Genomic DNA, 72089 nt, shown 5'->3' on the forward strand with positions numbered 1-72089 from the left:
GAATCTTTAGAAGTTAAACGATTATATACCAGTGGATTGTTGTATATGTATGGATTGTTGTATATAAGGCTTGTTGAATGCAATGTGTGAAAAAGGGCTTCAAATTATACAGTTTTAGGTGTACTGCTTCAATATACAGGTTGTCTAAAATAAATAAAAAAATATAGCGCTTTTTAAAAAAAAAATTAAATAACCACCCACTTTAGAGGGCGCTTTCCAAAATAAGCGCCCTCTAAACCCTTTAAATTTCCACTTTAGAGGGCGCTTTCCAGTAAAAGCGCCCTCTAAACCCTTAAAAGTTTCCACTTTAGAGGGCGCTTTCTTTAAAAAGCGCCCTCTAAAGTGGCCCTTAAAGGGCTTAAAGAGCCACTTTAGAGAGCGTTTTCACCAGGAAAAAAGCGCTGTCTTTACCTATGCCAGCGCCAGATTAGAGGGCGCTTTAAAGCGCTGTTATAGGCCAAAAAAAGCGCCATCTTTTCCCTTATTTGGCGTAGTGCTCGTGGGCAATGAAGGGGAACATACCCTTAGTCGAGCGCAATCCCTAGATATGTCCAATAAATTAAAGATTGGGTCCTTATAATAATAACAAAGAATTAAGGACAACCATCCTTGAAAAAGAATTAGTGATGCAGATAACATAATCATTATAGTATGACAAATTATGAATTAAAAGGATCATTCATATATCAAATATAATTTTGGGCCAAAGTCAAATACAATGCAAGTGAATCTAATCAAATAAATCAAGCCAACATGGTTACATAATTCAAGGGAAAGCAAAATAAACCTAGGAGATGGATAGAGTTCCCCTCTACAACCTCCTACTCAACATGGACTTTATCCCTCAAAATATTCAATTTAAGATATAGTAGTTGTACTTGATTCAAAGCAATATCAAATGAGTCTTTCGTGACATTAATGTAAATATGAATGAGTATAGTATACTTATTATTCCAAGAGTCCTTTTATTCATCCACCTTCTTTAACTGCTCCTCCAGCTTACCAATATCTTCCAATTATGATGCATTTTCCTCCATCGATAAGGTATATGTATCCTCTATTATTTTATTATAAGTTTTGAGTGACTCGTTGACCTCAGCCAAAGCAACCTTGGTGCTAGATAAAGATGTATGTTCCTCACTCAAGGTTATTTCATTCTCCATCACTAGCTTCTCCAGATATTTCACCATTGTATATAGGGAGGAAGGGAAATGTACTTCTGTACCTCTTCCTATGAAGCTTCCAAGAGTTTGTATGTATTCGTAAGTTCCTTCAGAATATTGTCCCTCTCTAGAAGGACAGAATTAAGTCACTTTTGCAAAACCTTCTTATCCTTCTTGAGGTTGTTTAGGGCCAAGATGTCTCCTTTGCCAGTTACATCGATGGACAACATATCCTCCCTTGATGCATATGGTAAGGCATCTCCCCAATCACACCCTGGTAGTTCGACTTAAAAAAAAGTGCACTCGTTCTCTAGGACGCTAGACTATACATCATTAGCTGATTTAGGGCTAGAAGTAAAAAGAAAAGGTTGCATGGTGTAAGTGTGTGGCACACTTTGAGTCACACTTATTATCAACTTCCCCAACTAGAGCATCCATGACTTAAGTCGCTTTGAAGTAGGCTCATTCGTAATATAAAGGGTCACGTTAGAAGTTAAAGGAAAATGGAGTATGAAAAACCGAATCAATGTTCGGAGTGTGAGGAGTCGTGCTATAAGTTGAAGGAAATTGATGCTAATGATGATGATGATGATGATGATGATGATGTAAATATAAAAGGTCCACCTGCCATGGTGATATGGTACCTGCCAATAATTCCAATGTTCAAGAGATTTTTTGCTTGTGTAAATGATATAAATAGTATTAGGTGGCATGAAAATGAAAGAGAATATGATGGAAAAAATTTCCATGTAGTTGATTCTTTGAAATGGAAGAAAATTGATTTGTTGTTCTTGAATTTTGACCATGAGCCAAGAAACCTTAGACTTGTACTTTCCACTTACTTAATGATTGCATTTGTTAATCTTAGTACTAACTATACTTCATTGTTTGTTCTTCTCATAATTTACAACCTATCTATGTGGTTATGCATGAAGCACAAATATATGATGTTGCCTATGATGATTTCGAGCCCAAGACAACCCTAAAATGACATAGATGTTTATCAAAGTCCATTAATTGAATATTTAATATTTTTGTGGAAGAATGCGTTGATATTGATGATGCATATTCAGATAAAAAATTTAAGATGTGTGACATGTTTTTTTGTTCAATCACCGACTTTCCAGTATTTGATCATTTGTTTAGGTACATCGTTTAAGGACATAAAAAGTGTCGTATATGTGAAGCCAATACATGCTACCACCAACTAAATAATGGAAAAAAATACTATTTACCTTGGGCGTAAATTATTTTTAAGACGCAAAGTGGAAGGATTTTAATGGGCAACATGAGTTTGATACATCATTGAATGGTATCAAAACGATGCAAGGATACTCACCAAATGTCAAGAATTTTGTAACAATGAAAGATCTCAAACTAATTATGTTAAAATATCATGATTGTCATGTCTTGATGCAACAACTTCTACTAGTGGCTATTTGTGACATCTTGACAAAAAATGTAATGGAAATTATAACTGGATTGTGCTTATTCTTCAATGTTCTATGTAAAATATTTATTGATCCATAAAATTTAGATGAGACTGCAATTACCTTATGTCAATTGGAGATGTATTTCCCTCCATTATTTTTTGACATTATGGTTCACTTAATTGTTCATCTAGTTAGGGAGATTAGATTTTGTGGTCAAATTTATTTAAAGTGAATCTATTGAAGAATAATCATCACCGTCTATGTTTTGAATTTAAGATATTTAAAAGGTATATGAAGAATCATCATTCTCTAGAAGCTTTGATCATTGAAAGGTACATCATAGAAGAAGCTATTGAATTTTGTTCAAACTATTTGTCAAAAGTGGATTCTATAAGAATTCCTAAGTCATGTCGTGATGGAAGATATGAAAGTAGTAGTACTCAAATGTTAAGTCAATGACTTGAGATGTAGTTCTTCAAGCACATTTGTATACTTTTAATAACATTGATGAAGTTCAACCTTACTTATCCACTCATAAAAGACTTATCAATGAAAAATTCTCCATAATGAACGAAAAATGGTTGTTAAAAGAGCATAAAATGAGTTTCATAGATTGGTTTAATGACACAGTTTCTAATTATTTACCTATCAATAGTCAAGGCATCAAGCAGGTGATATTCAAGTTTGCATACAAAACCAGTAAAATTATTTGAATAAAGTTTGTTATTTAACTTTTTTTTTTGCATGCATAAGTATATATGAATTTGTTTTTTTTTTCTCTTATTTAACATTCAATTTTGTATCCATTATTAATTATTCTCATGTTCATGCAGTGATCATTGACAATTAATAATCATTTGTCTTAGGGAGAATAACATAATTATATTATATTTGATAGACAGAGAGATTGATTCAAAGATAAAAGAAATAACTAGCGTATTAATTTATATTTTACGTGACAATGTAATATATATATATATATATATATATATATATATATATATATATATATATATATATATATATATATATATATATATATCTTAATGTTTAATTTATTTTTCAATATATAAAGCTATGGAGGGATACCATTATTTGCATGGCGTTAGAAATAAAAGTCTAAATTGATTATCCCTAAAATATGTGGCATTCATTTACATCTATAATAACTTGTATTTTTTGTGTGCATTATTATTTATTATATAAAATTTATTAGTAGACAAGATAAAAACCATCGGACATGAGTGTGGATATTATGTGATAAAACATATGTTGAACATTTTTTCTACTAGTATTGTTGATTCATGGAAATAGGTAGTATATTTATAATTAAATATTAATGATTTTTACTTAATGATAGTTTGTTATTATTTTATATATTTTTACATATAATTCAACTTATATGTATTTAACGATCAAACACCATTCCCAGAAGAAGACTTATATGACGCTTGTGTATGTTGGACAACTTGCTTTCTTGAGTTTTATGAGTCATTCTAATTTATGGTTTGTTGGACTTGAATAATTTAATATGTTTGAGTTTTGTTCCAAAATAATGAATATGCATAATTATGTACTCTATCTTGTGTACCCAATGTAAATATTTATAGTTTTAGTTTGTCGTAAAATCATTAAAATATATGATAAAATTATATGGTACGAAATGTGTTCCATTTAGGTTTTGTTTTAATAATATGCAGGTTATAAAGAAAATATGTAAAAATAAAAAATTTATATTTTAAATATGCAAGGATTTCTCATCAGTTGCATTTCAAAACTGGTATGAAAAGTTATCTCCTACCCTTATCCCCTCGGTTACCAACTTAGTCGATGTGAAAAGCATGTATTATCCCTTTGGTTAACATACTCTCCGATGTGGAAAGTATAGCATATCCACTCAGTTATACTTGATGATCGAGGTGAATTATATATCTCTTTGGTTCACTTACTGATCAAAGTGATAAGCTATTTTTCACATTGGTCGATCGCCAGATTTAAAATGTGAAGGACTTATCATAACACCCTATGTTACCTCTGAAGGTTAACCGATGTGAAAATCATATTCCAACCGATGTGAAAAGTGTTTTATATAGTAGTGTCCATAGAGTACACCCATTTGCATGGGTTTGACATCGGAAGGACAAGAGACAATATCCCATGTGAAACTCTCTTGAAGAGTCTGAAGCTTCTCATTTATTGTTTTTATCTAGTGCACATCTTTAACAGGCTATGCATATCAAGTAAGCATATATATGCTAGAGATTTAGACAGCTAGAGAAGTATGTGAGGAATCATGCTTGGCTAGTGAACATCTATATAGGGAGATGAGATATTGGATCAGAACATTGTGGTCCATTCGGTTCATTATCAGGTGGAGGATCAATGTTGGGAAGGGAAGTAAGAACCTGATGTATGTGTCATCTGAGATATACATTACTTGATTTAAAATGTTCATTAGACTGAGGCATAATAGAAAAATCTGGAAGAACAATAATATGATTAGGAGGACGACAATGAACATAAATTGATTATAAGAAAATGTCACATTTCTAGAAAGGCGAAATGATGGTTAGAGACATCATAACATATAAAATCCTTATGAGAGTTACTATATCCTATAAATGCATTTAGGCCCCTTTATCACCTTCCCTGAACCCAATCATGCACAATACAACCAACACTAGAAAAATTAGCATTACAATTATTATTCGTCAATTGACCGACGGATAATAAATTGGAAGCGAGTCCAGGTGATACAAGCACATTCTGAATGTCAGAGTTTATGTCACCAACATTGGTGATAGAAAGAGTATTATCGTCAGCAATTTGGATTTACTATATCATAATATGAATATAAATTGTCAGGTATGCTCTCAATGTGTATGCTCTATGTTGCATAATATGCTCATTATCACCAGTAGCCTGCTATGTCGCTGTTAGCTTATGTGCATACATCCTCTTTAGGAATATAAACCTAGCATGACGTCCTCTGGTGTCTTCTACCTCCTTAACATCATCCCCTAGATCATCTCTCAAATATGTCACCATCATCTCCACTACCTCATATTTGAAAATCCTGTCTTGGTCTAACAGTCTTCCCTTGATTAGAAGATGCAGCAGACATGAGACATTGTTTAGTGTGATGGAAATCTCACTGTGTGGAAGATGAAAAGATGAATCTCATAATGTCATATCTTAACGAATGCGGACAACATGCCATGGTTAATCGTAGAATACACGCTCTTTCATAAGTTTCACAAGATAAATAGCTACATCACATCGTGAAACCACAACTCCTGATATTGAGGCAACTTCACAATCTTCTGATCATGGTTGGTGCATTTTAAAGCATCACGGTCCCGCAGAAAAACAAATCATCTTTAGAAACTTTGAATATTATAACAAATATGTTTCAAAGAATTAATACAATTGAATTTTACCTCTCCGTCCCACGCATGTCTAGCAACACGGTTCGGATATAGAGGCAGCAGCGACAAGTCGATTAGGCCTCCTTCAAATTGGCCTCCTTCAACATCAACCTAGGGTGCCTTAACTTGGACCGGTGAGGCTTCTGGGGCATCAGAAGGTTACACCTTCCTCCTTTGAGAAGACGAAATCAGAGATGCATGAACCCCAGAAGCTGCTTCTGCATCAAACAAACTAGAACCGACCGTCGTTGCGAAAGTCGAGCTCTTTCCCTATGAATCGATGCATGCTACGACCTCTGTCGAGCCTTAATCTTTCTTGATTATTAACTGTAATCCCTATAATTAAACCACACAAGCATTACATTGTAGAAAAAAATTAATTCCAGATGAAACATAGAGAAAACCAGACAAACCAAATAAAAAATGCGCTCCGGATTTCTGAAAAATCTAATTTTGGATGAATATGAAATACATTTTCATATTAACCTGTAACTTAGTAAACACGAAAATGACAGAAATGCACGGAAATCAAATTATCTCAAAACTCATTGCTTATCTAAACTACCTATCAAACATATTTTTCAGTTAAATAACCTATCTAAACTATCTATTATACAACCTATCAAATACATTTCTCAATTTCTAATACTGTATAGAAAAATAAAAAATGTATAGAAAAATAAAAAACTTATCAAATGTGAGTTTGACTGTGAACTCTTTTATTGATTGGATGTTGAATGTAGAAACTTGAATGTGAGTCTAGAGTTTGAGAGGTTTTAAGAATTTTAGAGAGTAAAAGAGAAAGGAGAAGAGTCTGACGCATTTTTAATTAAAAGTGTGTATGGAAGTGTAGCTCCGTAAGGTATACGGAGATACATTTCTGTATTATTATTTAACATAAATTTAGGGACGATCTCAATAACAAATTTATTGTGTGTAAAAGGGAAGGGGTGCATCCAAAAATATATTTTCGTGTTTTATGAATAGTTTTGAATTTTTAGTATGATATGAGAGTAATCTTTAAAGTGGGGAGAGCAATTCCCAACAAAAATGAGTTGCATAAAATCCATAATGGTCCCACAATACAATCTAGACATAATCAAAACAAAAAAGAAGACTTGCCTCTTGCTTATGAATTCAAAATTTGCAAAACACAGATTTTGAAGATGATATTAGTTGAAAACCAAAATATTGTTAAGTGTTTTAAGAGTTTAAGCTTTTCAAAATCTACTTTTTATTTATTAAAAAATAAAAGTGTATAAATTTTATGAAATGAAAATAGAAAATATTTTCAAAAAAAATTAATTACTATGCATGTAAAAAAATTTAGTCGTCAATTTTTCTCCTAACATTCAATGTTTATGATTAACTGACTATATATTTTATACATTTCAATTAAATTCTTTAACAAATTACACAAACTCTTATATTTGCAAAAAAATAGGATATGCACGGACAGTGTAAACTAATTTTACACTATCAACCAATAATTATCATGTATCCCATCATATCATACTTTAATTTTTAAATTAATGATATGACATGTTAGATTGATGAATTTATATTAGACGACTTTAACAAATTACACAAACTCTTATATTTACAAAAAAAAAAATAGGATATGCACGGACAGTGTAAACTAATTTTACACTATCAACCAATAATTATTATGTATCCCATCATATCATACTTTAATTTTTAAATTAATGATATGACATGTTAGATTGATGAATTTATATTAGACGACCGTGTAAAATATATTATAATATAATGCATACCAATTAAACTCATATTTACATCCCCCATTGTATATCGTTAATTACTCTCTCCGATCATATTTATAAAAGAAAAAATCAGTTTTTAAAATTTATTGATTAAATAATGTACCTAGACAAAAAATTTAAATCAAATAAATTAATAATTATATTAATTGTTGAATGAAATCTAAAAAATAAATCTTTTCTTGTAAATATTTTTCTTATAAATATGACCACTCAAAGTACGTCACTTTCTTAAAAAAAAAATATTTCCATTTAATATTAATTGTATTTTTATCAAAATTATCTCTAAATAATTATTACGATATATGTAAAAAAATAAAAAATAACACTTAAAAATAATTATTACAGATATATAATAAAAAAAATTCAAAAAATAACACTTAAGAAGAAATATAGAATTAGATATCATTATATCATTATATTATATGAGTATTGTAGCTTTTGCATGGTTCGATTTAAGAGTAAAGTCAAAAGATTTGAACTAGTATTAAAACAGTTTGGTAAAACCGTATCAACTTTTGTTTGACTAGTCCTGAAGGTGGTTGACAATTTAGAAGGTAACGTGGAAAAAAAGTTGAGCAGTGCTATTGCTACGTGCGTCTTGATCATAGCAAGAGAGAAGTAAAGTGGGGCATGAGAAAATGAAAGGAGCATGACTCATCAAACACAAATAGATATTTATATCATCATGTCTTTATTTTGTCCTAACATCATTATGCAACTCTCTTATCCTATATCATTCATTATATGCAACTCTTTTATCCTGTCTGTCTCTTTTAAATGCTTTTTTGTTTTGTTTTTTGTATTGAATTGTGTACTAAATATCGTCTTTTGAGTACATTTTCTCACCAACGGATACAGAGAATAACATCTAGTTTTATTTGATATAGAAGCTTCAAATAGCTTATTTCCATTAAGAGGGGAATTTTTGGGAGAGCAAAGCTTCAAGTGATGAATGATCAGTCACAGGGGCACTACAAGTGAAGTTTTGGCATACAAGAGCTACAACCTTGCCAACTGCACAGTTATTCTTGGCCATTAGAGCAATATTGCTGTTATTTACTTCCCAAAATTCCATATCTTCTTTGCTGTTGGGATCTATATGAATAACCTGCAATCATCACCGGCGTAAATGCTATTGACGACAACCAGAAAGAAATATAGGGACATCAACTTTATAAAGAGTGATTTTGCTTACTGTTCTGTTGGGATCATATAATGTGTGAGCTGCGGCAAGCATGTTTTCAAATTCCTCGGAAGTCCTTTCGCCCACCACCACCACTTGCTTCCGGGAAGGCAAGCGCAGCATGTCTGTTGCACAACACATTAAAGGCACTGCCATGGCCATATCTTTCAATCTTTTCTCAAAAACTGCCTGCAATACCGTATAAAGGGAATCCAGTGAGTTGCAACTCAATCAGTGCAAAAACAAGAAACAATTTTTTAAGAGGAAAGAGAGGAAGGGTTTACATACCAATAGATGTTCTGCATTTCGCTTATAGTAATCTGCCTTACTTCCAGAAACCATGGAAGCCAACCTTATAAGATTTATTGCAGAGACAGAGTTCCCCGACGGTTCTGCCCCGTCATGGTCTTCCTTCACACGGAGAAGAACTGAAGAATCTTCTCCTGTATTATTGAAATATCCGCCTCCATCCCTATCTAGAAACAAAGAATCCTGCAAGTAACTCATCTCATTAGCAACTGTGAAGGACTGACAGGAAAAATAAATCAAATTTCCATTAAGTCCAGACATCGATCTCTACCTGGGTTTCCTGTAATTCAATGGCCCATAAGAGCCAGTTGATTCCACCCCCGAATTCGTAGAGATCCAGCAATCCAGAAATCAAAAAAGCATAATCATCCAAGAAACCAGGAGCTTTAGATGGAGTGTTTCTGAAACTGTGTTGTAGTCTGCGAGTCTCTGCAATATAAAGTTGATTCCTAATGAAGGATGCTGCTTTATCTGCTATTCTCAAGTACTCCTTTGGCTGGAATATGGACAACCAAAAGGAGGAGAAAAATAAATACATAATCAATGATTTAACGGAAAAGAGTTTAGTTAAGTGTTCCCCCAACAGCCTCACCCACAATTTTTTCTTACTTTCCAAAGCAAGAATTATGATTACCAGTAAAAAATTGTACGCTTATGGCGACATTAGTTAACAGACATCTTCCAGAAGCAACATAATAAGAGAACTGTCTCCCATCTTTTTAAATACCGATAGATATTAAGCTAAAATAAAATATCAAAGGTTCTCTAACTACACCACTACATTAATCGAGGAAGAAACTTACTTCAGTGCCAACAACAGGAAAGTTGAATTTGATCCCTTCAGCTTCACCCTTTAGAATCTTAGAAGCCCTAGCAAAAGATGAGATTGCCAGTCCATTCCAAGATACAATAACCTAGAAGCATAGGATATATTATCTCGAGAGTTGCGAGGATATATAAAAAGTTTAGGATTGGGTCCTCTGAAGTGAAAAGAGTAAAATGAGAAAATCAATGGTTGATATTTCAACATACCCTATCTATGCATGTAAAATAATATTAACCATTGATTTGTTCATCAACAATTATATTACTCACTTAACACTCTAAAGTTAGCTCCTCACATTAGAGGAGCCATATTAAAAAGTTCAAACCTAAATCATTATAAGTGAATCCTAAATAAATAGAATGCTCACGGGAAATACCTTATACCTTATCATCCAAATGTGGCTTTGGGCGCCTCAACCGTACTTCAAACAACTTACGCCTGCATTCTCCAAGAATTTCTTGATATGTCTCAACCGACAGACCATATTTTGATGCAATTTCTGAAGGATCCTTCCTCTCAATCAGGACATTCTTTCCCTTGAATTCATGGTGAGGATCACTCATTTCAGATAGGTCACAGTTACCCATCTGTTTTATGTAATAGTGCTCCTCAAAAAGAGCAGCATGCTCTCCAAGTAAGTCTTCAACCTAAACAGAACAAACCAAGAGCCATTTAAAAGTTTAGAACCAATTGATTACATCATCTTATGTGAAATTAAAAATAAGCAAACATTGGGTCCTCAATTAAGAAACAAGATCGACAACAAAGGGTGCTCTTGAAAAACAGTTATTATTTTCTGTGAGAAAACAACAAATTGATTTATATCCAATTGACTGCCACATCAGTGAACCATTGGACCATGCCAGCAACTTGAAGACCATGTCATAGTATTTTATGTCATCCCTGAGCACTGTAGGGTTTTGAACCCAATTGAAAGATATTTTTTTGTAATGAACCAATTGAATCAATTTCATTTTTCAGGGACCTATAATGCAATTTTCCATAAGAAATATATTAAGGAAAAGCCAATAAAATTTGAATGACAGACCTCTTCGCTGGTCCATATGTAAAAGGATCCTTCCTTTTTAAGTGTAGCCCCTTCAGTCTCTGCACTGTCAGCATCCTCTGCTGAAAATATTTGACCTTCTGGACCAATCATGTCTCTCCTCAAATAGTCCAGGATATCCCGTGATATAGATGAATAGAAGGTATCTTTTGTGATAGAAAAAGCATCTAAATAAACATTAGCAAGCTGCCCCTGATCATAAAGCATCTTCTCAAAATGTGGAACTGCAAAGATATGAGAGATCGACGATTTAATTGTCTTAACAGCATTTCAGAATAAAGAGCATTATAGTAAGTAATCTTAACAACATTTCAGAATAAAGAGCATTGTAGTAGTACAGTGCGTCCTAATTAACATGGCAAAATCAAGATGCTAAGGAATTTGCATATGTATAATATCTATTATTTATAGCTCATAGACATATCAGATACAACTGACGGTAGTCCAAGAAAAAATTACCATGCCAGCATTCATCCACGCTATATCTGTGAAACCCCCCTCCAACATGATCGTGGACGCCTCCTTTTGCCATGCATTGTAATGTAAAGAAAACCATTTTCTGACTTTCCTTAGATCTATCTAATTTTCCGGTATCCTCCAACTTTTTCGAGTTGTAAAACATCAAGTTGATCTCAACCGGTCTTGGAAATTTTGGGGCAGATCCAAAACCGCCGAATTCTGAATCATAGTTCTCAGAGAGCTTAAAGAAAATATGAAAGCCTTATGAGTTACAAACACTAGTATTTATCAGCCTTAAATTAAATAAATTTATATAAATGAGAAAACAAGATTGATGTGTCTATGACAATTCCCCACTTTCCCCTGTTCCTCATGTAAAGAAAAGAATAAACACAGACCAATTCACAGAAACCTTTTTTTCCTTATCCTTATATCCCCTTGTGTGTCTAAAACATGGAGGAATCTTGCTAACAAATTTGAAATTGATATAGAAAACAAAAGCAGATGCACAAAGCCTTACTTGCTCTGAGCATAGACGTAATGCCTCGTCAGAAACACCATCAGGCAATTTACCAGAATCTGAACTAGTAGACAATGCCTCCGAAAGCTGTTCAATTGCAAATGTTCCACTCTTAACTAGCATATCCCTCTTACTTTCCCAAGCCTCTTTTACCTTTCTAGAGAAAACAGGAACAATACAAATAGTATAAGAGCACCAAGAGTCAGAATAATGATTTAAAGCATTGCCCCTAAGTTTTATCTTAGAAAATTGTGACAAGCCATACACCAAAGTTATTGAGAACAAGAGTCTAAGTATGTTGACGATTTAAGCTAACATGTGCAATAACTCTAACCTGAGTATAGTCTTAAAACCAGGTCGACCATATTTATCATCAGGGGGGAAGTAAGTTCCACCCATTAAAGGTTTCAAGTCAGGTGAAAGAAACACAGTCAGGGGCCAACCTCCTCCACCATACAAAGCCTGCACATACGTCATGTATACCTGAAGAGAAAAAAAAAATCTTTAAGTGCATCTTGTTTTGTTACCAATGGAACCCCCAAATTTTCTACAAGCATCTCAATCATTTAAATTTCAGAGACTTTTACAAAAGTTGAGGAAAATTTATTTTCAAAATAATCTTTTTTGTCCCTTAAAATAGAACAATTAATATCCTTGTGAGTGTGTGAATGTGTATAGACAGCCAACAAATAGATAGACCATGCTCTCACCTGGTAAAAATCTTATATAAGTATAAATTAATTAAAGAGTATAGTTACCTTATCAACATCCGGCCGCTCCTCACGGTCCACCTATGGCATTGGTACAAAACAAAGTAGAGAAACTTGTGTAAGTAAAGGTGATTGTTAATGTAAGAACTCAAAGCAAGAGAAAACATAAAGTGACCAAATTACCTTAATGCTAACAAACCCATCATTCAACAATTTCGCAATCCTCTCATCCTCAAAAGACTCAACCTCCATAACATGACACCTTAACAAAAATTCCCAAATTGTAATTGTTAAAATAAACTCATCAAAATATTGACATCAAAAGTATGAGTTCTAATAAGCCACACATACCAATGACAAGTGCTGTACCCAACTTCAAATCAAATAGCCATTAAAACCACATCACCACATGTAAACCAGAGGTTAATTAATTAATCACACAATCAAATTTTTCTCAAAACAAATGGCTAAATCTATATTCAATCTCAATGAAATTCACTAATATTCAAGTAAAAAACTAAATCAGGAAACTTAAATTTTCAAAAAGAAAAGGTAGGGAATTACTTGATAAGAAGATAGGTGCATCTCGACGTCGTGCTTCAGCGAAAGCTTCATCTCCCCATGGATACCAATCAACCTGAAACGGAACGAATGAATCAGTGAGAACTAAGTGGAATTGAAAAATTGAAAAATTGAAATTAGGGAAACTTACAGGGTTATGAGCGTGCTGAAGAAGATAAGGGCTTTGTTCGGAAGCAAGACGATTGGTGAAGTTGTGTTGGTTGGAATGAGATGTTGCCATGGATAGAACCTTGGGGAGTGAGAAAGGGAATCGAGAGATTGGTTTGGTGAAGGAGAAGTGGTGTTGGTGATGGAAAAAGCCGTTGAGAAGACGGGTGGAAGTTTGATGAAGCATAGAATTATTGAAGTGTGTTGTGGAGAAATAAATGGGGAAGAGAGAGTGTTAGTAGTTATCAGTTGTGAGTCTTGGTTTCTCTTTTCGGTGAGTTGATTGTCATGTACACTAGTTCTCTTCTTAACACTTGGGATGGTTGGTTTCATGACAAGTGGCTCTTGTTTCTCCATATCTATGTAGTCCATATAAATGGATATAAATAGAATTTTGCTATAAAAAAAGAATTGGAAAATTCTCTTCCCACCTTTAGAGTTGTCTAGAAGAATTTTTTGAGTTGAATATAAATTGATTTATATTTGAATATTTTTATGTAAAAATGAGTTGAAAATAAATTTTAGTGTAAGGTAGAATAAAAAATAATCAAACATGTCAATATTATTTCAAAATCAATTCTATATCTTTAAAAAAATTGTTTATTTCAAAAGATAAACCAAACATATATTATAGCATTTACTTTGTTTTTCATTTCATTTGTTTGCTAATTTTTTAAAATATTAAAAAAAATCTTATTTTTCATCCAACTCAAGTGCAAAAAGTGCGATTTAGTTTTAATCATTTAACAATATATCAAGTATATTTAATTTTATAAGATATTTGTCATTTATATAGTTTTATATGATTAGAAAATTTAGATTTGATGTCATGGTTAAACAATTTCGGGTCAACTGGAAAAATCCTTTAGGAATGACGGTAAGTAAATAGTTGTTATGATTTGAATTTGTTCAGGAAAAATTCTATTTTTTTTCTACTTCTCATATTTCATTCAAAACTAGAAAAAAAAATGGGGATAGACATGAACGGCTATGATAGACAGAATAGTTCTACATGTCTCTATTTGTAGAGATAAATAATTTAATCTCAGATTGACTCACACTAGTTGTCTTTGGCTCAGAGTTCTTAGTATAACCCATGAAGACGTCACATGCACAACTAGTTATATCACCCTATCCAGTACAAATTTGTTATAGATTTAAGTCTCATGCAAGTCTCATATATGGAATAAAGAGGTAAATATTTAATTTAGTTTGATATATCAATATAACTAAAACTAGATATGGTGTCCTTTCTATTACAAACTCATGTTCTCATGGCACAAATAGATATGATGTCCTCTCCGCTACATACTCGTGAAAGATTTCAATCTCATGATGGACATGTGATTTCAAGCATACGAGGGGGTGAATTTTGGTGTTCAAAATTCGTGATTGATTTTGTGGTTTTCTTAATTATACTTAAAATTTTGTTAGTAATTTCTTAACACTACGCCAAAAATTGGAATAGACAGCGCACCTTAGAGGGCGCTTTATTACAAAAGCGCTCTCTAAAGTGAAGCGAAAAATAAGGAGCAATAGACAGCGCACTTTAGAGGGCGCTTTTGTAATAAAGCGCCCTCTAAGGTGAAGCGAAAAAATAAGGAGGAGATAGAGGGACAACAATACATGGCGCTTTTTATAAAGCGCTGTTATAAGTCCATGTGCATTTCCAGCTTATAAAGCGCTTCTGGAAAGCCTCAGAGAGCGCTTCCATAAGCGCCCTCTTAGGCCCCCTTTAGAGGGCGCTTTTTTTCCACAAGCGCCCTCTAAGGTGAAACGAAAAAATAAGGAGGAGATAGAGGGACAACAATACATGGCGCTTTTAGAAAGCGCCCTCTAAGGTTACCCTTAGAGGGCGCTTTTAAAGCGCTTCTGGAAAGCCTTATAGAGCGCTTCCATAAGCGCCCTCTTAGGCCCCCTTTAGAGGGCGCTTTTTTTCCACAAGCGCCCTCTAATGTCCCCTTTAGTAAACATTAAAATTATAACATACTGCGCGTTTTGTTATTTCACTATCTGTTATTTTCGTTCTTTTTCACGTTAGGGTTCTAAGGCGTTTTCCTTCCACCTCTGTTAGATCTACATTATTACTGCGCGTTTCCTCCTTCTACCAATCAAAGGTACACGCTTTGCCCAATTTCTGTTTTATGTTATTGCTTTGTTTTAGCTTTGCCCAATTTCTGTTTTATGTTATTGTTGTCTATGCTACGTTTGTTTCGACCTGTAAAGTTTCAATATTCATAGTCATTTAAATAGTTTGGGTTTATTAGGAAATTGACGGTTGGTTTTTAGTGACCATGATAGCGCATGCAATGGGACTACATTACCCAGTAGTTAGGGTTATACGACCTATGAACATATGATTTTGTGTCAACACCAGTATCATTAGAAACCTAGGTCCGAATGTGTTTGAACTCTTCTGAAATTGTTTTTTGTTTATTCTAATTAGTAATGGATAATACATGGATGTCTTTCAATCGATTGTCGAGAGAGTACGAGAATGGGGTATCAGAATTCGTTAAGTTTGCCGTTGCGCACGCCGAAGACCCCAGTAGAATGATATGTCCTTGCTTGGGTTGTTGTTATGGGAAACGGGTTGACGCAGTTCAGTTGACATCGCATCTAATGAGGCATGGAATTGATCGAAGTTATACATGTTGGAATTTGCATGGTGAGAAAAGTAACGAGAATGTTGAACCGGGGGATAGTACGACCTATGCCTCAAACTATAATGGCACAGATACATACGATTGTGATCGAGTTGAAGAGATTGCAGAAGCACTTGAAGGAGATCTTAAGGATTGTCCCGAAATGTTTGAGAGGTTGGTAAGTGATGCAGAGAAACCTTTGTATGATGGTTGCACTAAATTCACAAGATTGTCTGCGGTATTAAAGTTGTACAACTTAAAGGCGGGCAATGGGTGGTCGGATAAAAGTTTCACAGAGTTATTAGCCCTTTTGAAAGATATGCTTCCTGAGGATAATGTTCTTCCCAATCGAACATATGAGACCAAAAAGATGTTGTGCTCTATTGGCATGAGCTATGATAAGATACATGCATGTCCAAACGATTGCGTTTTGTTTCGAAATGAGTATGCATCGTTAAATGAGTGTCCTAAATGCGGTGTCTCGCGATATAAGAACAAGTTGTCTCCAGTAAAAGTCTTGTGGTATTTTCCTGTTATTCCGAGATTTAGACGCATGTTTCGTAGTGAAACCGATTCAAGACACTTGACCTGGCATGCAGATGAAAGAATTATAGATGGAAAGTATCGACATCCGGCAGATTCACCACAGTGGTTGAAAATTGATAATGATTATCCTGAATTTGGAGAAGAATCAAGAAACCTTCGCTTGGCATTATCTACTGATGGAATGAACCCACACGGTATCCAGAGTATCTCACACAGTACATGGCCTGTGATTATTATGATTTATAACCTACCTCCATGGCTATGTATGAAGCGTAAGTACATGATGTTGTCTATGTTGATTTCTGGACCTAAACAACCAGGGAATGACATAGACGTGTACTTGAAGCCCTTAATCGAAGATTTAAAGATTTTGTGGGAGACCGGTGTGGAGGTTTATGATGGATATAGGAAAGAAAGTTTCAACTTGAGGGCGATGTTGTTTGGCACAATTAATGATTTTCCAGCATACGGAAATCTATCAGGGTATAGCATAAAAGGTCAATGTGCGTGTCCTATTTGTGAAGATAAAACAGATTGGAAGCGCTTGGAGTTTGGTCAGAAGAATGTCTTTCTCGGTCATCGGAGATTCTTAAATTCAAATCATCACTACCGTGGATGGAGAAAGGCGTTCAATGGAGAGACAGAACAAGGCAGAGCTCCACCTATATTGACGGGTGATCAAATTTTTGAAAAGGTGAAAGATTTGGATACTCAGTTTGGCAAGCCTTTTGCCCACACACTTGTCAAAAGTGGGTGGAAGAAGAGGTCAGTTTTTTTTGAATTGCCGTATTGGAAGTCCTTGTATGTGAGACATTTTCTTGATGTTATGCATATTGAAAAAAATGTATTTGAAAGTGTTATTGGCACGTTACCCAAGTCTCAGCTTGTCGAAAAGAAAGAAGGAAAAAATCTAATTGGAAATAAAATCGTGGCAGTATCAAGGGTCGAACGGGATCAAGTGCATTTGTATGTTCTGCACAATGAGAATGAGGTTGAGTCGTATGTTGAAATTCACAAGGATGTTCTCTGAGGTTTAAATCCCAATAGAAATGAAAATTGGATAGTACGAGAGCACAATCGATGTTTTATACCTTGGTTTAAGGATCATATTTATTCAAAGTATTATTCAGATCCCGCTTCAATAACAGAAAGGTTGAGATGCTTAGCATATGGTCCAAGTTTCCATGTTTTTTCTTATAGCGCATACGCGATTAATGGATACACATTTTATACCAAAGAACAAGATGATAAAGGTACTATGCAGAATAGTGGTGTCACCGTGGTAGCTGAAGCAATGCACATATCAAGTGTGAAGGACTTAAACCCCAAATTTGCAAATCTGTCGTATTTTGGTGTTATCGAGCGCATTTGGGTGTTTGATTATGAGAAGTTTCAGATTCCTATATTTGGTTGCAAGTGGGTTGAAAATAATAACGGCATTCGAATGGATAAGTCAGGATTTTTGCAAGTGGATCTTAATAGGGTGGGATACAAAGATGAGTCTTTTATTCTAGCCTCTCAAGCTAGACAAGTGTTCTATGTCAATGATCCGAAAAGTACGAAATGGTCTATAGTTCTTTTTTCCAACAAAGTAATTGATGAAAACACTGGAGATCAAGGTGATATTGATGTTGAGATTGAATCGTTTACCAGAAATGATCAAGATGAGAATATTATATCAAATGATTCATATATTAGAAATGATCATAATGAGGGTATTTGGATCAATCCAACCGTCCGTGTTGTTAAGAGACATGTAGAACATATTCCAACCAAGAAAAGAAAGAGAACTTAGTGAAAAAGGTACAGGGCAAATGATTTTAATTGTTTTCTTTATTACAGGTAAAATGACTTTTATGATTTTAATTGTTTTTACATTTGTCATCTGATTTTAATTGTTTTCTTTATTACAGGTAAAATGGCTATTATGAAGTCAATCATTCGTGCAAGAGACAAGGGTGTAAAATTTGAAGTACATTGGAGTGCTGAAGACCAACTAATTTTTTTTCATTAGGCTTGTGTCCCAATAGAGGATGGGTATCTACCTAAAGTTACTTTTGTAGTGGTCCAAAAGAGACATCACACCCGTCTCTTTCCTGTCAACCCCAAAGAGACCGATAGAAGTGGAAATATTATGCCAGGTTTTTTCAATATATTTCTCAACGCAGCTGGTATATCTTATCATTTGAATTTATCACTTTTTGTTGATTTTGTTGTTCTAAATTGTCAAAGGAACCGTGGTAGACACCAACATTTGTCACCCTAGGGAATTTGATTTTTACCTTAACAGCCATGCAGGAATTCAGGTAATATTAGCTATGTCATTTAACTTTATGCCATTGTTTACTATTTGTTGCTCAATCGCCTTTTGACAGTTCTGTGTTATTTGCATTTGGACGTGTTCTTTTTGCAGGGGACTAGTCGACCAACGCATTATCATGTGCTGTATGATGAAAATAAATTCACTGCAGACCAGCTACAGAGTTTGACCAATAACTTGTGCTACACGTAATGATATGATTTGCTTTTTTAATCTTAATTAATGTTTTCTAAACTTGTACTGTTTTCATTTAATTTTAGAAGCCTTCTGATACTATTTTTTTCCATTCAGTTATGCGAGGTGTACTCGATCTGTCTCAATAGGTTTGTTACTCGATTCCCTTTGCTTGTTTTTGTTTTAGGCTATACAAAACTTTAGTTTAACAAAAATGTTATCTTGTATGCAGTTCCTCCTGCCTATTATGCACACTTGCTATTATTCACCATGGGTGGATGGGCGTTATTTTGTTTAGTATTGGTTAGAACTACTAGACAGCTTTTGGATACAGTGGTCACTGGGTGTTGGTTGCTATGGATCTTTCGAGACTAATAGTGTATTATCTCGATTCGTTATCGGGTGATTGGAGTAAATATCCGAGTATGAAGAAGACGGTTGACGCGTAAGTGAAATTCCCCTAAATATTCGTGTGTATTTGTATATTTAATTATGTCTGTCAGATATTTCATCTAATTTGTTACTAAATCATGAATATGTTTTATTCTCTTAATTGTAGTACTTTGAGGAATACAAATCTTACTCAAGAGCTCATTTGGATGAAATGAAGGATGAATTGTGTCAATTCATTGTTGATCAAAGAATCATATAGCTAGGTTGTATATTGTTGTACATATATGTATGGAATGTTGTTGTTGTATGCTGTTGTTGTATATATGTTGTATATTGTTGTTGTACTTTTACTAAATCATGAATATGTTGTTGTATATTGTTGATCAAAGAATCATATATTAATGTTGTATATATGGAGGATTAATGTTGTATATAAATGGATTTATGTTGTATATATCAATGGATTAATGGTGTATAACATTGGATTAAAGGATGAAATCAATATGAATTTTACACTTTTGCAGCATGCGAACAGGTTACCAATTAAATATCCACTGTTTTTCAAACAATTTTTTTTAAAATAACTAACACTTTAGAGGGCGCTTTGTCCAGAAAGCGCCCTCTAAACACTTTACATTGACAACTTTAGAGGGCGCTTTTTCCTGAAAGCGCCCTCTAAACACTTTACATTGACAACTTTAGAGGGCGCTTTTTCCTGAAAGCGCCCTCTAAACACTTTACATTGACAACTTTAGAGGGCGCTTTTTCCAGAAAGCGCCCTCTAAGGTGTCCCTTTATGGACCACTCCAGAGGGCGCTTTTTTCTGAAAGTGCACTATAATGTGGCCACTTTAGACAGCGCTTTCTCCAGGAAAACAAAGCGCTGTCTTTACCTATGCCAGCGCCACTTTAGAGGGCGCTTAAAAGCGCTGTTATAGGCCAAAATAAGCGCCCTCTTTTCCCTTATTTGGCGTAGTGTAAGGAAAGAGTTAATAGCGGCGAAAATAAAAAAATAGTAAACTAAATAGTAAAATTTAAAGAGTTTAAGAGTTATAGAGATTGCACCAGAAATTTATCTATGTTTGGTCGAACATTGGCCTAGTCTTGTCTCCAAGAGACCTTCTTGTGATTTTGATTATAAATCTTTGAGTTTTTATAGATTATGTCCAGAACCTTAATACAATTTTATCTTGTCGTTTTTACAGACTTATCCCCAACCAAAGATAGCTTTTACCATAGACTAAGCTAGCAACCCTTAAGAGAGATTTTCAGACTGATCTCAATAACCAAATCAAAACTTTTCCCGACAAAATTCTAGAAACCAAAACAGAGATTTTATGACTGATTTATCTCATGAACCAAACTCAATATCCTAAGAGTATCTCATTATCAAGAATAAAACAACTAGTACGACCACTTACAAAACTCTTCCTCACAAGCAAAGTTTCACTCAAAAACACTAAGGAAACTTAAGTGACAAAGAAATATTTTTAGAGAGAAATTAGAGAGATAAATTTTAAAGAAAATATAAAGCTTTGGGAAGTGGCGTGTTATGAAGAGAAGGTGAGCCTCCTTTATATAAGAAAAGGAAAAACCAAAAAAGAAAATGATCCATGAAAAGAATTGATGAGTCAATCGATTGGTTTAATGCCCAATCGATTGAATGATTTATTCTTAATCGATTGTCTTTCCCAATATAGAAATATTTGATAGAGAGTAGTTCTAAGTTATTAAGATGTTGTTCTAATTGTTTCGCTAATCTTTTAGGCTTTCTCCAATCACTTGGGATGATGCTTCAATCGATTAGCTAGTTAAAACAGTTTTTCCAATCGATTGGATAGTTTAAAAAATCTTTAAAACGATAGTGGACAGTTTCTTAATCACTTGACTCTTTCTTTAAAACATTTGCACCAAATAAAAAGATTATAAAAAGACTTTTAAGTGTGTGTCTGAGTTGCCATAGAACTTAAGAGTTACTTCCTTATTTTTATAAAATTTTGGTCACTCATACAGACAGAGACAGACACTACCTGGTCTGGTGGACTTTCACACTTCATCTTTTTTATTATTTTGAGGCTTCAAGATTTTTTGCCTAATACATCGATTATATAAGCACTTCAATCTTGAGTATATTTTCTTTGGATTGAAATATGTTTCTAGTTGGGTCGTCCTCATCAGAGAGTTGAAAGCTATTACCACCGACTTGAACATCAATAATTGTTATTGTCATCAAAATTTCAGAGAGAATCTTTTGTAGGATTTATATCTTCAAGCACATAGATTCATATTCTCTATATTTTTTATGATTACAACACATCTTTCAGGGTGTGGTATAAGATAAATACATAGATATACATATATGTATATGTTATATGCCTTAGAAAAAATAGTAAACAAACAAATAGAATTTGATCATTATCTAAGGGATTCATCTGAAAGTAAATTGTAAGGTTCTTGAATGATCCTTCCATGATTTTTTCACACTATTAGTAAAGGAATAATGAGAGTATACAAAATGATAATGAATATAGAGTTATATCACCTATAGCTTGGGTAGATAATAAGTTTGATAGTGTCAGACAAACTAATTTGTGTGATAAAATACAATATTTGAAGAAAAGTGTAAGGTTTTTTAAGGTGTGAGAAATTATGAAATAAAGTATTGATTATGGTTTGAAAACATGATTACACACATACACATCATAAGGATCCATTTTGAATAAAAAGGAGTTTGAAAGGGTCTTTCTGAAAAGGGACATTATGAATTTTTTTTGAAGTCCCAAAGATATCTGGTGAGGTAGAATGAGAATTATGTCATAAAAAAAGTAGAAATTTTAAAGAAAAGAAATATAATATTTTATTTCATGAAGAGAAACATATGAGAAGTTCATTACATAAGTATGTTGGCTTACTGCTTCGTAGGGCCGCTCCTAGGGTCAATCAATCCAAGCTAAAGTTTATTTGTCAAAATTTTGGAGCAAAAAAGTTTCAATTTTTTTAAATTTAATTATAAGTATACAACATGTGATAAGTTAATTATAAGATTTTTTAGTTGAACTGATAAAGGTGAGACCTATTTTTTTTCTTAACTTGGGTTTAATCTTTGTTATTTTAAGCCATTGAACAAATTGGACCGACCCTTCTGGTATGCTACAAAGATGCTTATCAATAATAAGGAGTATAAAGTATGAATTGATTGGATGAAAATATGGAATAGGTGAATCTCTAAATATTTAAGATGTCCATTTGAAAAATGATACGGGGTATCTTTTTACACGTGTAAGGTTTTAATATAAAGGTGTTTTTTGCTCGGATAACTACTCACAATGCAAGACAAATTATGAGAATGAATGACACATTTTTCTTGGTTTTGATAAACCAAAATAAACATGGATGAAAGTTGTTTTGTGGGATGTTATAATTTGTTAACACCACATCATATTTTAGGAATTTTGTTTTTACTATTTTTTACACTTTACCACAACTGATCTCACTTGATATTGCAATGATGTTATGGTCCTTGTGAATGATAATAAATAGACTCTCTCTATATAAAAAAGAAACAAAATAGTCGATTAGAATTGGTTTCACCGTCTTTAGATAACATCATACATTGTTTGCCACTTGAGGATAGAAAGGTGAAATATAATGTCGGTAGAGAAATCTTTAATGATCAACAGAACCTCAAAATTGATATGTGTGTTTGTAATTCTCAAAGTCGTTGTATTAAAGAAATGAAGAAATGGTACAAGGATACTTCTTCATCTATGGAAGCAGAAGCATTGAGATTAAGAGAAGATATTATTTTGTTTCGTAAGATATAGTTATCAAGAGTGTTAATTCAACTAGATTGTAAGCTAGTAGTTGTCATTGTTGATAGTCCTATCAATCATACTTAAATTGAAAACATCATAAATTCTTATAAGTCACTTATAGAACCATTTCTAAACTTTAGGATAAACTTTGATAGGAGACAAGAAAACTTGGTAGCTCATAGTATAGGTAGAGTGTCAAAGTTGTTTACTAGTCACCATGTCTTTTATTCGAGCACATCTTATATTATGTGTTATGTTAAATTAGTGATATAAGTTTATTATTATAAAAAATATATAAATAGAAATATATAATATTAAATGAATTAAATTTATACTATATATTATCAACTTAATATTTTTTACACATGCATCAAACTCAATGATGTGTTATGACATTAATTAGTGAGGTAAAAACGCATGATTTACCATGCTCATTAAATGATATGGTAACACATCATTTGGTGCGAGTGTACATTGACAATGTATGTAAATTAAATAATTATTTTTTATCCCGACACATTATATTTTTTTATTAATAAAATATACTATATTAAAATATGAAATACAAGAAGTACTTCGACCCATATAAAAAATAGAATACCAAGAACTAATGAATTTAAACATTCCATCAAATTCATGTATATGTTAAAATAATTCCAATGCAACTCATCAACACCAGATGATTCATTGTCAAATGTGTTAGAACCAAGTTGATATGAAGAACAATGATCTCTAATTTTAGTTTTGATGATAATAAATATATATGAGAATGATTTAATTTTCTATTGGGTGTTTTATATGTAGAAATTAATTTTGAATAGGGAAATAAATAAAAGTTATGCTAGAAGGAAAAAAGTAAGCTTTGGCGTTTAATTTGATGGCAAAATGGTTTTCTCTAATGAAGGAACGAAGTCTCACTTCATCTCACATCATTTCGTCAAAACAAACGAACAAAGTATCTCTTTTTATAGTACCCCTCTAATCAAAGTAACAAAGTCTCGCTTCATCTAGCATTATTTTATTTGACTAAATAAATAATGAGTCACTTAGTCTAATGTTGTTGTCTCATATGGTCACAACTATAAAATAAACCTTTCATAACACCAATGTTACAACAGTCTTCTGTTTGTTAATCGTGGTAATAGTTTTTTTTGTCTTTTTTTCTGTATTTACTAAAGGACATATCACAACGGTCATAGGTATCAACCGTAGTGATATGAACCTAGAGTGATAAATGATTTGAATCTCAGCACCAACAATTTTCTATTTATCGTGACATAATGGGATTGACCTTGTATATCATGGTGTAAGTTGCAATCATTTCATCATGGTTCATATTGTAAACAGTGATGAAAGATGTTACTTATTTATATATAAGAGAAATTATCTCTCTTTCAGTTCATTATAGTTGACTCTCTCAAAACAAAACTATAACATCTATTTCACTCGTATCTCTCAAAACTAAACCATAACCTCTCTGTCACTCGTCTCTCTCATATTGAAACCTTAATCTTATCCAGTCAACTCGTCTTCTTCGAAGGGTTTCTTTATTTTATCAAATTTTAACAAATGACTATTTTACAGGTTCGTCTTCACTATAGTTTATGTTTCAAAATATATTTATCTATTAACGTTTATGTTTCAAAATATGTTTATCTACTAACGTTTATGTTCCATCATGTTTGAACTTTCTGCCTGTTTTATTATGTAGGCAGAGATGTTTGTTTCAATAACAATGACGAAGCTAAAGTGAGCGTTGAAAATTTTATCCTTATTTCATTGTGAATGTCATTATGAGACATGTAAGTTTTTGAAACATTCTATGAGTTGATATGTTTGTTGTATTGTATATGTTGTTTATGGTTTATTGTTGATGAATGTTGCTGTTAATGTTTGTTTAAAAGATGTGTTTATTCTTTATTATGTGATTTGGGTGTTTTTCCAATCCCTTACCGAATATATAACTTTTCAAATTGTATTATAAAATTGTAATATGATAGATAAAGTTATATTTGAAAACAACTACACGTTCAATTCTTGACAAGAATTCTTTAGTTTGTTATCTGCATATTATTATTTAAACGTTAGAACTTTATTTAGTGATTGTAGATCTTCAACCGCCCCTCTCTCCATCTCTAATTCTATTTGCAAAGTAAATGATATTTTGCAAAATAAACTAGAGGTGTAGGAAGTAAGGGTTGAAGATCTACAATTATTAAACAAAGTTCTAACTGTTAAAGAGTAAAATCCGGATAAGGAGTTGAAGAACTCTTGTCAAGCATTGAAAGTGAACCTGTTCTTCTAATATAACTGAATTTGTCATATTATAATGTTCTAGATCAGATTGAAAGGTTATATATTTAGTGAGCATTGATGAAATAAACATTCTATATAATTTATAATAAACTCAGTTATATATATCACAATGGTTATTTATACCAACCGTTGATAAATATTATGCATTATAGAATATCACAACGGTTTTTTAGTAACCGTTGTGGTATATAGCGCGCTATATAACTTATAGTCACAGACGTACGATCGTGATAAAAAGCATCGTATATACAATCATATTTTATCTCATAACGGTTGGTTCAACATGGTGGTATACAAATCATTATAGTTAACAGTAGTATAATGATATACAACATGTATATAACATAAGTTATGAGCAACATTTCAACATTCCTGCAACAATATAATTTTTTTCGTTTTTATTAATTGAACTCAACAAATGCTAGGAAAATAATAAATTGATATACAAAATATTCAATAATTGAGAAAAAGAGAATTCAAATATTATTTTTCAAAAACACAAATAGTCAAGTGATTCTTATTTCAAACATTTTCTTTTAGAAAGCTTATTATTTGTATTTAATAATTTTCATATCCTATATTTTGAGAATTATCTTGTAAACGCTCAAGCATTTTTTATTTTTAAATTATAATCCCTCAAAGGGCTTAGTTGAAGTCGGGATCTTTGAAAAAACAAGGGAGTTGTTAAAGTTGATATATTTGTGAAAGAAATCTATATTATTTCCAATTTGAAAAGAGATATTTTAGTGGTTTTAATCTCTACTGTCAATAAAGTGATATTGTTTGTAGGTTTAATAATTCTTGTTGTTGATTGTAATTCTATTACTGTGAAATTATGCATATGTTGTTGTGATCGTATTTTAAAATTTATTTCTGTAGAAAGCTTATGATGTGTATTTCTAAATTTTTCTAAAAACCTCACAATATGTTTTCCCTAAATTTTCCAAAATGGCAAGAAAACATCTTAAAATTCAATTTTTTTAAGGAAAAATTGAGTCGGGCATGTACGGGTTGTACGACGGGGCTGCAAGACCATACGCCTGATGTTATACGGTTGTGGGGCAGACGGCGGTTCTTGAGTTTGAGGGTCAATTTGGCAAAATTCGAGCAACTTTCTTGTTAGTAACCTTTTTGAAAAATTGAGATAAAATTATTATTTTAGAGTTAATTTTATTATTATTTGAGTCAAACCGTCAACCCTAAGGAGTTCAATAGAGTTATCACTCGTAAAAGTTGTCAGTGGAGAATTTTCAAATACTTTAGATACTCAATAGTCACCCTAAAGTTATCAAGTTTTATTGGCGAGTTTTTTTAGAGTTCCCTTGAGAATGTCGTGGAATTATTTAAATTATTTTGATAGTTGAGAGATGTTGTGAGCGGTTTTTGAGTTTTTTGAGAACTCTTTTGAATTATAAATAATATAATAAAATTTCGAGATTTTTTAATCAATTTTTGACGTTGGTGATCTTTTGGTAACTTTAAAGTCACTTTTGAGTAAATTGAGTTAAACTATCAACCCTTAGAGTTAGTAGAGTTATCACTTGCGAAGAGTTGCCTTTATAGCACTTTTGCATACTTTAGAGTATGTTTTGGGGTACTCTAGAGTCATTTTGAGGTATTGAGCTGTTTTTGAGTTTCTTTTAGGATTCAGGTGAGTTCTGACTAATATAATAAAACTTTGAGAATTTTTTATGTATTAGAATTTTGAGTAATAAGATAACTTTACTCTTTTGATGAAAAATAAATATATTTTAAAAACCATTATTTTGAAAATTAGTAATCCGAAAGGATTACAATTATGGCCTGGAATTGACAATTTTAGAGATTAATAATCCGAAAGGATTATAGTGACGGCATGTGATTGACAAGATATTGGTTCAAGAGTGGAACCTTATGATGATGTTTTTGATGATGATGATGTTTATTATGATGATAATGTTTTTTATAATGATTGTGATGTTTTTGATAATTGATGAGTCGAATGCTTACTCTATACATGATCATGCATATATTTGGAAGTTAGGTAGGACTTCAGTTTAGTGATGACCTGTTTCAAAGAGAGACTATGGCGGTCTCACATCCAGAGAAGGATACGGTTCAAGAGGAACCGGAAACATGGACAATCAGTGTTGATTCTAAGTGTTGACAGCAATTTTGGTAAAAAAAAAGAGTGTTCACAAGATGTCATGTGTGATGTCTTAACATGAGATATCTTATGTACCTGCTGGAGTTAAAGAACATATGCAAGCAGGATTGTTTCAGAATGCCACTTACAATGACAAGGCTTCTGATATTGGTTGTACCTGCTGGAGCTTATATGGAAGACATGTTCATGCAGGATTGTTTCAGATGACATACATAATGTCATGGTATCTGATATGGCTGTACCTGCTATAAAAGGAAACTGGACTATGCAGGATTTTTCCAGGATGTCAGACCCGATGTCATGACATCCTGTACACAAAACATTCAGTATGAATGTCTGGTGTTTTGTGATTGCACAATTAATGGCAATCATTGGATAATTGAAGATATGGCTAGCTGGCGCATTCAATCATGGATTACAACCAGATTTGCTTATTTTCCAAGGAGATCTTTACAGCTGTTATAAAAAGATTTGATTGGAAAATATATTTAGGGTTTTCAAGATGTCCAATGCTTCTATAAAAAGGGACTTAGAAAACCTGTTTGTACACACAACCAAGACTGAGCGAAATTGAGAGAGAGTGTTAGGGTTTGTGTCTGTTTAGTCGTAAGACTTGTAGGTCATTCAAGTCATCCATTGATGATTGAATTGGACTGATTTGTGGTTGTAATTTGTCACTCTAAAGCTGTTAAGCAAGAGTGTGTGTCCACTTGATCAAAACTGTGAAGCAAGATCAAGTGTGTGTCTTCTCGATCAAAGCTTTGAAGCAAGATCAAGAGTGTGTCTTCTTGATTAAAACTGTGAAGTAAAATCAAGATTGTGTAATTGAAAAGTATTTTCTTTTCAGAAGGGATTGTTGTTTAAAATCACGGGTGTGTGATTGTAAGGGAAGTGAATGGGTTCTCATATCTAAGAGTGCTTAGGTAGAAATTGCACGGGTAGAGATTAAGTGAGAAAGACTGTAACTTGGTGAAGTGTACGGATAGTCTTTGAACTAATTCTATTTTAGTGAATTTCCTTCCTGGCTTGGTAGCCCCCAGACGTAGGTGAGTTGCACCGAACTGGGTTAATAATTGCTTGTGTTATTTGCTTTACCATTCTGTTTCTGTTTATCCATTGTTTATAACCAAATATCAGTGTCGTGACATTACCTTCGACATCTTATATCTGATACCAGAATTTCAATTGGTATCAGAGCAGGCATCCTGCTCTGGTTCTGGGTGAGATCTAGGGGCAATACTTTCTGGTACAATGGAGAGAGATGGAGGATCTGTTCATAGGCCACCAATTTTGGATGGTTCTAACTATGATTATTGGAAACCTAGAATGGTAGCGTTTCTGAAATCCCTTGATAACAAGGCTTGGAAAGCTGTGCTAACAGGTTGGGAGCATCCTATCATTACTAAAGAAGGAGAAGCCACCACTGAGAAGAAGCCTGAAGAACAATGGTCCAAGGAGGAGGATGATCTTGCTCTTGGAAACTCTAAAGCCTTGAATGCAATATTCAATGGGGTAGACAAGAATATTTTCAGGCTGGTAAATAACTGTGAAGTGGCCAAAGAGGCTTGGAACATTCTCAAGGTCACTCATGAAGGCACCTCTAGGGTAAAGATGTCTAGACTTCAGCTGCTCACCTCCAAGTTTGAAAACTTAAGGATGAAAGAAGATGAAAACATTCATGAATTTCACATGAGTATCCTTGAGATTGCTAATGCTTCAGGAGCCCTAGGAGAGAAGATGACAGATGAAAAGTTGGTGAGAAAAATACTTAGGTCACTCCCTAAGAGATTTGCAATGAAGGTGACTGCCATAGAAGAGTCTCAAGACATCTCCAACATGAGGGTAGATGAGTTAATTGGCTCCCTCCAAACCTTTGAGATGGGATTGATTGAGGGAACTGAAAAGAAAACCAAGAGCATTGCCTTTGTATCCAGCACAGAAGAGGAAGACAGTCAAGATATGGATAAAGAGTGGGCCAATGAAGTTGCAATGCTGGGGAGACAGTTTAACAGATTGTTAAAGAAAATGGATGTCAGATCCAAGGCAAATGTCAAAAACATCTCATCTGACATCAGCAATGGAAGAAAAGTAAGGTCAGAAGAAAAGCCCAAAGAAGGAAAAGAAGTAAAGTGATATGAATGTGATGGGTATGGACACATTAGAACAGAATGTGGTACCTACCTCAAGAAGCAGAAGATGTGTCTTGCTGCCACCTGGTCAGATGAGAGTGATACAGAGGAGGCTGCAAATCTTGTGACTGCCTTGACAGGAAGATGAGGATCTGATGAAGACTCAAGTGATGGTGAAGTAACCTTTGAGGAATTGGCCTCTACCTACAGAGAGTTGTGTCAGAAAAGTGTAGAGCTGAATAAGCAATCTTTAATCCAGAAGAAAGACATAACTCAACTTGAGAATGAGAAGGTAGAATACTTGGAAACCATCTCAAAATTGAAGATAGAAGCTGTGGCTCTAAAGGTCAAGCTAGATGAAGATCAACAAGTTGAGAGCCAGAAGATAGTTCAACTGGAGAGAGAAAAAGCAGAACATGTGGAAACCATCTTCAAGCTAAAAACTGAAGTTGTGCTCTTAAACTCAAAACTAGAAGAGACAACCAAGTATGTAAGGATGCTGAACAATGGATCTGACTCCTTAGACAAGATTCTTCAAACTGGACAAATCACAGGAGTCAAATCTGGAATAGGGTACCATAAAACCAAGGCTGAAAGTAGTTACACTGGCTGCAAACCTCAAGCTAAACCTAAAGGCAGCAATAGTAAGAGCAGTTCCAAGATGTCACATCATATGTCACACCATCAGAAGAAAGAACAGCAGAAATACAAACACCAAAGATGGAGATGTCATTATTGTGGGAAATTTGGACACTCAAGGCCCTTCTGCTATAAGCTGTATGGTTACCCTACCCCCTTTCATCAACATCATCAGAAGAGAAAACAGCAGGATGGCAAACACCAAAGATGGAGATGTCAATATTGTGGAAAAGCTGGACACTCTAGGTCTTCCTGTTATAAGTTGTATGGTTATCCTAGCCATGTTCATCAACAGACTCACTATCAACCTAGACCCAAACATCACAGGCCTATCAACAAGAAACAATGGGTTCCTAAGACTAATGTTACAAGTCTAATGGCTCACAAAGAAGAGTGGTATTTTGATAGTGGATGCTCTAGACACATGACTGGGAACTCAGACTTGATAACTGATCTTCACCCTCATGACTTAAGCTATGTAACCTTTGGTGATGGAGCTAAAGGTGAAATAAAGGGGATATGCAAGCTTGAGTGTCCTGGAGCTCCTAAACTTGACAATATTCTACTGGTCAAGGGCTTGACTTCAAATCTAATAAGCATCAGTCAGCTAGGGGATCAAGGTCTGAGTATCATCTTCACTAAAACTGAATGTCTGATTGTGAACAAAGACAGTGAAGTAATTATGAAAGGAATTAGGACCAACAACAACTGCTACATGTGGAGCTCTCAAATGGATAACCCCTCTAAGATAAGTACAGTTGCAAGAAGAATCTTCAAGGGAAAGGAAAAGTGTCAGATAAGGATGTCAAACCTCAAGGCAGAAAAGGTCATGATGGCCCAAACACCTAAACATATGACTGGTGGTATGAAGTTTGAAGGGAGTAAGAGCATTGCTGAAACACAAGGGACTATGAGTGCAAAGGAAATTAAGAAGATATCAGATAAAAGCAACAATGCTCAACCAAGTTGGATGAAAATACTGATAATTACATACAATGTCACAGTCGATGTTATGACATTATATTATGACAACCTGGATGGTACACCTTTGTCCAAAGATCATATTCAGCACAGCTGGACCAAGTACATCACTTGCTTTCATCACTCATGCAGAAAATATGTAGAAAACAAATTCATAGCCCTACAGCATGAAATGCAACTAACCAACAGGACTGCAAGGGATTGGTATGTTGTTCAACAGAAATATGAAAAGGGAAAATTAGGGGATTGGTTTCTTGAGAAAATATGGCAATTAATGAGGAATGGAAAAGGCAACAAAAATATTGTTTGCCCAATGAAAAGAAAAAGCCACATTAATAATGAACCATCTCCTAGTATTGGAAATAGCACACTCTGCCTGAACACAATTCTTTCCATCTTCATCAAACTTCTCAGAGAACCTCTGCTAGGGCAAAGAAAGTTTTCTCAAAAGTTCAACGACATGTCTCAACATCCGTCAACATCTAGCTCAAAATCCTTTCATACTAGAACTTCCTCTGTGGAATTTTTAGATGAAGATTTGATGGACGTGACCCCTCTGCGTATGATACCAGGTAACGTTCCAAGCTCCCCTTCCATGGCTAGAGCTAAGCAAGGTAACACTCCTGAAAAATCGCCTGATAAAGAGGACATGCACTCTACTGATCGCATCATAAGAAACCTAGTTACTAGGATACTGAACGAAGAGCATGGAGTTAAGGACATTTTTACCCCTCTGTCCAGAAGGGACCCCTCACCTGAGGTGGAAAGCCAAGCTGAGAAAGATGATAACTCATCTAAAACAGAAAAGGAAGTAGCTGCTGAGGGGCTATGTTCTCTTGGAAAAAACTTACCTAGTATGTCCCCTGATACTGCTCAGGACATTGAGGAAGAAGGGTCTGAGGAAGAAGATGACACGTTGGTCAATCTTGTGAAAACAAGTGTAGCTAATAGACTGAGAAAAAGGAATATTATGGTTGAGATAAGGACAGGTAGGAAAGAGAAAAGGGTTGCTGGTATAGGTCCCTCCAAATCTTGGAGTAAAGTAGAGGTCAGGAAAAAGAAAGATAGTGAGAATTCTGAATCTAATGAGAATGTCGAAGACGATGTCCCAGACATCTCCTCTGACAAAAGAAAGGTTGTAAAGGAGTCTTCCAACAAAGTAGTTGCTGAGCACCTAGACAAATGGAGGTTTGTCACTCAAAGAAGGGTAGCAGTTGAAAGAGAATTGAGGAAAGAGACTGTTGAAGTGAAGGAAGTAATGGAGTTAATCAAGGCAGCTGGTCTTATGAAAAGTGTGACTGCTCTGCCTCAATGCTATGAAGGGCTAGTCAAAGAATTCATTGTAAACATTCCTGATGAGAGTTATGGAAAAAGCAGCAGGGAGGTCTGCAAAGTGGTTGTTAGGGGTAAGTATGTGAAACTTTCACCAACCATCATCAACAGGTTCCTAGGGAGAGGAACTGATGAAGGGGTAGATCTAGAGGCCACAGATAATGAGATCTGTAGGATGATTACAGCTGGCCAAGTTAAGGAATGGCCTAGTAGGAAACACCTTGCAGCTAGTAAGCTCACTGTGAAATATGCCATTCTGCATAAGATTGGTTCAGCAAATTGGGTACCTACTAATCACATATCTACCATCTCCATTGCTCTTGGGAGGATCATTCATGCCATTGGAACGAAGATAAACTACAATTTTGGAAAGTTTGTGTTTGATCAAACCATCAGACATGCCTCCACCAATGATGTAAAGATGCCCATTGCATTCCCATCTATCATTTGTGGCATCATCCTAAGTCAACAACCAGGAATCCTGAGTACAAGTGATATTCCAAGCAGGAGAAAGACCCCTCTATCAATTCACTATAAGCTTTTTGAGGGTAGTCATGTCAATGATGTTGTTATGACATCTGCCAGAAGGGAACCTGCATCTCAAGGGAGCCTAATTGACCAACTAAAAGAGACCTGCAAAGAATTGGACAATGGTATAAGGGTGGCCAAGGCCAGAAAAGAAGCGTTAGAAGTTCTCATCTGTAGCCTGGAAAGGGAAGACATAGAAAAGGCTGGAAAGGACTCAAATACAAGATCCCAATGCAGTGCTGAAAGCTCAGAAGACTCTAAAGGTATAGGTGAAGATGAAGATGAAGGTGAAGGTGATACTTCTTCTTCTGATTAATGATTCCTGCTTGTATTGAAGACTGGGAGGTGTGGTGGAAGTTGGGCTGCTGTTTGGAAGGCTATTATCTTGATTGGTTTTTTGTTTTTGTATTTTGTGGCAGTCCTCTTGATGCCTGTTATATAATATTTAGGGCTCTTAATGAGTTCCTTGGATTTGTTCATTGTCTCGGCTTTCAGCTGTGTATAATGATGGTTTGTACTGTATGAATATTATGTTTTAACATGTTTAATGTTATAACATATGTCCTGACATTCTCTGACAGACTAATGGACATTTATTTTGTCTGATTGGTCACCTTTGGTCAAATTTGACTAAAAAGGGGGAGAAGTGTTGATATGGAAGCAGTTGTGGAGAGTTGTTTGTGGCTGGACAGGACAACTATTATTGAGAGAAGTGCACAGGTGGTGATGTTGAAGAAGATGTCAGTATGACATTCTGGCTGGTACAGGTACTGGAGTTACAATAGATGTTTTTTAATGGTTGCACATATTTAGGGGGAGAAGAAGTACCCTTGTGCACTGTGCATTTGTGTGTCTTACTAGTTGCATCCATAACTAGTAATTCTGTTTGTTGCACAAATTTAGGGGGAGGAGAAGTACCCTTGTGCATGTGTGTATTACTAGTAGCCATAGCTAGTAATTGTTTTTATTCTGCTGCTGATTAAACTACAGTTATGTGGTTTAAACTGCTGATAGTTTGCCTTGTGAACAAAAAGGACAGATATATGTTTTAGCCAAAATTTGCCAAAGGGGGAGCTTGTTGATTCTAAGTGTTGGCAACAATTTTGGTAAAACAAAGAGTGTTCACAAGATGTCATGTGTGATGTATTAACATGAGATATCCTATGTACCTGCTGGAGTTAAAGAACATATGCAAGCAGGATTGTTTCAGAATGCCACTTACAATGACAAGGCTTCTGATATTGGTTGTACCTGCTGAAGCTTATATGGAAGACATGTTCATGCAGGATTGTTTCAGATGACATACATAATGTCATGGTATCTGATATGGTTGTACCTGCTATAAAAGGAAACTGGATTATGCAGGATTTTTCCAAGATGTCAGACCCGATGTCATGACATCCTGTACACAGAACATTCAGTATGAATGTCTGGTGTTTTGTGATTTCACAATTAATGGCAATCATTGGATGATTTAAGATATGGCTAGCTGGCGCATTCAATCATGGATTACAACCAGATTTGCTTATTTTCCAAGGAGATCTTTACAGCTGTTATAAAAAGATTTGATTGGAAAATATATTTAGGGTTTTCAAGATGTTCAATGCTTCTATAAAAAGGGACTTAGAAAACCTGTTTGTACACACAACCAAGACTGGGCGAAATTGAGAGAGAGTGTTAGGGTTTGTGTCTGTTTAGTCGTAAGACTTGTAGGTCATTCAAGTCATCCATTGATGATTGAATTGGACTGATTTGTGGTTGTAATTTGTCACTCTAAAGCTGCTAAGCAAGAGCGTGTGTCCACTTGATCAAAGCTGTGAAGCAAGATCAAGTGTGTGTCTTCTTGATCAAAGCTTTGAAGCAAGATCAAGAGTGTGTCTTCTTGATTAAAACTGTGAAGTAAAATCAAGAGTGTGTAATTGAAAAGTATTTTCTTTTCAGAAGGGATTGTTGTTTAAAATCACGGGTGTGTGATTGTAAGGGAAGTGAGTGGGTTCTCATATCTAAGAGTGCTTAGGTAGAAATTGCACGGGTAGAGATTAGGTGAGAAAGACTGTAACTTGGTGAAGTGTACGGATAGTCTTTGAACTAATTCTATTTTAGTGAATTTCCTTCCTGGCTTGGTAGCCCCCAAACGTAGGTGAGTTGCACCGAACTGGGTTAACAATTGCTTGTGTTATTTGCTTTACCATTTTGTTTCTGTTTATCCATTGTTTATAACCAGATATCAGTGTCGTGACATTACCTTCGACATCTTATATCTGATACCAGAATTTCAATCAGTAACATACATCTGATCCTAAAAACTCGATACCACGTGCATTTTTCATGAAGGAGTTGATGGAATCAGCATTTGCATCACTATTTGAGCTTTAATTATATTTTATGTGAATAATAATTTTGTGATTGTCGACATTTACCATCATGTTGCTAAATTTCATTATTATCATTTCTAAGGTGTATTCTCAACCCCTGTTTATTATTGTGGCATTTGTGCTCCTCTAGAGTACTGACAATCAAGTACTCAGTAGAAGTAGTACTTGTGAGTGAAAGATGACCTTTGAGATGTTATTTATTTATTTTATATTTATCACTTTTTAGTCAGTTTTATCTGCTTTGGTCTGTAACATCGGGAATAAGTGCGTTATTGATTTTTAGTTGTCATTTGGAGTTTATTTTTATTAAGTGGTTGCTTTAAATTATTATTTGATGTTTTGAGGATTTTTTTAGTTTTCCGGTGTGAGTTTGAAAATTTTGCATGAAGAGCGTGTTTTGTTGAGTAGCCTAATTAGTGAAAATTCTCTTTTATATTAAGAGTCGGGTTTAGGATGTTAAAAAACTCAACTCAACTAGCGAATTAGAAAAATAAAGTTTTAAGAGAAAATTTTCCAAGGCTCTCGTGAATTTGTTTTATCCAGCATTTCGATTTACCAATTATCGTTTTATAAAATGCCAAGGTTGGTTGAGAAAGAAGTGATCAAGATTTGAGAAAGAAGTGATCAAGATTCAAAGAGACTTTTTATGGGGAGACATCAGCGATCAAAGGAAGCTATGCTAGATAATTTGGTCGAAATTGTGTAGAAATAAGGAGAATGGTGGCCTTAGGATCAAGTATGTTGGTTCCTTTAATGTGACTTTGTTAAGGAAATGGTTGGGGATGATCATTTCAGAACCGCACGCGGTGTGGAGGGGCATTCTGGTCTTTAGGCACGTCGATTTTAAGTCGAAGCCATTTAGTACGGTCGAGTTACCTATAGGAAAGAGAGATTCGTTATGGTGGCGATATTTAGTGGCCATTGACTCTTTTTTTAACGCCAATGACAATTGGTTTGTGAAGTCAGTGTGTTGCAAAGTTAGAAATGGTCTGTCTACTAGTTTCTGGAATTCATATTGGCGTGGTAACGAGCTTCTGCGTAAACTATTTCCTGCACTATTTTAGATTTCAGTTTATAAGGAGGCTCTGATTACGGGCTTGGGAGGTTGGTCCTTTGGGAAGCGAGAGTGGAACTTAGGTTATCGAAGGGAGGATATGCTAGCTCTGGTCTCATTCAGTTGGAGGAATTATCGCAAACTTTGCATCAGGTTTAGCTGGATAAAGATGTTTAGGATTCTATCAGCTGGTAGAGGGATGCATGAGGCTTCTCGGTCCGTAGCAGCTACTTGTGTTGTGCTCGGTCTATGGTTGAAGTTTCAAAGCAGGATGAAGACCGCTTAGTATGAATGGCGAAGATTTGGAGATCAAAAATCCCTAGTAAACTTTAAGTTTTTAGTTGGAGATTGTTGCTTAATGGTTTTCCTACTATATGCCAACTAATTAGGCGCGAAACCATCGACGGGTTACATAATTCTGTTTTTCCTCTCTGCTTTCTCCATGACGAAGATAGTATTCACCAATTTTTGAATTGTGTTGTCAGTCGACAGGTCTGGAAATGTGTTTGCTTGTGGATAGGGATTCTGATGGTTGAGAATTGTACATCCTTAGCCGAGCATGTGGTTTGCTTATGTAGCTAGATGGATAAAAGGTTCAAAGATCCTCTATTCTCTTTCTTTTGGTCTGAGCATGTTGGATTATATGGTTGGCTAGAAAATTCTTTCTTTTCAAGGAGGATTATTGTGTAATTGGAATTTTTTTCTTAGATTTAAGGCATTAACATAGGAATGGTTCCAAGGGAATTTGTGTAAGACCCTAATTTTTACCCTAAGATCCCTCATGGCATCATATCATTGCTCATTACATTGCCTCAAGGATCATAGCATGTGTGGCTCCCTACCTTAGGGTTGGGACTTGTGTGAGTTGGTTTGAGACCAGCAAGCATGCTTGAATTGTATATTATTGCTTTTCTTATTTTGTTTACTAACCAAAAGCATAAAAATATGTCACTAACTTGTTTTGTTTTGAAGCTCAAGCAATCATGAGATCCCTTGCTCTTAGGAGGCTCCTATGCTCATTGAAGTGGCCAGATGGATATGAAAGCAAGCATGACAATGGTTCACAAAGCTCTCAATTATCATATATGTTTCCCAAGTATCTCAATTTTCCAATTTGATCAAGATAAACCAAAGGGCTTGAGGATTGTTTCCCAAGGAAACCCTAATTCAACTATGCATTAATTGTGCCTTGCTCATGAAGCAACCTCAACCTTTGATCAAATTCAATCAATGGAAGTTCTTTCATTCATTATTTTATGCATATATGATATTATTTGAGTATCCTCAATCATTCATTCATCAAGATTTGAAGTTTGGCCTTGAGAAGTTGACCAGTCAAGTCATCTGACTAATCAAAAATCCACTGAGACCTAACTTTTTATGTGTTTGTCAAATGAATATTACCCCAAGAAAAAAACTGTTCTTAAGAACCATATGAACAACTTTCATGTTCATCACAAATTCATTTGAAACTTGTAAGGTCATCATTCATTTCAAAACATTATAGGTCATTTTAACTGAAATCCTAATTTTGGGTCAATTTCTCAAGGACCTAACTTCTTCATTTTTCATGATTTTGAGGTGATACAAATTGAATTGGAAAGATTAAGATGTCTAAATCAATTGTTATGTTGGAAAAAAATTCATAATCCTAAAAGAAAGACATGTGATAATACAAAACATTATAGGTCACTTTGGACCAAAAGCATTGAATGTTGAAAAAGTTCAACTTCAAGTGCCCATACCTTTCTCATCAAAAATTCAAATGATGCAAAATTTGAGTCTAAATTTATCATCTTAAAAATATCTACAACTTTGATGTTGGATTATTTTTCATTTGAGGCTTTCATCATTGAAATAGAAGGGCTTGAAGTTGGTCACTTTTGGCAAATTTTTTAAAGACATGTTTTGTACATCAAACTTCATGACCAGTTTTCACAATTTTCCAAACTCCAAATGGATTTTTGTCCAACATAGATTTTGTTCTTTATGTCAATACCTTTCCAACCATTACTTACATGCATATGTTTGGATTTTTTATGTGTGACTTTCGAAGAGGGGAACATTTAGGCCCAATTATGAAATTCACTTTGAATCTTCATGCACAAGCAAACACAAGGAAAATTGCACGTCCAATTCAGCTTGGTATGAGCTCAACATTCATTTCCATCAGCTTTTGGGCCTCACATGCGCCTGTACAGGCCCATGCATGGAGGACCCAAAGCTTCATGCACACGGATTCTACACTTGCTTGCTTGCAGTTCATCTATAAATACATTGCCATGCCTCATTCAAATGCAACCTTAAGGCTACCTAAAACTCTGCACAAGTGAAAACCCAGCCATTACTAGAGGAATTCTGATTTTTCTTTTCTCATTTTAAGCTTGAATTTCAACAAAATCAGTTGATCTTCAAGACTTATTCCTTAACCTTGCATTCATATCACACCTCAAGATCAATTTGGAAGCAAGAGATTGAGTGGATCGTGCTGCACAAAGCTGCTCTTCAGAGGTAGATGCTCAAACTGTTTTGATCTAAATCTCCTCATATGATGTGAATTGCTTGTGTTCAAATGGTTTTCTGAAGTCCTCGTGTGAGAGGCAAGCCAATGGTGGCTTTGATTTTGTGAATTGAAGCATTTCAGCTTTCACACCTGGATTTTCAAGCTCAGATTTCTCATTCCATAGAGATCTTGAGAGAAATCCAAGGTTACATGGGTGATGTACATCACTCTAGCTTCATTTTGGTATAAGGCTTGTGCGTTTTGGTTGAGGTTTGAAAACCTGCAACTGGTGGCCGGAATCAGTTAGTCCACCGGAGAAGACGGTGGTTTCCACCACCGCCCCCACGTGGATGATTCCAGGCCCTTGGATGAGGCTCCAGCGTTCTAATCCTGGCCAATGATTCAGCTGACTTATTTTAATTCATTTTATTTCGCGCTTGACTCATGTCCATGGTGCGCGCGCGCCTCTGAGCCTTTGATTGTGTCCACGTCATTTAATGAAATGGATCAAGCGCTCCTGGTTTTTTCACATTTTTCTAATTTCTGTTTTATTTTCTTTTATTCCATTTATTTTCAAAAATTCATAACTATTTTATTTGGAATCACAAAAATATGAGACCAACACTAAAAATTTTCTTGAAAAATCTAATTTCATAATCTGATTTTTAATTATTTTTGTGATTCCATTTAATATTTTTTGTGAATATTTTTGTTCTTAATAGTTTTTAATTCATTTTAAATACTTTTTGATATCCAAAAATTCCAAAAATATTTTCTTAACATATATGGATCATGATAAGTCTATGAAAAATATTCTCATCAATTTCTTAATTGATTTGAGATTTATTTGAGATTTTAGTTCATTTGTGTTATTTTTATTGATTTTTAATTGTTTTAAAATAGTTTCTATTTTTAAAAAATGTTGAGAAAATTTGTCAAACCTTGTTTGACCATGTTAGACTTATGATGATTCAATTGGACTTATTCAAGTTGATTTGAATTGAATTTGAAGCTTGACCATATTTTTGTTCATTTTATTTTATGTTTCCTTTTAATTTCAAAAATAACAAAAATATGTTTGACCTTTATTGACTTCTAATCTTCATTTCTCTTCTGTTTACCATTGGTTGATGATGATTGCATTCATATTTGATCATTGTGTTTTGATTATGTCATTTGAACTCTCATTTTGTTCATTTCATTTCATCTTTTCTTCTTTTTTTTCTTTTGGCCAATGAGTTAATGATTTGTGGTTAGTCTAGACATATGAGAGGCTTAACCTTCTTTGATCCAAATCAAACTCAACTTGATCAAAGATCAAGTGAGTTGCTTTGTGTCCAAGATAGGTTGCTTCTTGGTCAAGCAAAAAACCTAAAATCCATACAAGGCCTTTCTTCTTTTCTTTTGGCATGGCAAGTTGTAGGAGCTTGGCTTACTAGTCATGGTCTCTAACTTGTGTTTATTTGCCTATAGTTTTATTGACCGGCCTCAGATAGGTGTGACTACTACATTAGTCCACTTACGATTGCTTAACATAGCGCTAAATTGTCTTATGACACACTAACATTAACTACTAACTACTAACTTTAATTCAAGCATTTAATTCTTGCAATTTACTTTAATGCAATTTAATTTCTTACCCATTTATTCATATTGCCTTTTCCCTTTGCTCACTTGAGCTCATATTTTATGTTTATGCCATTTTCCTTTTGCTCATTAGAGCACATTATTGTGAATAAATATATTGTGGCTTTGTGTTTGTTTTGTGATTGTTTGTGTGAACCCAATGCAAAAAAAGGAGAAAGGACTTAGAATTAGGACCTTACCTATGCTTAAAGTAGTTCAAGAGCAACTAGGCCTCATGCCTTTAGAATGCTAAATTTGTTGAAGAGCAACTAGGCCTCATGCCTTTAGAATGCTTAATCTTAAAGTTGACTTCAAAGGACCCCTAATCTAAACTCATTCTTTGTCCATTTCTCTTATTCTGTTGTGAACTTTTTGATTGTTTGTTCTTATGTGATAGGCCAACTTGAGATAGTAAGGAGGACCATTGTCATGAATAACCAAGTTAAGAAAGACAAGCCAAATGGGGATCCTAGGAACTTGAATATAATATTTGTTTTGATTGCTTGTTGCTTGCTAAGTCCAAAGAAAATGAGCATCTTGAATCATTTTTATGATCTCAAGAAAGGGAAATCCAAGGGTTTTATCTCTTCTCTTATCTTTGCATGTTTAGGACTAACCCTTCTTTTCTTCTCTCCACTCTAACCCAAGCCAAACTCATTTTGTGCAAACATTGACATTGTTTTCAAAACTAGAAACCTAGGCCACATGCCTTTGATTTTTCAAACTCTTTTCATTAATACTTATTTTGAATGAACCTTAAGTCAACTTTGACTTCATTTTGTGAATACTTCTAATTTGTAAATACAACTCACTTCAAGTTGTTTTTGTGGTTCCAATGGCCACCTTTTGTTAAAACTTTTTCATAAACATTAGCCATAGGTTTGAGTTATCATAGTGGTTGATGTAAACCTCACCTTATCCTTAGTGATTGGACTATAAGTCTTCCATACTTATTATAGGGTGGATCCCTCGCTAGTATGTTGAAGCCCTCCTCACATGGTGGATTGTTGGTTTAGGTTGAGTTTTCTCCCTTTGATAACAAAAGACCTTAAGGCTTTTGATCAAATCAATTCACCCATATTTTGAGTTTTTTACCCCGAACTACGAGGTTTTGATCCTACCTTTGTGATGGTACGTAGGCAATGGGTTCATCCATTCAAACAACAAAATTGTAAATATGTATAAATTCTTTTCTCATCTCCCCAATCTTGTTTGCACAAATATTTTTCTCAAATACCAACCTACAATGCACCTTTGCAAAAAGGGCTCCCTTAGAGTACTAAGGATGTTTTGGATGCTTAAAACCTTCCCATTCATAACCAACCCCCTTACCCAGATCTCTGACATTTTATTAGTTTTTGATTTGATAAAACTTCTTACTTGGTTTTTGTTCGCTTTCTAACCTTTCCTTTGGATAAATAGAAATGCGGTGGCGACTCGAATTGTATGTTTACTTTTGATTTAGTCAATAAATCTAAAGGTAACGAATACCCCCCTACAATTTGTCTAATTCTAAAATCTTCTCATGGGAAGATTGAAAAGTCGATCCAAGACAGATTCTAGTTTGTAAATCATTGTAGTAGGGGTAAGAACTTTAGCCATTTTCTTGTTTTTTAGATCTTTGTCTCCTTGTTTTAAAGGTCGATTAACCCTTGTACTTTTTATAGTGCAAGTTGTTATTTATTAAAAAAAATGCGCTTGTTAATCCCGCATCATATTTTTTTATTGTGTTTTTACTATTTTTTTTTGTACTTTACCACATCATACCTCCATTGATATTGCAATGATGTAATGGTGTTTGTGAAGGATAAGAAATAAATTCGTTGTTGCAATAGAAAAAGACACACAATAGTCCACTAGAATTGGTTTCACGGTCTTTAGATAAATCATATGGTGTCTGATACTTGATGATAGAGAGGTGAAATGTAATGTCGATAGAGAAATCAACCGAGCCTCAAAATTGGTATGTATGTTTGTAATTCTCAAAGTCATTGTATTAAACAAATGAAGAAATGGGACAAGGATATTCCTTCAAGCTACGAAAGTTGATGCATTGCGATTAAGAGAAAATATTATTTAATTGGTAAGATATAAATATCAAAATTATCAATTGAGCTAGATTGTAAGTTAGTAGTTGTCGTTGTTGATAGGTCTATCAATCATAATGAATTTGAAAATATCACAAGTGCTTATAAGTCACTTATAGATCAATTTCTAAACTTTAAAATAAATTTTTATATTCCCTCCGTTTCTTTTTAAGTATTATTTTTTGACTTTTTATATATATTAAAAAAATTATTTAATATTGTTACTTTTCAAAAAATAATTCTTATTTTACTTATAATATCCTTAATTATTGATTATATTTATTTTAATTTTTTTCTCTCTTTACAAATGACAATTAAAAAGAAAAAAAAAATTATCAAGAAAGTGACAAGAAAATCTGAATCCTCACAGTAAAGTTCAAATATCAAAATTTAAATAATTTATTAATCACCACGTCTTTGATTCCACTGCATCTTGTAACATGTGTTTTCCGTCAAATAAAGTGATATAAGTTTATTATTAGAAAAAGAAGATAAATAAAAATATATAGCATTTAATATTTATTATATACTATCAATAAAATAAAATTACACATGCATCAAACTTAACAATGTATTGTGACACCAATTAATGAGGTAAAAATGCATGACTTACCATGTTTATTAAATGTATGGTAACACATAATATTTTTTTCTTTGATAATGTATATAAATTAAATAATTATATTTTTATCTCCACACATTATGCTTTTTTATTAAGAAAATATACTATATTAAAATATGAAATACAAGTACTTCGACCAATATAAAAAATAGAACTAAATGAATTTAAACATTCCATTAAATTTATTTATATGTCAGAATAATTCTAATGCAACTCATTTATACTTGATAATTCCTCGCCAAATGTGTTAGAGCCAAGTTCATCTGAGCAATATTAACCTATAATTTTAGTTTTGATGATAATAAATATATATGAGAATAATTTTATTTTCTAATAGGTGTTCCATATATAGAAAGTAATTAAGAGAAATCAAAGTCATGTTAGAAGTAAAAATAAGTAAGTTTTGGCATTCAATCTAATGGTAAAATAATTTTCTCTAATGAACAAAATCAAACTTCATTTCTCATGTTTCATCAAACCAAAGGAACAAAGTCTCTATTTTTATAGTATATTTCTAATCAAAGAAATGAAGTCTCGCTTCATCTAAAATTATTTCATCTTGTTTGTAGGTGATTCAGAGCTTTTAAAGGATATTTTGATAGTTAGATATGGAGGTATATCTATCTTCTCTCATAATGAAGGTAGGGTAAAGGAATTTCGTTTTTCTTCGTCTTAGTAGAAAGAGATATCTCTTCTTGGGGCAAACGAGAAATGTAGCTCAGATTGGTTCTTTGATGGCATTGCTAGGAAAGTGGAGTCGGATCTTCATACTTTCTTTTAGGAGGATCCTACGTTAGGAGCATCCCCTTAAAGTCTAAAGTCTAAGTTTTTGGGTATATTCTCCAATTTTCTTCGGCCATAAGGGTTGGTGGGCGAGATATGGGAGGTTATTAATGGAGTCCTGACGTGCGACTTTAGATGGAGGAGATCCTTATTTCTTAGAGATTTGCCCATTCTTGAGAAGTTTCATGTCTTGCTTAGAGATGTTATCCTGACCCAGGACAAAGATAAGTGAATTTGAAAGCATTCTAGTGACAATACTTTTTTAGTGGCCTCCATTTACCTTGACAGATGGGAAATTTGGCTTCTTTTGTGGCACCATTTTCATTTTAGAGTCATATCATTTTTCTTGTTTAGAGTAGTTGGACCCCGTCTAGGATCTTGGTTTTTTTTTCTGACAATTATTGCAGGATAGATTATCTTCTAAAGCCAACCTATTTAGAAGAGGGGTGTTATCAGACACTAGTAGATTTTCTTGTCCCTTTTGAGGATTTCTAGATGAGACTGCTTCTTACCTTTTTATTATGTGTGAGATAGACTCATCTAGTGTGATAGAGTTTTTAGGTGGTTGAGATGACACGTAGTCATTCAGATTTAAGGTTGCTTTTTGAGTCTTAAATATGGTCTATTTAAAAAGTCCAAAATAATGTTATTTTTAATGGAGTCACAAAAACAACGCAGAAAATGGAGAAGAGTATATTTTTGGGAACTCATGCATGTTAACTGGTGACGGATCTTCTGCACCTCGTTTGTTGGAATTTAACCTATTGATGATGGATCTGGTTGATTTAAACCCAAGCCTGAGAATAGAGAATCGGTTCGGTTGGTTCGGTAGCAATTGTTTGAGGCGTCCTATTTTTCCATGCTTGTTTTATCTTGTTTCCAAACACCTATGGTGCTTTGTAATTTAACGTAATAATATGATTTTCTTTCTTAATATATTTAATTTGACATTCAAAAAATAAAATGTATTTGATGTTCTAATATCTCCCTTATTTAATGTTTTCAGTATTAATTCTTTTGGTGTTAAACCTTTCATTTCAAGAGGATCTGATATCTGATAATCCAGAATTTGACCAAGTTTAGCACAAAAAATATTTGTTTCACCCAAAATTTGCAAAAATTCTGGCCAATGTAGTCTGCAATTGACCCTGTGCTTGGCAACTTGGCATTTATTTTCCTCCGTTTTAAAGCAACTTTCCCCAGTTGTATCGAAGTCACTAACTAGCTTCAATTCTAACGCATGCCAAACCCAAACATTTGACCGAGAAAACAAACAGGCCATAAGTCCAAGTTTTGTTCAATTCAGTCTAGATTCTCACAGTCATTAAGTATATCCATAACAATGAAAACCCGGAGAAAGGACGAAGACTTGGACCGTCAGATCAATACCACACAATATCATTACAATGCACTAAGCACAAAATGTAAGAAGTTAATTACAACACTTTACATAATGAAACAGATTTTTACCAACAGAGTATCATCCAAGTGTTATACGTAAAATCATCCCATATCTACTCATTGACTAATCAATCAACTCGGCATGTGTGAAACTTTCATTGATGGGACATATTCGGGAGAACAATATATATCTCAGATCTTTCCCTAATGGAAAATCATTCATAAGAGTTCTTCTAGCAGGAGCACCAATATACATGGGCAAAATCCTCGCACTTTATTTAGTAGAAGCACCCATAGACTCAACAAGTTCTTCCATAAGACCCTTTTGTTCCAGCGAAACACAAGACTGCAGAAAGAAAAAAATTCAATAATGCAGAACCATGATAAATCACTTTCATTCATTCATTCATGGCAAAGTCAGTACTTCTAGAATATATCCATTTTAATGAAAAAAAGTGCATCGGTGAAAATTTTCCCCTGCATTTATCTTGGTCCCAATCTAGTTTTTTGACGGCCAAAGAAACAATTCAAACAAACATTGATTTTTTCATTCCAGCACTGAAGCTTCATATAGAGCATAGTCAATACAGCCTCTGATCGACTTTTGTAACTAACTGTGCTGAGTCAATATTGTAACTAACTTTCATTTGGATCATATACAGAAAAGAGAATGCAAACTACTTTCCCTCTTGCTTCATCTATTACAAAGCCATCTCCTCCCTTTCTCTCCTAACTCCCAAACAATGACTAAATAAACCACCAAAAAAGGTGCCCAGCTCAGTTGCACCTACATTAATATATACCAGTTCCTATACATATACTGCATGCAGGCCGACACTGTTAAACGTGAAAGAAGAGCAAGTTCTTGCAGGGGGAGGTGTGCTAGAGAACATACCTGAACAGCATCCTCTATGTCACCAGCTAGAAAAGAGGTGAGCTCAAAGTTCCTCTTCAATCTGTGGTCAGTAACCCTGTTCTCCTATAAGATTGTGTCAAAATTTGTCAGTAAAATCATAATTTCATCAAGAAAAAATGGAACTTCAATAAATCTCTCACAGTTATGCTACCTCGGCCAGTATGCTCACAGGGACAAATAACAGAATACTGGATCCTGTTGACTTCACTGGTGAATGTGGTTTTCAGAGATTCAAAAAATAATTTAAGATGTATGTTTCTTTTGTATCTAACAACATCAATGGCATTTCTCGCATCATAATTTTTAAAGGGAAAATTTGTTATTTGTTTTGAATATGATTATGAAGTTTTGACACTCTTTACATTTTTGGATCAGGAATGGAGAGACTAACAAGCGAGACTGTGCAACAACCACACCCAGAAAAAATATGGGCTGCAACATGAAGTACCTTAAAATTGTATGTCCGGATTTTTTCTGAACGCGATCCTGTACCAACCTGTAAATAGAAAGTGCTGTAAAATAATTTGATATCTATCTACTAAGCCTTATAGCCAGCTCACCAAATAAAGTATGACTAATGCAAATCATGATAGACAAATGATAAAATATTTGATCAGGTACATCCATATAGAAAATTGGATATTGAACTAGGGGGAGAGGACAGCAATGTGTTATCAAAGGTCATAGAAGCAGGGTTCCTATTACTATGTTATAGTTGTTGATGCAGTTCTGCTGGGTTTGGAGTTAAAAAATGTTTGTGGTTATCAAAGAAAGTAAACGAGGCATATATATTTCTTCAACATGATGCCAATGCATATGAGCATTCAGCATATAAAATCTAGACAGCCTAGGATCAACCACTCTGTTAAGCAACTTTGCAACTGTAGAATTGGCACGGACACATAATTGCCTTAGATAGGATGACATAAACGTACTGTTGTAAGCATTCACAAATAACCCAAAGGACCTAAATCATCAAGGCATTAACAAGCAATGGAAACGAGTGTACTCTAGCAAAATACACAAGACGGATCGGATCATACCTGTGATTTTCTTTGGTTTCGTATTGACTCTTGCTGCTCCCTCGATTTTATCTCATATCTGTAAAACTATCGTATGTCAAATCTGAATGCAACGTATTAAGACAGATAAAGAAAATACTCAGACAAAAAGTACTAATGTGATCATGACGTTTGATCAGCTTTTTGTTTCGTGATATTTATGTCTTTCAGTTCCTTATGTATAATGAAACTCAAAAAACTATACCCATATTCATCTTGCGAACATGTTTTTAGGAGAAAAATTTGTAGAAAAAAAAGAGGTTGAAAAATCTATATGGCAATGGCAATGTCGATGCTTACAGTTTGGCTCGTAGTAACTGAAAAGCAAGATTCTTGTTCTGATTCTGAGTCCTTTGTTCAGTACAAAAGATGCGGATTCCCGTTGGTTTATGAACAAGATCAATTGCTGTTTCAACCTTATTAACATTCTGGCCTGCAAGATATGATGGTATCAGAAATCCTAGAGGAAAGGAATTTGTATCTTGCTCTGGAAAATTTTAAGATTGATTACTTGATTGAAATAGTTTCATGTTCATATATCTATACATACCTCCTGCACCCCCAGAACGTGCCGTTGTCAGTTCAATATCTTTCGGGTCAATTACGATTTCAACTTCATCAACCTAAATAAAGATTTCAAATTTAAAGATATAGATGTTGCTCTAAAATCTTGAAAGGAGGAAGGGAAGCAACGCCTCGTGTATTAGTAAGCTAAATGCTATTCTCATTATAGAACATACGAATTTAAGAAAGAAACATTTAAACAAAACATGATCTTTAATCACAAATTGAAATAAGCATTCCACGAAACTAGGCACCATATTGAGACGACCTTACATCTATACGCACTCCAAAAAATTTAGATCTAAACTAGCTATTTTTATGATTTAGATTAGATCTTTATGCAAAAACAGAAACTTTAGGAATAAAATACTAAATTAACAATTTCACAAATGCTTTCAGACCTATATATGTCAGAGTCTTGAATAATGTATTGCTAAAGCCTGAAACATGCACTCTACCTCTGGCATGATGGCCACTGTCGCAGTAGAAGTATGTATGCGGCCCTGTGTTTCTGTTAGAGGAACACGTTGAACTCGGTGGACACCAGATTCGTATTTTAATTTACTATAGACACGATTTCCTTTTATCTCCATCACATAAGTTTTGTATCCCCCTTTTTCTGCCTAAAAGATGGCAAAAAACAAATTATACAAGTTACAAAAGCCATTAAAAACTATATTGAGTTTTCATAAGGAATACCTCAGAGCATGAAATGGCAGAATGCTTCCAAGAATTCCGTTCACTAAATTTTTCATACATTCGGACCTGGTTCAACATCAAAATAGCATAAGAATATGATTATAATTTAACATTGCACTAATGTCTCATTGATTAAAACATTTAAACTAGGACAATCAAAACGGCTAGAATGGAATGACAGAAAATAAATCACGGGGACAGTCAAATGATTCAGATATGGTACAATATCAGAATTTGTTTGTGTGTGTGCAGTGTGCCATTGTTCTTCATACATACTCATGGGTTAGAAAGGACAAATAAAAGCATGTACCTACAAGATCACCAGCCCATATTCCAGCCTCGTCACCACCAGTACCTGCTCTTACTGCAAAGCAAATGGTGATAAAAATACTCCATAAGTTGTAAAATTTAATAACAGAAACGGAAATAATAATAATTATATGATAATAGTAGTGGTTTGCTAAGCTCAGATATCCATAAATTTCAGAATGTAACCACAATGAGATGTAGGAGGCAAGGAGAAGCGGGCGATCCATAAATCACGCCACTCCTTAATAGAGTGTAAGAATGCTAGCCTTAAGATAGGCATGTGTATTTGTAAAGCTAGTTTCCTTATGTGTGTAACTAACTAATGCTGAGTCAGCTCGGTAAGTTACTCTATGATGCACTATATAAACTCACTAGAGTGAGTTGTTGTAACCAACTTTCATTCAATGCAAAACAGAAATAACAGAATGAGTGTTTCTCTCTCTTCTCCTTCTTTGTTTATCAATTTCTAATATGGTATCAAGAGCTTCTTCGATCCTCAACAATGTCAGAAACCAATTCCACGCAAACGTAAATTGCACTCAGTGCCGGCACAAAGAACATCTTCAAGACGTTCGCACAGCAAGTCACAATCAAATTGGATGAAGATAGCTTTCACTTGTGGAAGCAGCAGGTCAAAGAGATTATAGCAATCACCGATTCCTTGTAAATCCGTTTTTTCCTTCACGCTATCTCAATGAAAACGATCGCAGCAATGATGTTGAAAACCCTGCGTATCTCACCTCGGAGCAGCAAGATTCGTTGCTTTTTACATGGCTTCTTGCTACTCTATCGGACTCTGTTCTACCTAGGGTTGTTCAATGCGTTCAGTCTCATCAAATTTGGGATGAAATTCACAAATACATATTTGCGCACACTAATGTAAAGTCCAGACAGCTCAGATCTGAATTGAAAAGCATCTCAAAAGGTGAAAAATATATCTCTGAATATCTCGCTAGAATTCAGTTTATTGGTATTGTTGATATATTAGGTTCAATTGATGATCTTGTATCTCATCATGATCAATTGAAAGCGATTTTAGATGGTTTGCTTGATGAATACAATGCTTTTGCATCTATTAATTAATATTGTATTGTTCTTTGTCCTATTATTGAATCAGATTTCATGTTTCTCCCACACGAGTCTAAGCTTGATATGGCCATGAAAAGTGTTATAAAGTGAACATGTTTCTGTCAATCTTTCTCAAGGCAATGTCACTACACCTCAAAATGTTTCTACTCTGAATCGTGCGTCTAACACTCTGTTCCAAATCAGTGGAATGAGAATCAGTTTACTGGTGGTCCTTGATTCTGTGGAGGAAATAGAGTTTTTTCGCGGTGGTCACCACATGAATTAATTTGTGGCAGAGGTGGTCTTTTTGTTGGTCATTTCAGAGTTCATTGTCAGATTTGCTTTAAGTCAGGGCATGATGCAAGTATCTGTTACCAAAGACACTATGATGACTATAGTGAATTCTCCATGGAATGTCTCTCAACCATGGCTGGGAACTCAATCCCAAAACTGGAACTAGTGGACAAACAGTCCTAATGAATGGGTCTGTAACTCTAACCAATGGTTGCCTGGTACAAATCAGTGGACATCTGAAGCTAATCAATGGCATGCTTAACCTAGAGGTCCTCCCAACTATGCTCCATGACCTGACTTCTCTCAAAGACAACATCGGGCCTATCTCACTAGTGACACAATAACCAACCCATCCACTCAGCAATGGTATCATGATTCTAGTGCAACACACCATGTGACTAACCACTTAAATTTTCTTCTTGGTGGTGTTGACCTACCTCGTTCTGACCATGGTGTTGCTCGGTAATGGCCAAGGTTTGTCAATTACTTCCATAGATTCAACACAAATTTCCTCGCCTCACAAATGATCACACACTCCTAGCACTCAATAATTTACTGCTTGTGCCTGACATAATTAAAATCTTATCTCGGTCAACAAATTTGCAAAGGATAACAATGTTTTCATTCCATGCTAATACATGTCTGGTTAAATTTCAGGATCATTCTAAGGTGTTGTTACAAGGGTTTCTTGGCAAGCATGGCCTTTACAAATTTGGTCCTTTGCAAATAGCTCAAGTTTCTTCGGTTCCATCCATCAATTCTCTTTCTTGCAATCCAGCTGCCCATAATAATGGTGAAGGCCTATACAACATTTGGCATAACAGGCTTGGGCCTCCTCACCATGAGGCCCTGAAAACCACTATTTCTCTATGTAATATTCCTGTACCACATAAGCCCAACTTTGAGTTGTGTACTCCTTGTTGCCTAGGAAAAATCCAGACTACCTAGTCAAATTTCTAATTCTGTATATGCTCCAACTTTGAGTTGTGTACAACTTATTGCCTAGGAAAAATTCATAGAATACCTAGTCAAATTTCTAATTCTGTATATTCTCCTTTGGATTTGTTGTTTGCTGATGTGTGGGGACCAGCTCCCATGCTGTCTACTTCTGGATATAAGTATTTGTTGACTTGTGTTGATGCTAGTACCAAATATACATGGGTTTTTCCTATGAAATTAAAATCTGATGTTCTTCTCACCTTCACACACTTTATCACTGTAGTTGAAGGACATGATCAAATCCAGGTAGATCAACACCACCGAGAATGAAGTCTAACTTATTGATCACATGATGTGTTGCACCAGAATCTGGATACCATTGTTGAGTTGGTAAGTTGCTCATAGCATCACTGATGAGATAGGATTGAGGTTGTCCCTAAGACGAGGGAAGATTAGGTCTTGAAGTAAAGTTGGAGGGCCCTCTAGGTTGAGCAAGCCATTGATTAGTTCCAGCAATCCATTGATTGGCCGGTTGCCATTGATTAGAGTGAGAAGTCCACTGATTAGGAATGTTTGTCCAATCATTCCAATTTTGGGATTGAGCTCCATACCAATTTGGAGACTGAAGTCCTTGCCAAGGTTGCAAGGCATTCCATGAAGGATTCATCATAGGCATCATAAAGGAGTGTATACTTAAGGCAAATACGGCATTGAACTTTGAAATGGCCAGCAAAATCGACCACCACGAAAAGCTCTATTTCCTCCACTAAATTGAGAACCACCAATAAATTTATTCTCATTCCACTTATTTCAAATAGAGCTAGACATACGATTCAGAGTAGACATAGTATTAGGTTGAGTAATATTGTCTTCAGCAAGGTTTACAAATACAAGTTCAATAAGCACAACTTTCTTAGTGCTATCAAGTTTAGATTCATGTGAGAGTAACATGGATTATGCTTCAATAATAGAACAGAGCACAGCACAATATTGAATAATAGATGCAAGAGTCTGATATTCATCAGACAGATCATCAATCAAACCTAATATATCAACACTACGTTGAATCCTATCGATATATTTAGAGATAGATTTGTCACCTTTTATGACGCTTTTCAGTTCCGATCTGAGTTGCCTAGATTTCACATTGGTGTGCGCAAACATATATTTGTGAATCCCATCCCATCTAAAGTCAATAACTCCTTCGACTTGTTGCTTCCACAAGCGAAAATTATCTTCATCCAATTTGACCGTGACTTGATGTCTCGTCTTGAAGATGTTCCTCGTGCTGGCATCAAATACTGGTTGATTTGGCATTGACGTTTGTGTGGAATTGGTTTTTGACATTGTTGTGGATCTAAGAAGCTCTTGATACCATATTAGGAAAAGTTAAACAGAGAAGAGAAACTGATTCATTCTATTATTTCTATTTTGCAATCAACTGAATGTTAGTTACAACAACTCGCTCTAATGAGTTTATATAGAGAGACCTAGAGTAACTAATTGTGCTGACTCAGTATCATTTAGTTACACTCTTAGGGAAACTAATCTTATGCACTACACAAGCCTCACTTACATCCTTACACTCTATTACTTGCCAAACCTCGGGCACCTCTTAGGTTTTCTCTATCTCAAGGATAGGCTTCAAGTCATAGCAAATCATCTATGTCTCCCAAGAGATGACAGTGCATTTGAGGGACAGATAATAGAGTGTAAGGATGCTAGTGCCTTAAGATAGGCATGTGTATTTATAAAGCTAGTTTCCCTAAGTGTCACTGATGCTGAGTCAGAACAATTAGTTACTCTATGGTGTACTATAAACTCACTAGAGTGAGTTGTTGTAACCAATTTTCATTCAATGCAAAACAGAAATAACATAATGAATCTTTCTCTCTCTTCTCCTTCTTTGTTTATCAATTTCTAATACCTTGTGATGTACTGGTCAAATCAATGAGTATCCACTACTTTCGCAGTAAAACTAAAAAACAGAGGCACTAGTGTTTAAAAATCAGCCTTATGTTCTCTAGCATAAGTCTCAATGATACAATATTAAACTAATCCAAGTAAAAATAAATCATTTAGTTGCGACAATGCATTGAAAAGAAGAACATAATCTACCTTCAAGCATTATGTTTCTTGCATCCAGAGGATCACTGGGAAGCAGTAAAACCTGCCAACATATTGGATGCAATTAGTAAGTTTCTAAAATCTGAGAAAAATGGAAAAGAAAAGAAAATATAGAGAATGAGAGATAGGTGATTGAAAACTCAAGATAGCTAAAGATAGAGGAGGGTGTGGTCATAAGAAAGTCAAGAAAATAGGAAATTTCTGCTTGTGGTGGCCAGTGAAAAAGTGAGTACATATGATAAGAACGTTGAGAAAGTATCAAAATTCCTCTGCATGGTTTTGACATTTCAGCTGATGTTTCACATTTGGGGTTGAGGGTTGCTTAATTGATATAAATCTATACTATGCAAACAATATACAAACTTTCGGGTGAAATTAGCATATTCCTGATGACAAAACATATCAAGAAAGAGATTTATTGAATGATCAGACTTAGTCTTCATAAATTATGGTTAAACACAAGTCACAAGCAGTGACAGTAAGACAAAAAAAATATAACTTACATTCCCAATTCATAAAACAATGAAATGAATAAAAACAAACCTTCAGCTTGTCCTCTAGCTCAGAGAGTTGCTTGGACAAAGATTCAATTTCGAAAGATATCATTTCCGCCATATCCTCATCATTGCCAGCATCCTTTGTTAAGGCTATCATGTTGATTGTGAACAAGTTGAAAACAAAATAAATAAATAAACTGTAACATGAATCATCCTTCAACTCAATGTCTGGAGAAAGTATTAACAAATGATAGTCCTTGAGCAAACCTTTGGTTTCTTCCAGCATCTTCTCACAGTCTTTAAATTTCTTATACAAAGACACAACCTAACATCGCAATATCACATTAATGACATTATTAGAATACAGTTTGGACAAATTTCTCAATAATTAGTTAGGAAAAAATAAAATTTTAAAAAATGTTGTAATAACAACTATTATTTTTTTATAAGCTCTCTCATTCTATGAAATCCAGACTCCGACTCTAATAATGTAAAAAATATAGGACACTAACACCGCTACATATATGATAGTATTTTGAGGTTTATTTATCCATCTATTATTTAGAGTTAAAATCAAATTTAACGTCTTTAATTCCTCATTGATAACATTGTTTCTATACGTGTTTAATTTAACACTTTTAGATGTATGTGAGATTTGTTCAAGAAATGTGTAAGGTCTGTTGAAGCAAAGAAAAAAACAATTTCTGTTTAAACACTTGTCTAAACCGTCTGACTAGTGTTGTATGAGTGTCAGACACCAATTCAAAGAGTGTCGAATCAAATAAAACTATTTGTCACTATAGTCATCATAATTTATTTAACAACACTTCTGCAAGCATAAATTTATTATAGTTGAAAATCTTCCCTAAGTTATAAGATAATTAACCTAAATTCAGCCTACTTCAATGTAAATGTTAAAAAAAAAAAAAAAAGAATAATAATAATGAAAGTTAGAGTACCACGTCAAGCTCGGACACCGATTGTGCTAACTTCTGATACTCACTGGGATTAGAAACAATGTCTGGATCAGCAAGCTTCACCTGAAATCATTTTACATTTCAGAAATAAAAAACTCGCTACATAAAAGGAAATAATCGTAATTAGTGTAGAATTAGCATGTAAAAGCATACCGATAGTTCTTTCCATGTTTTCTCAGCAGATTCAAGCTTCAAAAGTAGATAAGGTTCCGCCATGCATACGAATCTAGTAGATGGGAGAGTGGTTCTGGTGGGAAGAAACGTGACGCGTCTGTTAAGGAAGTGATGAAGTGAGCGGTGTTTTAACGGAATTGCGTCGCGGCGTGTGCTGCATGTTCGGGCGGTGAAGCTCGCCGTGAAAGTGTTCATGGTGTTGAAGTCGCACAGCAATGACTGTGTAAGTTTGTGTTTGGATAGAGAAACAAATGGCACGGAGGGATATGAAAGCGGTTGCGAATGCTGTTAAGATGAGATAATTTGGATTGGATTGGATTGGGTTGGGTTGAGCCTTTTCTTCCTGCCAACCCCAAGTTTGACTAGGCACCCATATACTTTTACAATAGCAAAAATATTCTTATAAAAATTTAACTAAAAAAAAAAGGAAAATCTTAAAGTATAATTTGAAAAATCTAATATATTTTTTGATTTTTTGATTTTTTTAAATTCGATAGTTTATTTTGATAGGAAAAAAATTGAAATTAGCACTATTGAATTTTTCAAAAAATCAGTAAATACTCATATTTTTTAAAAATCTGGTAGTGTATTTTGAAAATTTTGATAAAAACTCTTAGTTTTTTGAAAATCTAGTTGTGTATTTTGAAATATCCGATAAAACTCATAGATTTTTGAAATATTTGATAAAAACTCGTATTTTTTTAAAAAAATTGATAGTGTATCTGAAAAATTCGATAAAAACTCATTGGTTTTGAAAAATCCAGTAGTATTTTTAAAAATATGATAGTTTGAATTCAGTAATTTAAAAAAATTTGATTATAAAAATCATAGATCCCTAAAAATCTGGTAAAAATTCGTGAAATTCTTTAAAAATCCAATAAAAACTCAAAAAAAATATTTAAAATCCGAAAAACACACGATTTTTCAAAAACCTAAAAAATTACAAAAAGGTTTTATGGTACAAGCATTCTCATTTCTAAGATATGGAATATTTGAACTTGTCATTCCTTAGAGGAAGTTCTTTAATGTTGTGAAGAATCGTGACATAGTGATGTCAAACATTAACTAACTCTGAAATAAGCTTGATAATAGAGTTGAAGTTAGAATAACACATCAGGTCTTTGATGCCAAGTTTATAGGCCATACGCAAACCATGATATATCGCCATCAGCTCAGCATGAAGGATGTTGGAATAACCAATATTATCCATAAAACTGTGAACCCAAGCACCATCAGCACTTCAAATCAATCCACCAAAACCCAAGACTCCCAAATTATCGAGGCTACTGTCATCAACATTCAAAATCATATTACTACCATTATGTGCATTCCATGTCATAATTATCTTTGGATGAGACATATTATGCTTGAGAAAACATTTAGCTAACAAATTAGCATAATTCATTGTGATGAGTTTCAAAGTATAAGAAGATACAACTTCATTCGCAAGATACAATTTGTTCCTAGTGCGCCACAACCACCAGCAAGCAGTAAAAAAGATAAAGTCATTGTAGATGTTGTGTCTAATCCAATCATATAAAATATCCCATTGGAAGAATAGTGGGTCCAAGAAGCTAATAGATTTCCAAAAATGAGTAGCAAAATCAATGTCTCTCAAGCAGTGTAGAGTCGTCTCAGCATTCTAGTTACATCTAAGATAGAGATTCGTCTAGAGCATACCACAATGACAAACATTGATCTTATAGGAATGGACTTATGTAAATCCGTCCAAAGGAAGAATTTCACCTTCTAATAGGCATGAATATATCACACCCACTTTCAATAGTTATTGTCTTTTGTATTCTAAACAAATTCAAGTATATTAAGCAAGTTATAACCATCCCAAATAGTATATATACCGTTTAAATTGTCTTTCCAAGTTAACCGATCAGGAACCAGAGAATTCAAACAAATAGGAAGCGTTGTTAGGCGGTCACAAACAACCGTAGGAATATTAGTATATAATGAATCCAATTTCTATCCAAGTAAACATCATTCACTCGCATTTCAAGATCGTAAATATTCGCATAGAGAACTTACTTCGCTAATTTCCCTACCCCAGACCAATTAGAAAATCAGAAAGAGGAATTCCCATCCTCCAATCTAAATTTAAGTCCATATTTAAGAGTTAATAGATCTTTCATAATTGGATTTCAAGTAACTGATCCCGATTTATATTTCATATTAAGGAATATTTCCTCATTAATGTACTTATGCTTCAAAACTTGGACGCATAGGGAATCATAATCCTGGTGAAGATCTCAAACTATTAGAGTAGTGTAGGCTTATAGTTATTGTAGTTGGTCAGTTAGCAGCTAAGCTCAGTTTGTTATGTTGAGTTGTCATTAATTTGTTATGCTGAGTTGTAATCATCCCAGTCTGTTATGATGAGTTGTCACTAATGTAGAGCTTTATATATAAAAAAACATATGTAACTAATCTATTAATAAGCTTATTCAATACAAACTCGGTTAAATCATTTTCTATAATTCTCTCTTTATCATTCTCTAATATGGTATCACGAGCTTGTAGTCCATTTCAACCATGGCTTCTTCTAGAATTGGTCCATATTCACCATCGCCAGATGGAAATTCTTCACATCATTTATCTAGGGTTTGAGACACTCAGTGCAAGGAGATCAATTAATAGATGACTCAAATTGGCTCTAGACATTATATATGGATCCCCATGATCTTCACCTATCATTTTGATCAAGAAATCACCAAGAGTTTGAAGCTTGTTTGTCTTGAAAGCCCTAATTCATTTGGGTATCTTGTGTGACTTTCTTAGCAAGTTTCTTTATCATTTGATCAAATATTGCAATGAATACTTCATTATAAATCATATTATGCATATATTATCCTCCATGAGTCTTAAATATCAAGAGAACTTCAAGTTTGCAAGTTGGTTCAAGGTAGTTGACCAGAGAAAGTCAACTAGTCAAAACTCGGGTTCCCTATACCCTATCTCCTACAATTTTTTGTCATATGAAAATGATTCCAAGAGAAAAATTACTCCTTATGACATTCCAAAAACCTTCATGTTGAAATCAAGAGCTAGTTTTGCTTGGAAAGTCATTTTTTATGGTGAAAGATTATAGGTCATTTTGTTTGTGCCCTAGTTAGGAGGTCAACTTCCAAGGATCATAACTTGCTCAATTTTTATGATATGAATGCCATCTAAGTTTCATGATCAATTTAAATATTTCCTATCCAACTTTGATTAATTTAGAAACTTTAAATTCAACTTGGAAGAGTATTTTCCAAGAGGAAACGTTATAGGTCATTTTGGGCCATTACCATTGAACAAGCAATTTTCCTCAAATTCTAAAATACATAACTCCTTCATGCCAAATCCAAATAAGGTAAAATTTGTGACCAAATTGAATAGGTTTGAAATATATACAAATTTTATTAAGCAACTTTTTCCATTTGAAGCTCATAGCAAAAGTTATTCAAGATGGACAAAGTGAACATTTGACTTGGTACTTAGAAAAATTTCAATTATGTTTGATTTCTCAAACTTCCACCTCAAAATTAATCATGATCCTAGCTCCAAATGGAAACGTGTTCAACATGAAAGTTGTTCCCCATGATCTCACCTTTCCAAAAAGTACAAGATCACCTCATTTGGACCAAGATTGAGGGACTTGCGCATGGTTCCTTTCATAGGTTTGTTTTGGTAAAATTTGAATTCAAATAACCATTTCCTATTGCATGCTTACATGTTATGGTTTCAGTACTCAATGTGCATGAATTGGAGTTGGATTGCATCATTTCTTAGGCCCAAATCATTGCCCATGCATCCATGCACCAAAGTTACTAAAATTGGCAAATTTTCAAAGTGTGTGAAAAACAACTTGATACACTATAAATACAAGCCTATTGTGATTAGAAAAGGGATCCCTGCTTGCCCAAGCTTTGAACCATTACCTCCCTAACCTCCGTTAAAGGATAAACTTGAAGATTTCACTTGAAATCGAGTTTCAAATCTCCTTCTATTTTGAGATTGAAACTCCAAGAATCAAAGCCCTTCTTTGATCTAATTCACTTCCCGCAAGCTTCTGGAGTCGAGCCAAGGCCAATTGGAAGCAAGATCAAGTCAAATTCAAGTTACTCGAAGGTGATTTTTCAGAAATTTTCTCTCTTTGTTTCTCTCTCAATTCTTAACCATTCTCTTTGATTTTTGGTTGGCTGAAGTCCTACCAATGTAGGCAACAAGATTGAGTTGCTTTGAGGTCAAATCGAAGCAACTCAGGTCATGAACCTCAAATTTCGAATCCATGTATCTTTCAATATACTTGGAATTGGAAGAAATAAAGGTCAGATTCGAGCTCCTGAGCATTTTTCCTTTGAAATAGTATCCTTATTTTTCATTTTTCATTGAGTTGATGGTGGACCAGTCCGGTGAGGTCCACCGGAGAAGATGACCGGAGCCTTAGCTCTGGTGGTGTGTTGGCGTGTCCAGAACCCTTTGATCATCATCTCACGTTTTAATTTGGTCTCTTGCTTTTAAATATCAAGCATGTTACACATTGATTAAGGACCATTGTGGAATGCGCGCGCTTGGCCATCAGATCTGCCACCTCAATTAATGAGGGAGATCTGACGGCCCTTGTTTTTTTATATTTTCTGAATTTCCATTTAATCCACTTATTTTATTTAATTCATAGAAATTTCATTTTTATCCAAAAAATATGGGACTTTCATCAAAAATCTTTAAATATTTTTCTCTTCCATATTCTAAATTAAAATTATTTTTTGGATTAATTTTGATATTTTTCATGAATTAAATGTTTTTGTGTATATTTTTAATTGTTAAAAAATACTTCTGACTTTTCAAAAATAGTGAAATTTTTTGTCTAAGGTTCTTTGACCTTGTTTGACATAGGATAAATCCCTTGGTCATTTATTTGGTGTTTTGAAGGGATTTTAGGTTTTGACCAAATTAAAATGTATTTTAATTCCTTTTTAAATTGATTTTTAATTGATTAAATGATTAAAAATATTGTTGAGTCATTTTTATGGTTTTGTGATGTTTGACTTTCTGTTTGGACCTTGGTCAAGGTCGATTTGACTTTTGTTGGATCAAAACCATTAAATTTAGGGGATTGGTGAAATGTATATTTCATCTCCCAAAATGAATGAATGGTTTTGATTTGATGATATTCCTTTCACGATCAATTTGTGTTTCTATCTTCCCATCCCTCTTCATCTTCATCCATATTCTTCCCCATTCCCTTTTTTTACTAATGAAATCTCTAATGTCTAAAGGTTAATTGGTTTATCAATGACCTTGTGTCAGTGAAATCAATACAAGTATGACTGAGATAGGTCCATCCCTCTTGAACTTTTCTTTTAGTGTGTGGTATGTTTTAGGAGTTTGGTTCTTCATACCAAATCACCATTAACGCTTGACTAACTCTTGACTAACTTTTAACTAACATTTGACTAACTCTTGTTAATATTGCCTTACTTTCAAGTAATTTACTTTATGCAATTTAAATTTCAGTCATTATCATTCATTGCCTACATTTCATATAACTTGTTTATGTTTATGTCATTTTCACTTTGCTCATTTGAGCCATATCTTGTGATTGTATATATATTTTGGTGTGTTTTGGTTTTGTTTATGGTCTTAGGACCTTAAAATACCTAATAACAATAAAAACCCTAAAAAAACATCTGGTGGACTGTTGAACTTGATCTGAACTTTTGGACTTAAGACTATGCAACATTCCCTGTGCAAAAAGGGTTTGGCCAATGCTAACATTCTGAGACTAAGTTATTGTGAACTGTGCCTTCATTTGATGCAAGCCTTGAGAATTGCTTGAGTTAATCTACTACTTTGTCTTTGTGCTTAATTGTTATTTTGATCCTGTGTCTGATGCTTTGCTCTAAGTTGATCAAGGAATATTTCATCTAATACATGGGAAGATAATGAAGACTGCTAGCTATTGGAATTACTTGCTTGGATGTGGCTATCTTTATTTGATGCCTTGATCTTCATGGTGTCTGGATATTGCTCATTGCTTATTGATTGTTACTTGATTAAAGTCCAAAGGAAAATGGGTTTCTATATGACATTCTTGTCTGTTGGATTGCATCTTGTTAGTCGGATCTTTTTCAACTCTCAACTTTTAAATTTTTGCTTAGGATAACCTCTTCTTCTCCTCCACTTCTTAAATTTCAAAACCTCTCCCCCTTTTCCAAAACACTTACTTGCTTGTGATTTCAAACTTAGACTTTGTTTTAATGATTAGAAACTTTGGCTTTATGCCATTGAATTTTCAAACTCTTTCTTAAATCAAATTTGTAAATAAACTTAATCATATTGACTTTAAATTTCCAAAAGACAAAAAGAACTAACAACCTCATTCAAATTTTTGGCCCTTTGTGCCTTTTCACTTAAACCTTTGTTAAAAGAAATTCACCAACTTATTTGATATTTTTACCATGAACTACGAGGTTTTGATCCCTCATTCTTATGTTGGTACGTAGGCACAAGACTGAAGGTCTTGTCAAACACAAAAATATAATCAATTTCTCATCCTCACACTCTATTTTTTTATCAAACATCATTTATACCAAAAACATATGCACACATAAAAAAGGCTCCCTAGGAGTACCTAGGACACTTTGGGTGCTAACACATTCCCTTTGTGTAACCAACCCCCTTACCTGTAATCTTTGGCATTTTATTAGTTTTGATTTGAAAACTTCTTATCTTTGGGTTTTGTTCGTACTTTTCCCTTTTCCTTTGGAAACAATAAAATCACGGTGACGACTCTGGTTTTATTGACAGTAAGCTTATTCATAGCTTGATGGTCATGAACTTACTGCTATAATTTTCATCATTTATACATCAGAAATCCAGGTGAACTGTATAATTTTGGTCTTAATTAGTGATCTTTCGAGTCAGTTTGTGCCAAGATAGTGTTTTTATAGTTTAAGTTTCTTTTGGCTATTTTTACGTTTTTTTTGTATGTGTGGCATGTTGGACGCAGGTTAAAAGGAAAAGATAATCAAGGATTGGAGAAAAGATCGGGACAGATCAAGAAAGCAGAAGAAAAAGGAAAAAAAGATTATGGCTCTGCCCATACGCATATCATCAGTGTATGGCCATAGACCTTTACGCGTAGCACACGCAAACCAGCAGAAAAGGAGAAAAAAACATGCTTTTATCCATATGCATATGGACATGTGTCTTACGCGTATGGACCTGAATCCTTCCTCGTATCATACGAGGACCAGCAGAAGGAAGGAAAATATAGGATTTTGTCCATACGTGGATGATACGCATATAGGACCTTATTGAGTGCGCTCCATGTTGGCTTACGTGTATCTAGTAGGGCCAGAAACAAGGACATACGCGTATGGACTTGGACAATACGCGTATGGAGGCCCAATTTGCTTAAGGCCCTAAAACACTGTCTATTTAACTAGAAAACGCGAATTTACAAGGGTTGGACAATTTTTAGACCGAAAAACACGTTTTGAAGACTGAAGAACTCATATTTTTAAGGTGGACTCATATTTTCAGAAGCTTATTGCGATTAAAGATCAATTCATCTAAAATTTCTGTAACGAAAACACTCTTTATCATGTTTTGTTTTATTTCTTTGAATAGCTAAACCCCCCAATGTTAGGGGATGTCCCTGAGTCAGATTTGTAATGACTTAGAATTCCTCTTTGCAATAACAATTTTTTTACCATATTTTATTTGTTTTCTTGACTATTTTAATGCTTTCTCTGTCGGATAAACGAAGTTTGATTTATGAGTAATAATTAGACTGGACCGCCATTGTTCCTGATCTGCTTGGGAATATTTTATAGTAAATGTTACCTAGGACTAGGAATACCCTATTAGAACCAGATTATTCTTGATAATTGATTTTTAATTTCATTCGTACTTCTCTATGGACATAGTAGTTAGGTTGAATGATTAAAGGTTTCTCCCTAAGGACTTAGAAGTAAACACTTGTAAGAATCGATCATCAATTATCTGAAATTTATTGTTGCATTGTGAGTTCAGAGTCGTCATAGAATTAAATCACACATTATCCCTAGAAGATTACTCATATCTTTCTAAATCGTGCAATTACTTTGATTACTTTATTTGCAATTATTTTAATAATCTAACCAATCAATCCAAAACCCCTAAAGCTTTTGCTTAATTGCAATTCATCCAGAAATCTATATCGTTAAGCAATCCTTGAGATTGATACTAAGGACTTGCCCTCTTATTACTACATTGACTAATTAGTACACTTGCTAACTTTGGCGCCGTTGCCGGAGACTGCCAAATATTATAGAGTTCATAGATTATTTCAATTAAAATTTTGCTACTCTGCAACTAAATTTTTAAATTTTTATTTTAATTTTTATTTTGTGGACATTTTTGGGTTATTACTAATCTTTGTATAATCTTTGTATGTGAGGAAAGCCCTTAGCTGGTTTTACTTTTGAGACAGAACCAGAAATAACTTTGCACGTTAGGCTTAGACAAGCTAGGGAAGCAAGGTTGGCCGCCTCTGAAGCAAAAATTTCAGATTCCGAACAAGAAAAAGAGATTGAAGTTTTTGAGCACTCAGATACAAAATCTGACAAAGAGAGAGAAGATCCAATTATGTCTAAACCATAAGAAAGACTTATTGGGGATTATGGAAGAGCAAACTCCCCATTGGGTCTTGACTATAGTGAATCAACCAATAAATGTCCTAAATTTTCAGTTGCACCCAACAATCATCTGTCAGCTTTAGAAGAGGCCTTTTAAACGTAAAATAAATGAAGATGCAAATAAACATCTACAGAGATTTCTACTATGAGCACTACTTTGAAGATAGATGGGCACTTTGAAGAAGCGAAAAAATTGAGAATGTTGAAGGTGAGAAAAACAAGAAAGGGGGGTTTGAATTGTTTTGGAAATAAAAAGCTTTTTCAAAGAATAGGAACACACCGAATTTTATACTGGTTCGCTTAGAAAACAAAGTTACTTCAGTCCACCCGGCCAAGGTGATTTCGCCTTCAAAAAAGACTTAATCCACTAATCTTGAAAGATTACACAACCAGTCGTCTAAGAGAATAATCTCTTAGCCCTCTCAAGTATACAGACTGCGCAGAGTCACTTGAGGAACAAAAATGATTTAAGCAAAACAGAGTTGTAATGTAAAGCGCTTCTAAGAGTAAGCGAGTATTACAGAAAAGTATTAGAACAAGAGTTTTCACGCAAGAGCAGCATCTCGTGAAAATTGAGAGAATATGAATGACGTTTATGTGCGTCTCAGATGTGTCTCTCTAGAGAAGTAATTTGTCCTTTATATGGTAGTTGAGAAGGACCGTTGGAGTGATGACAGAATCTTGGTCTTTGATGAGTATTCAATGTCATTACTTCTATTGTTTCTTTCTATAACAATTTTGTCTGCCTCTTAAATTCTTTCTTAAAATACTTCCTTTCCATAGTGAGATTTTATTTCTGTTACACTTTCTTGACTTGTGAACCTTCATCAGAGTCTTGATGTACCAGAGTCATTCTTCAGATGATGATTACGTCTGACTTTATCAGAGCTTCTCAATGTACTAGTCTTCTTTAAGTATCAGAGTCTAAGGCCAGTAGTTTGTTGGAGCTTCTGACTTTGCTGTCTTTCTTTCATCAGAATTAGAGCGTTTTGGACGTACTCCTTTCTTAGCGGCGCCTGATCCTCTAATACTTTGTATCTGATATACGTTTGTATCGGATATATGATTAGAGTCCTTCATAAATGATCAGAGTTCCGCGTGAATCTTCAGAGTCCTGCACACTTAGAAAAAATCTCGTTAGAGTGCCATTTTTGGTTTCATCCTTTGTTATCATCAAAATCTTAGAAATCTATTGTAGAACCAATTTTGTTCTTACAAATGTTTCCATTCATTCTAGCTAAAGTGATGAAGAATGGTTTTACTCATTACCAGTTGGAAGTATCACTACATGGGAACAAATGGAAACAACTTTTCCGAATGAATACTTTCCTGCTTCTGTTTATATTCACAAAAGATATGATTTTATGAATTTTAAGAAAAAGAAGAGTGAATCACTGGGTGATGCATACAAGAGATTTAAAAGGTTACTGGTTACTTGTCCTACTCATAACCTGGATCAAACCGAATAGATGCACATGTTTGTTAATGGCCTCAAATTGAAGACTAAATAACTAATTGACACAACTGCTAATGACTCATCCAACTTTACAACAACCACTAGTATCAAGAAGATCATAGAAGTCATTGTTGTAAATGAACATCTAGAGTTATATGATAAAAGTATGAGCAAACTAGAGGGTGTGATCGGTTTGAAACTTACTAATCAAAGTGTGAAGATGGAATACCAAGTTACTATTGAAGTTGTGAGAAGACTTAAGGCAATGAAGATAGGGACTCAACAAGTGGCCCAAGTTCAATCTGTTCAAGCTATTAATTGTGAGATATGTGGGGGACCCTATTTTACCATGTATTATGTTGCAACCATGCAACAAACTAAAGATATAAATTTTCTGAAGCAGAACAACCTTGATTCTAACACTTATAATCCGGGCTGGAAGATCCAAATTTCTCCTGGAAAGATCAGCAAGGGAATGTTCAAAAGCAGGGTCCTATTCAATATCAGAACCAACCATAACAATATCAGAATTAACAAAACTATCAACCACAGTACCCACCCCCAACAACAACAATATTAGCAACAAGCACCCAAAAAGGCCGATTGGGAACTTGCCATTAAAAAGGTGGCAGCTAAAAACTCCCAGTTCCAAGAAGAAACAAGAAATAATTAGAGGAACACTACTGCCTCTATAAAAAATCTTAAAGTTCATATAAGTCAGATAGCACAATAAATAGCAAGTTCTCAAGCACAAGGTTCCCTACCTAGTGCAGCTGTGACAAACCCGAGAGACCATAATAATGTGAGTGTAGTGACAACAAGAAGTGGAAAAACACTTGAAGTGTATGAAGACAAATTAGAGGAAGAAGAACCTTACTGGAAGTGGATATGGAAATAAAGGAAAATCAGATCATTATTGAGGAAGAGGTCGCACAAAAATAGATTGAGAAAGAAAAACCCACAGAACCAAAACCAATCATCAAACTCCCATTTCTTACAAGAAACAAGAAGAAGGGCCAAAATGAGAAAAAAATTGAGAAGTTCTTAGAGATATTTAGAAAGTTAGTAATCAACATTCCATTCTCTGAGGCACTCCAGCAAATGCCCATATATGCCAAGTTTATGAAAGATATTATCTCCAAGAAACACACCATTGACACTAAGCTTGTACTTATGACTAAAACTTGCAGTGCTATTTTGCAGGGTATGAAGATTCCGGTTAAAAAGAAAGATAGGGGTTCTCTCACCATTCCATGCACCATTGGAGATAGATCATTCAAGAAAGCACTTATTGATTTGGGAGCTAGTGTGAGTCTTATGCCTTTATCTATTTACAGGAAGTTAGGAATAAGAACGATTCAGGACACCAAAATGACACTCTAGTATGCAGATCACACAGCGAAAAGACCTTATGGTATAGTTGAAAATGTTCTGGTTAAGATAGATAAATTTGTGTTCGTTGTTGATTTTATGATTCTTGAGATGCCTGAAGATGAAAAGATCCCTCTGATTTTGGGGAGACCTTTCCTAGAAACATGGAGATGTATGATAGACATTAAGGAAGGAAACATGAGCCTTAAAGTTTATGATGAAGAGCTAAAAATTAATGTAAGAGGTACCATGAAGCACAAATATGACATAAGAACAAGTAATACAGCGGAAGTGATAAATAAAATGGTAGTCCAAGTTATCCAGAGTCAAGTCCCCAAGTTACCTTTGGAAAGAGTTCTTAGTTTGTTAGCTCAAGAAATAGAAGATAGTAAGAATGACAAAGAGAAGGAAATGCTAGCCATGTTGGATGCACAACCACCTTGGTTGAGATCCAAACCACACCTGCGGGATGATTTATGAGCTCTACAAGAAACAAAGACCAAAAAGGAAGTTGAAACAGGTACAAATACATAATTGAAGAGATTACCTAAAAATCTGAAATATGTCTTTCCAGACTCTGAAAATAATTGTCCTACAATAATAAACTCAGGGCTACAAGCGAAAGAAGAGGAGAAATTGGTACAGCTACTGAAGAAATATAAAAGTGTTAGAGGATGGACCATTGGAGACTTGAAAGGAATTCACCCCACAATATGCATTCATAAAATACTGATTGAGGATAATCATAAACCGGTGGTACAACCCCAATGAAGGGTTAATCGAGCAATGAAGGAAGTAGTTAAAAAAGAAGTGGTGGAGCTGTTGAATACGGATCTGATCTACTCTATTTCTGAAAGTTCCTGGGTGAGTCCGGTACATGTGGTACCAAAATGGGGAGGAACAACAGTGATACTAAATGAGAAAAACGAATTGATTCCCACTCGCACAGTAACCGATTGGATAATGTGTATTGATTACAGGACGCTCAACACCGCAAAAAGGAAAGATCATTTTCCTCTCCCTTTTATTGACCAAATGATAGAGAGACTTGCGGGTCATGAGTATTATTGCTTCTTAGATGGATATACGGGGTATAACCCGATTACTATAGCCCTGAAAGATCAAGAGAAGACATCATTCACATCCCCTTATGGTATTTTTGCCTACAGAAAGATGCCATTTGGGTTGTGCAACGCCCCTGCTACTTTTCAGAGATGTATGACATCTATATTCGCTGATATGCTAGAAAGGTGTCAGCAAACTAACTTGATTCTTAATTAGAAAAAATGCCATTTTATCATACAGGAAGGTACAGTGCTAGGTCATAAAATATACCACAAGGGGATAGAAGTTCACAAAGAAAAGTGGAGGTAATTGTTAATCTCCCACCCTTAGTGAATGAAAAGGGGATACAAAGTTTCTTAGGACACACGGGTTTTAATCGCAGGTTCATAAGAGATTTCTCCAAGATTGCTAAACCTTTGACAAATCTGCTTATCAAAGACAAACCATTCACCTTTGATAATGAGTGTAGGGTGGCATTTGAGACTTTAAAGAGTAACTTGGTTTCTGCGCCTATTATGATAGCCCCTGACTGGTCTCTTCCTTTTGAGATCATGTGTGATGCCAGTGACATTGATGTGGGGGTTGTGTTAGGGCAAAGGAGGGACAAAATTTTACATGTAATTTATTATGCTAGTCATGTCCTTAACCCTGCTCAAATGAATTATGCAACTACCAAAAAGAAGTTGTTAATTGTTGTTCATGCTTTTGACAAATTCATATCATATTTGTTATGGTTTAAGATTACTGTGTATATTGACCATGTAGCTTTAAAGTATTTGTTTGCTAAACAGGAATCAAAGTTAAGGATCTTGAGATGGATACTTCTTCTTCAAGAATTTGATCTTGAAATCTGAGATAAAAAGGGATGTGAAAATACAGTTGCATATCACGTGTCCCGCATGTCCCCAATTAAGGAAACATAAGAGAAACACCTAATTCAAGATGCATTTGCTGATGAACACATTTTAGCTATCACTAGTGTTCTGTGGTTTGCAGAATATGCGAACTATCTGGTAGGTGGGGCAAAACCTGATGATTTCGATTATAGCAAAAAGAAATAGTTTTTACATGATTGCAGGTTGTATTTGTGGGATGACCCATTCCTATACAAAATGGGAGTAGATGGGCTGATTAAAAGATATGTTCCGGAAGAAGAGCAGAGGGATATCCTGAAAGCTTGCCATGATTCAGAACATGAAGAACACTTTAGTGGAGATAGGACAACAAAAAAAGTTCTCCAGTCGGGTTTATATTGGCCTATTATGTTCAAGGATGCTCGCTGCCTAGTTCGAGAATATGACAAATGTCAGAGGACATGGGATATTTGCAAAAGAAACCAGATGCCTCAGAATACCATGTTAGAGATATAATTATTTGATGTATGAGGCATAAATTTCATGGGTCCCCCCATCTTTTAGAAAGAATTACATCTTTGTTGCAGTGGATTATGTCTCAAAGTGGATAAAAGTTGTAGCATTACCAACTAATTATGCTAAATTGGTGGTGAATTTTCTTAGTAAATGTATATTCTCAAGGTTTAGGGTGTCGAGAGTATTGATTAGTGATGAAGGAACCAATTTCTTGAATAAGTTGATCGAGAATTTGTTGAAAATGTATAATGTGAAGCACAAGATTGCCAGTCCTTATCATCCTTAGATGAGTGGGCAAGTCGAAGTGTCGAATATGCAAATCAAACAAATTCTTGAAAAGACTGTTAGTGCTTCTCGAAAAGACTGGTCAATCAAACTGGATAGTGCACTGTGGGCGTACAAAACCGCGTTCAAAACACCCATAGGTATGTCTCCCTATCAATTAGTTCATGGTAAAGCCTGTCATTTACCACTTGAGTTAGAGAAGAAATCATTTTGGGCTTCCAAATTCTTGAACTATGATCTAACAAAAGTTGGCGAATCCCGAATTCTTGAACTTCATGAGTTAGAAGAATTCAGGAATCAAGCTTATGAGAATTCCAAAGTTTATAAAGAACAAAAAAATGGCATGATCAAAAGATTCAGAAAAAAGAATTTTGGGAAGGACAGTTGGTTTTGCTGTTTAATTCCAGCTTAAAGTTGTTTCCTAGAAAGTTGAAGTCTAGATGGTGTGACTCGTTTGTTGTTAACAAAGTGTTCCCTCATCGAGCAATAAAACTGAAGAATTATGAATAATGGAGATACTTTTAAGGTTAACAGGAAGAGACTGAAACCCTACTACCAAGGACAAGGAATTGGCCTAGTAGAAGATGTTCGACTTGAAGGATAAAAGGTTAGGCCATCGAGCTAAGGACGTTAAGAAATGCTTCTTGGGAGACAACCCAACGGAGGTATCAATTTATTATACTTTAGTTGATGTCATGTTGAGTCAGAGCCAAGAAAGGATTGCAGATAGACATAACATTGAACAAAAAGAGATTATTTTTTTTGAAAATCATGTTCTGTCCATACGCGTATGATACACATATGGGGCTGCAAAATACTGTTTTCCTCTACTGATACGTGTAGCTTACAATGGGAAGCTAGGTCTTACGCGTATGACACTTCTATACGCATATCACAGAGTCATACAAGATCCATACGAGATTTGGAACGAGCTTTTTGTTGAGTTCTTACGTGTATGATACGCGTATTGCAACGGTCAAACTGGACCATACGCGTATCATATGTGATCTATCATTTTAAACTGAAAATTGTCTCGTATCATACGCGTATGAGCCGTATGATACACATATGGACCTTGTTGTAACGCGTATCATACATGTATCATGTTTAATGCAACCTTTATATTGTTTTTCCGTACAATTTTCATCATTTTTTTGATTTTCCCTTACCCAAACTTTTTCGTATCACTTGTTCTCTCTGCATTTTCTATTTGTTTTTTTCTAGATTGTTCTATAAGTATTCCATGTTGCTCAAAACATGTCTTCTTCATCTTATGATCCTCAGAGACTCAGATCTGTCGCGCGTGTTGAACAATTTAAGATCATTTCATAGCGTAAAATGATTAAGGAGAGGGCCTGGAATCTGCAACCAGACCAATTTCCAGAGGTTTCTGAGGTGCTCAAAAAGCACAAACTGACATACCTCAATCAACAAATACAACATGTAGCACGCGAACTGGTTCTTGAATTTTATGCAAACGCCTACAAAGCCTAATGAAAAATTTGCTCCTATTACTGAGTTGGAATCCTAGGTCCGTGGGAAAAAAAGAGTTTGTTTGGAAGAATATTAATAAAGTAATAAAGTGTAAGTTTCGAGAATGCAAATTCCATATGATGAAATCTTCTTCTCGAGTCGACTGACCATATAAGGAGATGTGAGACATGTTAGCTCAGCCGAGTAAAGATTTCCAACAAACGATAAAACCCAGCCTGTCTAAAATGATTGTTATGGATATGGACCCCATTTCGAAGGCATGGGCATACTTCATGCATCACACTCTGGATACAAACCGAAGGGGCTCTGATTTGATTGCTGAGAGAGATCTCGAGCTATACCTGCTTCTCACGCATTATCCTGTCAACATAGGCAAAATTATTATTGGAGATATGTATGAGATAACTCAGTCCCTAAAGAAGTCATTAGAGCATGCTACTGTGGTCCTACTGTTATGTTAGAAGGCAGGGGTAGCTAACCTGGACGGCAGAAAGATGGTGAAGCTAGCTCGATCTTTGGACCCTTTCTGGTTGAAGGGGAACATTGTGGCGCAAGTGGATCAAAGTGCTGGAGTGAGTGGTACTAGGCAACCATGAGTAGATGATACAGGACTGAGAATCCCACCTAGTAAGGGCATACCTCTCGGAGTGCCTCTGGAAACTCTGACTGTAGCTGAGGAGGATTCATAAACACATTTTGATAGGATGAGTCGTTTTTGCAT

The 72089-nt window shown here is 34.5% G+C and overlaps 2 protein-coding genes across 2 annotated transcripts; both read right to left on the reverse strand.

The window, feature by feature from the left end:
• Positions 1–8462: 8462 nt before the first annotated feature.
• On the reverse strand, positions 8463–13951 carry LOC127132713 (uncharacterized). Its single transcript, XM_051061679.1, has 15 exons — positions 13594–13951; positions 13446–13518; positions 13233–13254; positions 13065–13143; positions 12930–12962; positions 12506–12654; positions 12172–12328; positions 11652–11892; positions 11175–11416; positions 10510–10773; positions 10104–10214; positions 9572–9796; positions 9280–9483; positions 9004–9180; positions 8463–8916 (listed from the first exon to the last, which is right to left on the reverse strand). Exons 1-15 carry the CDS (start codon positions 13795–13797, stop codon positions 8719–8721), a joined length of 2379 nt encoding a protein of 792 aa, XP_050917636.1. The 5' UTR covers positions 13798–13951; the 3' UTR covers positions 8463–8718.
• Positions 13952–45987: 32036 nt separating this feature from the next.
• LOC127132714 (peptide chain release factor APG3, chloroplastic) lies at positions 45988–56005 on the reverse strand. Its single transcript, XM_051061680.1, has 14 exons — positions 55629–56005; positions 55458–55538; positions 54766–54823; positions 54545–54648; positions 53993–54044; positions 49579–49628; positions 49265–49330; positions 49024–49188; positions 48552–48624; positions 48302–48434; positions 47984–48041; positions 47389–47436; positions 46920–47003; positions 45988–46370 (listed from the first exon to the last, which is right to left on the reverse strand). The coding sequence occupies exons 1-14, from the start codon at positions 55842–55844 to the stop codon at positions 46299–46301; spliced, it is 1260 nt and encodes a 419-aa protein (XP_050917637.1). The 5' UTR covers positions 55845–56005; the 3' UTR covers positions 45988–46298.
• Between the last annotated feature and the right edge of the window lie 16084 nt (positions 56006–72089).

This window comes from Lathyrus oleraceus, chromosome 3 (assembly GCF_024323335.1).
Source record: "Lathyrus oleraceus cultivar Zhongwan6 chromosome 3, CAAS_Psat_ZW6_1.0, whole genome shotgun sequence".
Lineage (NCBI taxonomy): Eukaryota > Viridiplantae > Streptophyta > Magnoliopsida > Fabales > Fabaceae > Lathyrus > Lathyrus oleraceus.

Excerpts from the sequence above, each read along its gene's own strand:
- LOC127132713 (XM_051061679.1), bottom strand. The coding sequence starts at position 13,797 with ATGCTTCATCAAACTTCCACCCGTCTTCTCAACGGCTTTTTCCATCAC. Across the intron at positions 11,417-11,651 it reads CGTGGATGAATGCTGGCATG|TTCCACATTTTGAGAAGATG; the intron begins GTAATTTTTTCT and ends ATATCTTTGCAG. Across the intron at positions 9,797-10,103 it reads TTCCTGTTGTTGGCACTGAA|CCAAAGGAGTACTTGAGAAT; the intron begins GTAAGTTTCTTC and ends TCCATATTCCAG.
- LOC127132714 (XM_051061680.1), bottom strand. The coding sequence starts at position 55,844 with ATGAACACTTTCACGGCGAGCTTCACCGCCCGAACATGCAGCACACGC. Across the intron at positions 49,331-49,578 it reads GAATATGGGCTGGTGATCTT|GTCCGAATGTATGAAAAATT; the intron begins GTAGGTACATGC and ends ATGTTGAACCAG. Across the intron at positions 48,625-49,023 it reads CAGTGGCCATCATGCCAGAG|GTTGATGAAGTTGAAATCGT; the intron begins GTAGAGTGCATG and ends ATCTTTATTTAG.